General features: G+C 35.3%; 2 protein-coding genes across 4 annotated transcripts in view; one reads left to right on the forward strand and one right to left on the reverse strand.

Annotated features, from left to right (window-relative positions):
- Nucleotides 1-12,383, forward strand: part of LOC106871330 (uncharacterized) — a 79,205-nt gene extending 66,822 nt beyond the window's left edge. For all 3 annotated transcript variants that reach the window (XM_089358915.1, XM_089358914.1, XM_089358913.1), the window contains exons 32-39: nt 1,155-1,295; nt 3,574-3,714; nt 4,585-4,685; nt 7,106-7,223; nt 7,979-8,123; nt 8,856-8,928; nt 10,302-10,696; nt 11,952-12,383. In XM_089358915.1, coding sequence (XP_089215041.1) covers nt 1,155-1,295; nt 3,574-3,714; nt 4,585-4,685; nt 7,106-7,223; nt 7,979-8,123; nt 8,856-8,928; nt 10,302-10,696; nt 11,952-12,025 — 1,188 coding nt within the window. In that variant the 3' untranslated portion in view covers nt 12,026-12,383. The remainder of the gene's footprint in view (nt 1-1,154; nt 1,296-3,573; nt 3,715-4,584; nt 4,686-7,105; nt 7,224-7,978; nt 8,124-8,855; nt 8,929-10,301; nt 10,697-11,951) is intronic.
- A 6,072-nt stretch (nt 12,384-18,455) lies between these two features.
- Nucleotides 18,456-46,019, reverse strand: LOC149133797 (uncharacterized). Its single transcript, XM_089358916.1, has 3 exons — nt 45,210-46,019; nt 22,476-22,544; nt 18,456-18,682 (listed from the first exon to the last, which is right to left on the reverse strand). The coding sequence occupies exons 1-3, from the start codon at nt 45,417-45,419 to the stop codon at nt 18,650-18,652; spliced, it is 312 nt and encodes a 103-aa protein (XP_089215042.1). The 5' UTR covers nt 45,420-46,019; the 3' UTR covers nt 18,456-18,649.
- Between the last annotated feature and the right edge of the window lie 26,070 nt (nt 46,020-72,089).

The following is a 72,089-nucleotide window of genomic DNA, read 5'->3' on the forward strand; positions in this document are numbered from 1 at the left end:
TTTCTTATTCCAATTCACTGGTTAAAATTTATTTGATTTCATCAATCGTTTTCTGATAACCGCAGAAACAATACTCAAAGAAACGCGATACTCACTGTTTATGCATTCACATATATATATGCATATGTGGATGTATAAAGCATAAATTCAGGTGCGAAAGGTGAATATAGATTTATTTTTTTCATTTGACTTCCGTATGGTTACAGCTGTTTCGTAAACTTCATCTGATACAAGGCCGGCAATTTTAGGGGAAGAGATGAGTCAATTACATTGACCCCAGTGTTCAACTTGTCCTTATTTTATCGACCCCCGAAAGGATGAAAGGCGAAGTCAACCTCGGCGGAATTTGAACTCAGGATGTGGAGTAACGAAATATCGCTAACCGCTTTACCTGACATGCTAACGATTCAACCAACTTGCCGCCTTAATCATGTAGTCTTATTAATTTTGGTATGTTAGGCAGAATCGTTAATATGCGTTCTCTACGTTCTAAGTTCAGATGTCAATATTATATTTTCCATATTCTATAACCCACATTAATTTTATAAGAATATAAATAAAACATAAAAAACAGAGTTGGAACTCTTTTAAATAATATATTCTTCTATACACGATCATACAAAATCCTTTTTTTTATATTTTTTTATTTTTATCTTTATTCACACACACACACACACACATACACACACACACATATATATATATATATATATGATTGACCGTTGACTGAACACTATTCAATTTTTTTTCTCCGTGTTTTTTCTCCTTGTCTCCGTATTCTTTCTGTTGAAGAGCGTAGCTCGAAACGTCAAAGACTTTCCGTATTCCTGAGCGTCATACTAATACATCCTTTTGTTATTTACACCACCTGTCCTCGTCTGTTGTTGTTTTTTCGTACATTCTCCCATATATATATATATATATATATATATATATATATATATATATATATATATATATATCTATATATATATATATATATATATAAGTTTTGAGATTTTCTAGCGAACATGATAAGAAAGTTCAAAACTAAGGTTTGAATTTTTATGCAAACTTGAACACTATATTAAAACATTCTGTTAAATGATAGTAATATGAGAGTATAACACTCATGTATGATCTTCTCAGCATTTTACTTTGTCTCCTCTTTACAGGTTATACAAAGATCTGGTGACGGAAAAAATAGTAAACCTGAAAGCTTTATAAACAGTCGAATTATAACTGCAAATATTCCAAAACAGCCCATATCTGACCTTGAAAATCCAATATCTATGTCCTTCAATTTATTATATAAGGTAATATCTAATTATCTAATTATTCCTGCTGTTGTTGTTGTCATTGTTATTGATAATATTTCATCCAACGGTGATTTTTGGATCTTTCTGAAAGAAATATGATCCAATATGGTGGTAGCGGCGGTGGTGGCAGTGGTGGTAGACTTGAAAGTTTTTTTAGGATAGAATTGTATGTTTCTAATGTTGTGGTTGTTGCATAACTCTCCACTAACCCTGATCGAGCGCACCTATAATGACATGCATTTCAACAATGACCATCTCAACTTTTATTGTTATAATGTATTCAGATTTCCATTAAGCATGTCCTCCCGCTTTTGACCTTTTATATATAATTGTTTTATTGTATATCATTTATTTTTTTTTATTTGAATCTGTATATGAGGAAGAATAAGTCCAAATATTATTTTGGATCAGTTATTATTTATTGTGAAGATATTGATAGAAACTAAAGTTACTGATAGTTAACGATAGAAAACTGGGATAACATCATGAACGAAGTATTTCGCGTTAGAAATAAGTGACAGATAACTCAGAGTACAGCGGGCGTATACTTTCATTCAAATATATATTTACTAGACATCTCTGCACGAAAATATACGGGATAATATGTTGAACGAAAACATATGGGATAATATGTTAAGGGGCTTAAATTTTATGGTGTACTTTGAGAGAGATCTGGCAGAAATTTCTGTCGGGTAAAGTGTTCTATTGTCTGTATATGTGCTAAGGTGTTTTGCCACATGTAGTGACAGAGAGTAGTTTGTTTAGTTGCGGCACCAAACTTGTCCTTAATTGTCCAATTGATATTTCATTGTTTCTTTGTTTCATTATATACGCGACCTTTGGTTGTGATTTCTCTGAAATCCTGTGAGGTTTAATAAAAAATATGCTATTTCATTTTTTTCATTTTATAGTGTTTTGTTATAGAATCATTGGCGCCCCAGAATAATTAGCAAAATAGCTGATGGGAATGATATATTGTTTGTATAAAAGTGGTATTGTTTATTTCTTATAAATAATTGAGGGCCTAGCATGCTTTTAGTTTATTTGTATGTCGTTTTGCTTTATTGTGTCTTTCGTATGTGATGTGAATGAGTTAATCCTTGTTTTACTTGTTTTCAGTATGCGTGATATGTATATATTGTAGAGTCTGGTCGATGATTATATATGATATTTTATGCCGACTCATGTTAGAAGAGTGGTGATGTATTTAATAAGTTTTCCTTTCAATTTATTTGTTAACATCTAGGCTCACAATTCGTTGTTTTGAGTCTGAAATATTTGGTAAATAACGGGAGAATGGGGGTAGTAATGATATCGTATTTATTATAGGATTTCATATAGCCAACGTAAGAGTTCGAGCAGGTTATGTAGATTTAAGCTGAACTGCATTGTATATATACAGAACTTGAATATATACAGAACCAGAATATATACAGGTTCTGTATATATTATTATTGAACATTGTATAAACTTAGTGATCTGAGCGTATTTTGTGCCGCATTTAAATGTTTGTATTAAATTATTAGTTTTTTTTTTTTTATAAATAGATGTAGAAGAACGAATTCAAACCATTTACTGACCTCAGTGGCACAAAGAATGGTATATGAAATCCATTTTCTTTTTGTTTATTCCGTTTAATCTTCGGAATTATACGAGTATTTGTGGGGCTTTGTCCTGCCACTATGTTGGGAATTACGAGATCTAATCGTATCGTTATGATGTAAATCTCGTGTGTGGTGATGGAAATTTTTTTTTTAAACCATTAAATTTTAGGCCACTTTGGTTGTATTTTCTTATCTCCATTGTACTGTTTCTGTAGAATGTATTGTCATTTTACTTTTTTTTTTTTTTAGCGTGTGGATTTTTCAAGAGTTTATTATGATGATCTTTGTCGCTGTTGCTTTTGCTGTTGTTTTGTTTTGTTTTTAGTTATTGTTTGTCTCTAGAGCATCCTTGCTCAAGCAGCTTAAGATGGAATACACATAGCAGTCGTGAACACTACGTCATTATATTTTAATTTCATTTAAGGTATCTATGGGTGAATTAACTGATGTATCTTTTAAGAGTCTATCCTGTAATCTATGAGAATATACAGAGATTTATAAACGTGATGGAAACATCACCTCGACTATGTCACAACTACTGGCGTGATTTGCAAAATGAGTAACAAGAGAAAACTAATGACTGTGGAAACCTTAGCAAAGACAATTCATAGTGACTACACTTTGTTACAAAGTAATTCTATTACATTATCAGGCATTTAATTTCTTTTCAGAATGGTAGCAACTCACGGTGTGTTTTCTGGGATGACACCCCGGGACATAATCCTCATTGGTCAACAAGTGGTTGTAAAACTGAACGTAAAGAAAAAGTTTATTGTTCCTGTAACCACCTTACAAGTTTTGCAATATTAACGGTTTGTACAATTATGACTCGTTAATTACCTATAATTGTAAATGTCATATGTACGTATTAATGCAGTTTTCAAAGTGTGTCGGTAAATAAAAGAAAATACTTGTACCTTCTTATTTTAAAACTTATTGCTGTTGCTGTAATTGTTTCTGCTTGTTATTCTTGATAACAAATAATATTTAATTTTGCATTTAATCTCGCATTTGTTTCTATTATCTAAATATTCATAGGTGACACATGCTATCGCATTTGTTGTCAAAATATAACAGCCCAAATGGCAAAGTTCAACAAGTACTGAGAACCCTATCAAAACGCCAGTTGTTGGTATCTTGTCAGTGGCAATCTACAGTGTCCTTGAACATACACATATTCTACAATACACAAAGTCTCCCTACATATACAATGATACCACACTATATAACAAGTATAAGATACCATCATGAAGGTCTTATGATGCAATAACTGTTTTTAGTTACTTGGTGTTAAGTGAATGAGAAGTATGTGCTTCTGGGAGAGGACGACATATCTTAGTTAATATGTACTTTAATTGTAGCAGGTAGAATTAAGTGTACTGATAAAATATACAAAGAAATACTTTTAGCTAATTTGAACTCAAGACTTATAGATTAGTGATACATTTGTACATCTATTAAATCAACTCATATACATACCAGCATTATGAAAAAAGCTGAACTTTATATAAGAACTAACTTTTGTTTGACATGTAATACAAGATGGTGAACGAATATATTGTTTCTAATGTAGGATACAGAAATCTACATCTTTTATACCAAACATAATTTGTATAAGTATTGACAAATACTAAACATATAAGAAAGAGGAGGAGCTAATATCTTGTTTGCTTCTATTGCAGGATGTCGACCAGAATGTCAAGTCATATTTTATATGCTATATTGGCTGTGGAATATCATTGTTCTTCCTCATCCTAACAATAATAGTTCATGCTCATTTCAAGTAAGCATTTTAATTTCTATTTTCATAAACTGTTCAAATACGGGAAGACAGTGGCCATCACTTCTCGAAGTCCTCCTAGATTGATAAGATCAATATGGCTGCTTTAGGTTGATATGCGGAGTGAAAAAGAAGAAAACAAACACATCAGCGAGGAGACAATTCTTGATGTTGCAACATATGTTTCAGTGTAGTATTTTGTGGGTGAGGTATGAGACAATGAGCGAGATTTATTGTGTGTGATTAAGCAGAGCTCCTATATAAGTAGGCAGGTATGTATGCTCGTGTTTGTATGTTCGTGTGTGTATGTCTATGGATATACGGAGAACATTATGTGATATTTAATATCTGAGACTACCTAGGGTGCTTTAGTTCTGTTTTGTTTATGTTGAGAGAGAATGAAGTACAAAACTATTACAGTTATTAAGAAGTTATTATGTATTGAACGAAATTAAGTTGTAATGTTCTTATTGGATGATATTTTCATAGTCTCCGCTCTTGAGATCAGTGTAAGATGGTTTGAAATGTCTAGGCTGTGTGTTTATGACACCCATGTGTAGATTCTTAAGAAGAGTTAAAGGGTGGTATCATCTCTTTAAAGTGTATACTTTATTCTGCCTTGCCTCGCTTTACCTCGTTGTCAAGAATATGATTCAGGTCAACTGAAGAATTTTCAGCTTCACACAGAATCCACAAAACGTATTGATTTAGCTTTCCATTTCTTAGTTACAATCTCATTCAGCAACAGTGACGGCTGCTATGGCGGCGGTAGTGGCGACAGCAGTGGCCGTTGGAGGCGGCGGTAATGGCGGCGGTTGGAGGCGGCGGTGATGGCGGCGGTTGGAGGCGGCGGTGATGGCGGCGGTTGCGGTATCTATTTCTCGTGTCCGACAGTTTCAATTTCCTTTTGACTTATTGTTTTTTTTTTCTTTTTCTAAATGGATAATATTGATGACTCAATCAACATGTTCCATGACGACAGGTGATTACCATAACAAACAAAAGTAGCCTAAAGGCACAACGCAGCATACATAATTACTTCGCAAACTACACACACACACACACACACACACACACACACACACACACACACACACACACCGTGAAATATAAACGAAACACAAACTCTCACGCACACACCATGTTGCAGTGTTTAGTCCAACTAATCGATCTTAGTACTTATTTTTGATGTTTGGTACTTATTCCAGAGCTGCAAACTTACAGGGAGGTAAACAAACCAGTACCGGTTGTCAAGTGATGAGAAGGACAACCAGAAACGCAAAGACACACACACACATGTATGCACATGCATACACACACACATAGATATATATACATACATACTTACATATACGAAGTGCTTCCACACAGTTTCCATCTACAAAAACACACTACCATATTTGTGCCTGTATCTTTATACATGTGTGAGTGCGTGCGGGTGAACACGTGTAGATGTATATGTATGCATGGATGTTTGCATGCATGTATGTATGTATGTATGTATGTATGTATGTATGAATGCATGTACGTATGTATGTCAATATTCACTTTTATTTCAAGATTCTTTTGTCAATACAGAAAGAATTGGTTTCTAACTTAGATCCAAGACTCCTTCACTGGGATTTCACCATCAACAACAGGGTATTTTTGTATGTATGTACGTATGTATGTATGTATAGTGTAGATTTGTATGTTTTATTTTATGTATGTCTTCTCACGCATATACTTGCATATCTAGACATACTCATATATACTTAATTGATAAACTTCCGGAAAGTTTTATAAATGTTTACAGTTCCAGTGATAGATTGGATCTGTAGTCTTCGAATTTGCTTTCTCTTTTCTGGTTTTGACAAACCTAATTTCTCAAGATTGGTATTTATACACTGTGCTACATATCCAGTGCCCCGATAATTACAGATATAAACCTGAACCTGTAATCTGGATAGAGTAACTGCAGGTTTTTCAGTAGTTCAATGTAGGTATTCTCTTTGTCCCTGTATGGATGTCATTATTCAGTTTATTTCAAGATTTCTTGTCAATAGAGAAAGAACCGATTTCTAACCTAGATCCAAGGCTTCTTCACTGGAAGTTCAACGTCAACAACAGGGTATTTTTGTTTGTCTGAATGTATGTATGTATGTATGTATGTATGTATGTATGTATGTGCAGATTTGTATGTTTTATGTATGTATTATCATGCATATAGTTGCATGTCTAAACATGCTCATACATATAAGTATGTATTTATGTATGCACGTACGTATGTATCTACGTGTGTAAGTATGTATGCATTCCATATGCCTACTGTTATATAGCTCGCTGCAATTATTAATGTATTAATTTAATGTATTGATTGATTTCTTAGAATTCCATGCTTCTCTAAATGCAAATGCTATTGCTCATTTTTTTCTTTACTTCAGAAATCTATGGAAAATAACTCCTTCAAAGATTCTTGTAAACTTATGCGGTTCTTTAGCTATAACTCATCTTATAGTTCTTGTTGGGATGCGGCCAGGAAAAACCAATGCTATTTGTAAGGTAGGTGAAATTATGTAGAGGACACGTTAAACCTGTACATATTTGTCGTTATTAACAACAATATTACTAACTGAAACTGACATTAATTGAATTATCGCCGTCAGAAATAGGAATGTCCATTGAATAGTGGCAAAAACTTTAGTTATCAGATTTAGCACTGTTCCACTCAGATTTAGCACTGTTCCACTCGGATTTAACACTTTACCTCTGTTCCACTAAATATTCATCAATTTTATAACCATCGATTCTCCTTCCTATTTTTAGCTATTTACCGTTAGGAGTGTACAGTTGTTGAGAAATAAGTTTCTTGATAACTTGTATCTCAATACGTGAATTTGGCAGGATTAAAACGGATAATATACGGGCTGCATTTTAATAATGAATTCATTCGGTTGCCTGCGGCACGTGCATCTTTAAGTTAAGGGCCCCAACTATAAGGTTGACAGAATCGTTAGAGCATCGAAGAAAATTACTTGCGGTATTTAAATGCGTTATTCTATGTTCTAAGCTGAAATTCCACCAAAGTCACCGTTTCCTTTCTACACTCCTACACCACCGCCACCCTACCCTGAATCAATGAAATGCATTCACAAGCAAGCACTAGGTTCGATTACTCCTACTACATCCTTTTCACAAATCTCAGGGTTTGTGGGGTTTCTAAGGGAAAAAATTACTATTGTTATTGTGAGAAATGTTTGTTACTGTTGCTGCTGTTGTTACTGCTGTTGTTACTGTTGTTGATTTTGCTGTTGTAGGGAGTGGCTATTCTGTTGCACTATTTCCTTATTGCGTCCGCCATGTGGATAACTGTAGAAGCTCTACATATTTGCCAAGCTTTGATTGCTACATTTAGAGCATGCCAAAGATCTTTTATGATGAAGAGTTCAATTTTCGCTTGGGGTATGTATAACCGTCGTCCATTTATCTTTCTGTGGCTCACGTTTACTCAAACACACACACACACACACACACACACACACACACACATACATACACTCAGACATACATACCTTCTTCCTTTGTAATTAATTTGTATTTGTGCATTAATTGATTGAGAAATTTCAGCCGAACAAAGACTGACTAGACATGACTAATCTCTCTTTTGAGACGTAATCTACATTATCCAATTTCTCCTTCCATTTTTAAAGAGAATGATGCTTGATATATTTAATTGTTGTTTCCAGCTGATCGAATAACTATACGGAGGTCCCCTCATATTAATATTTGCACCGTTGTCATGAATGGGAAAAAAAATAAACGTATATTATATTTGGAGAGTTTCACGTGAAGAATTTTTGTCTTAAGCTGGAAAACAATGAAGTCAGTTGGCCAAATATTTTATTTGTTAAAAATGGGAATAAGAATTTAGTCTTCACATGTCAATCAAGTATAGAAATAGATGATCAATTTAACTCTAGAGAGAAAATTTCTTTCGTAAACATACATTATTTAATCAAATAAAATATTAATTTTTGTTCAATTAGATATGACTAAATTTTTTGTTTTGTTTTTTTCTGAACAAGAGTATAGTAAACTGAAACGATTCAAATTGATCAGTTTTCATGATTTTAAATATAGATTGATATCTACTTATAATCATTAATACATACGTACATATATTATAATTATCAGGTGTGCCAGGCATCATTCTCATGCTTACTCTGATAATCACCAAAACAAACAGCTACATCAGAATTACAACAGTGTAAGTGTTTCTGCCTTTTATTTGTCTTATTTTCTCTGTACTTTAGAACTGATATTTTACAAGATCTCGTATAATATTTTAGAGTTCTGTATAATGAGCGTTAAAGTCAAATTGATCTAAGACCTTCGGTCATGAATAATCAGAAGACTGCACCTAGAAAGTTCCTTTCCGAAGCAGAAGTCCAGACAAGTTCGTTTATATATATATATATATATATATATATCATTAATTAAATATATTCTGTTAGGATATTATACACTAAATCTATAACGATCGTAAGATGCATTGATTTTTAAACTGTCATGTTTCATATATTTACATATATTTTTAATACAATACTATTTTAGACATATATATCTTCGTAAGAATACAGCATATATATATATATATATATATATATATATATATATACATAATTAAGGGATCAGCAACAGTTGCTTCACCACATACCGAAATTTAGAAATAGCAGTTAATATATATGATGGAATCTCAAGTCGAGGACGACGTAGGAATGTTTAACTTTTTGCAGAACGACCTGCAGAGAAAATTTGTTTAGTTTGGTGTTGAAGTGATTGCAGAGCAGCATGAGATGAAGTGTTTTGCTCAAGAGCACAATGCACCACCCGGCCTAGGAATTGAAACCGCGATCTCACAACCATGAGTGCAACACCCTAACTACTAAGCCATACATACATACATACATACATACATACATACATACATACATACATACATACATACATGAACTGCCTCAACAAAAACCTGGAAAAATTAGGGTTCTCAAAACCTGAAAGAAAAAGGCTGATTAGAAGACTACAGATTCAAGCCATCACTGGAACTGTAAAGATATGTAAAACTTTCCAAAAATTTAGCACATAAATACATATGCATGCATCTAGACATAAAAACGCATCCATAAAACAAACATACAAATCTGCGCATACACTAACACCAAATACTGCACACACACATATGCACAAATACTTAGATGATGTTGATAAAAGTTCCAATGAAGGAGCCTTGAATCTATGTTAGAGTCCGGCTCTTTCTCTATGGACAAGAAATACAGAAATGAAACTGATTGATAACATATATATTTACATACATAGTGCACCTGAGCACTATATACAACAATTTCTTTCATATTATACATATATTATACGTAAAACAAGAATTTTGTATATTTCAACATTTGACTCCATTTTTACTTTTTTATTAATTAATTTCTATAAGATTCCTCTCACTATCATTCTATTAGATAAAAGTTGAAAATAAATTAAGGATTAAAATAATTAAAAACATGTTAATCTCAGATAATTACTGTAAGCATCTGCCATAATTTCATGTTTGAAATATTTTTTCTATTTTTCTAGCTGCTGGTTATCCCAGACACCTTTCTACGTTTCTTTCCTGTTTCCCATGGGGCTTATCCTTGTCTTTAGTCTCATCGTATTACTTCTCATTATCGGACGCCTCTTCTCAATGAAAAAGGAGAAGAAATGTGAACAAAAAACAAGAAAATTTCGTCTTTTTGGCATCGTTAGTGTGTTGTTCCTGTTTGGTGCTTCGTGGGCCTTAGCATTCTATACCTTTTTTGGTGGAGGAGCCACCGTGCTTATATATATCTGCGCAATCTTCCATGCACTTCAAGGACTGTTTATCTTCATATTCTATTGTGCATGTGATAAACATGCTCGAAATGTAATCTGCTCGAATTCATGTCATAAAAAGAAATACGTATTGAATAAAGATTCCCAGAACAACTCAGGTAAGTGCAATTTCTACTTTCTTACCTGTACCACAACCCCAGTTGCTACAACAACCACCAACACCGTCTTTGTCATTGTCTTAATAGTCATCAGAAATATTACTCTTGTACCATCGGCACGAGTCATTATGGTCGTCTTTATAAACATCATTGCATCCCTACATCAGCTACCATAAGGATCATCTTAACTGTTCATGGCAAGAACAAATTGCATATTATAGTGTATGCACTTCAATTTTAAAGAAGCGTAACCCCTCTGATCTAATCAAATATGGATTTATCGCACTCACTTTCCAGTATGTCAGCCGTTTCTCAAGTCAGATTTACTGTAAGAACCTTTAAGGTGGCCCGCTTTAAGGTGGCCCCTATGGTTAGTTATTTGGGGATAAAGTATGTTTTGGTTCTCTTAAGGATTAAAACATATTTTATCTCGAAATAACTAACCATAGGCAAATTTTAAGCAAGTCTCTCAACGGAACTTTGTTCTCACATCTGGGTTGCTGCTACTGCTCTGACTGACAGCCACCCAAGACCGCATTCAAAAGCAGGCCACTCAGCTGTTGTGCATGATGTCGTTTACCTTCACGCTTCATCAGGTTCACAAAGCTGTTGTCGCCTTCATTTCTGCCTTTTTTACCACTACTGCGATAGAGAAATCAGAACTCCGGTATAATACCAACAAATTGAGCTGACAGATAACTCCCGAAATATTCATCAATAACCACACAGAGCTTCTTCCCACCAAAGAACCTGTCTTTGCGTACGATGATCATATTAGAGATTTGAACTGCAAACTGTCTAGTAGACTAATAAATCCTACATTGACAGAATACGCATGGCCATTGAATACACTCTTTATAAAAAAAATAATACCACGAAGTAAAAAAAAAACGAAGAAATAAACTTCACTTCTCACCCTTTTGAAATTTTACAAACGAGGCAGTTAAATGGTTTAAGGTAATCCCTGATAAAAGCATTTGTGACTGTTACATAGACCAAGGTACCAACTTAGAGGAGGGAAATGATAGGTCGACAAACAGCGTTAGTCAAATGGAGTTTGGAGAGGAATTAGACGATGAAGGTATGTAGTGTGTAGTCGATGATGTTGATGGCTGTAGGACGGAGGAGGAAGAAGAGTTGACGTATGGTGGTGAACATGAGTTACTGGCTGATATCAGACGGTAAAGGATAACTTGTATTAAATAAAATATTAACAAAATTCTAGATTATATCTATTTTCTCGTTTTACTTCCAGGTGAAAATCCTGATAATGAAACAGGTGTGAAATATAGGAATTCAGAAGATAAAATAGCTGAAGTAAAGTTATAAAAGAATATTTTTTAAAATACCTTTGAGAATTATTTTTCATCGCTTGTTTAGTAACATGATTAAACATTTTTCCCTTATATAATGTGAAACTTATTTCTAAATATATACAAGATTATACAAGTGAGAGCCTGAATAATCGGCAATGTGCTTTAGCAAGATTCAATAAGTTATTTGTTGACTGAAACATAAAAATATCTTGCTTTGAAACATTATGTACTAGTTGCCAATGTGATTATTAACCCATTCAATGAAATCTTTAAAATTAATAAAGGTATACTATTCGTGTCCTGCTTGTTGTTTCTGCATATTCCGAACAATAAATTATAATAAAACCAATTTAAATGTTGACATCCTTGAATTACTATTGTTGTTGAGTTTTCATTGAATTTTTCAGAAGGATTTATAAAAAGTATTGTGAAACTTTAAGCAACCAAACCATATCAGAGTCAAGTAATTGCTAAATTCCATTATCTTGTTCTAACAGTGAAGTTAAATAAGTCTCCACTGGTGGTAAATATACTAGATTCATAGAAGCCATTTATATATATATTTATATATATATATATATATATATATATATATATATATATATATATATATATATTCTTGTTGAAATAGTGGCAGCATGAAGTTCTTTCATCCACTTGCTCTGTTAAAATATTTAAGGAAAATCATATTAATATATCTCGTCTGTTGAAAATCCATATTTCTTGCAGCTGAAGATAGCGGTGTATTTAAAGTGATGTAATGATTACATTGTTCAGTTAAATGGAGCCGCTTGAAACGGTTATACTGCATTACTACTTGACATTCTGATACTTAATTTGATTATATATATATATATATATATATATATATATATATATATATATATATATATATATATACTGGAAGGTTTGGAGGGGATGGACAGGAATTATATATTGGAAAAAATAATAAGGTACTCAGATATCTGCATGGTTGTACATTTACAGATTTTTATTAATATGTCACATGTTTTTAAATATTAGCGCTTGCACCTATTCTTGTAGGTTCTTCAAAATAGGATTTGAGAGAAATATATTTTGAAATTTTAAATTTTGAAATATATTTTGAAGAACCTACAAGAATAAGTGCAAGCCCTAATATTTATAAAACATGTAACATATTCATAAAAATCTGTATATATGTATGTATATATGTATGTGTACATATATGCATTAATATATATGTATGCATATATATATGTGTATGTATATATATGTATGTATATATATATATGTGTGTGTGTATGTATATACAGATGTGTATGCATATATGTATGTATATATATATATATATGTGTGTGTGTGTGTGTGTGTGTGTGTGTGTGTGTGTGTGTATGTCTATATATATATGTACATATAATATGTGTATATATATATATGTGTGTGTGTGTGTGTGTGTGTGTGTTTGTGTTTGTAGTTACATTTATGAATATACATACAAAAACAAATATATATTTGGATATAATAAAATGGAGAAAATGCTAAAAAAAATTAAAGGTAACAAGTTGAATATATGCATAAAAATGCTTCCATAGCATAGGTTAAACATTATCGTGAATATCAACAAAGACCAGAGATGGCAATTAAAAATAGATTATAGTCCATCAGGTACAGGTGAAATGAAATGAACCTCTGCGAGACTGTAGATTACAATATTTGCACTACGATCAAAAGTAAAAATCAACGAGTAAATAGACATGTTTAAAAGCAGAGAAAGTGGCATAGTAGAGTAGAATATTATGTCTTGATTTAATCTTTATATCAACAGCTGTTTCTTTGAACTATATTATTTTTTATATTTACATATTTAAATACGTTTAAATATATTTAAAACATTTTATATGTACATATTTAAATTTTTTTTATTTACTATAGCTGATATCTCTCCTATCTCTTCCTGTCTTTTGTTAACATTAGCGATCGTCAATTTGTTAAAATTAGATCCAGCACCTTAATTGATATGAAACAGAATACATTTATTTTTAATAACCATACTAAGCTAATTGTATCAAGTATTGTTTTTCCATACATAGTGTATATATATATATATATATATATATATATATATATATATATATATATATTGGGGATGTACTTGCATAGCAAGTGACCTGATCTGAGATCGTGTGCTGGAAGGAAAACAATTGCAGCGTGGAAGGTGTTTATAAGCCATTTAAAATAACACACAAAAACCATTAGATTCACTACAACATTTAAATTTAATTTGCCAAAATATTTTCGTCGCTTTGAGACTGCGACCTGTTCACTGACAGGTATGCAGCACAGAATTTTGTCAGTGAACAGGTCGCGGTATGTTTGTACGTGTGTATACTTGTGTATGGTCAATAGTATGTAAGTGTGATGCTATATAGATATATACAGTGAATGCACGTAGCCAGATAATAAGGGTGTTGCACTCATGATCGCAACTTCGTGGCGTCGATTACACTTCATTTCGCGTTGCTCCAGTTCACTCACGTTTAAACGAGAACTCCTGTGACAGACTGGTGTCTCGTTCAGAATATCATGTTCTCGGTCGCATACACCATGGAAACCAGGTAACCTAGAACTCCAGATAGTATTTCATTTTATTATATATGTACATTGTTAGATACTAGATACATGTAGAAGCCACCTTGATCTATCATTCCTCCATTTTGCTTTTATCTCAGATTTTTAACCACATTCATAACACTTATCAAGTTTTCTCCAATTAATTTTCTTATAATTTTAGCAATTTTTACTCACTTTTTCTTTAATTCAAAATTATTTCCCCACAATTTTGTTAGATTGGTATCATTGAAAATTGCGTTTTCTCTATTCTATTCTTATCTTTTTTGGTGGAGTTGAAAGGTTGGTTTAGTATTTTTGTCAAAATTCTCGAACATACCACATATATATATACATATAGACTCGGCTATGTCAAGATGGACTTATGTATTCTTCCTCACATTTGGATTTTTATGTATTCTCTCTCCCACTTGGATTTGAAATGTTGCCACATTTATAATATGTCTTTTCTACAGTAATTTTTCTGCATTTTCGTGCAGCTGAAGATTGCTCTTCATATTGCATTTAAGGTAATGCTCGCATTACTTAAATAAATTGAAGTAGCATGAAACGTGCGTACTGCAATCACCTTTGAAATCCGTGTTGCTTATGTTTTGATATATATATATATATATATATATATATATATATATATATATATATATATATATATATATATTCCGTTTACATATTTGTTTTGCAAGATTTTTGATGTGAAATTGTGTGTTGAAACAGATGTTATTGTACTTGGGGATGGTCATATTGCCAGTTTAGCCAATAAAAACACACGCACTGTATATTTGGTGTTAATTTGCTTCAGCTTTATATTACATTAATCTTAATCTTATTTCGGCCAGAGTTCTTTCGTCACACTTCTGTGACCTCATCAGTGGTCCTTTGTTTCCTTCCTTCAAAATGGCTGATATTTAGCAAGGTGAGACACACATAAGAAGGAAGGAAACAAAGGACCACTGATGAGGTCACAGAAGTGTGACGAAAGAACTCTGGCCGAAATAAGATTAAGATTAATGTAATATAAAGCTGAAGCAAATTAACACCAAATATACAGTGCGTGTGTTTTTATTGGCTAAACTGGCAATATGACCATCCCCAAGTACAACAATATATATATATATATATATATATATATATATATATATATAATTAATTCAATAATAGGATGAATTCTTTTATAAGAATTTATCAAGTAGCTAGTGTGTGTGTGGCTATGCAGTAGGTAGTTTGCTTACCAACCACATGGTTCCGGGTTCAATCCCACTGCGTGGCACCTTGGGTGAGTGTTTTCTACTATAGCTTCGGGCATATATATATATATATATATATATATATATATATATATATGCGTGTGTGTGTGTATGCATGTGAATACATACATACATGCGCACACTTATGAAAAACGCCCATATAGGTGACACACACATACATACACACAACATATATGTGTATAAGTGTGTATATGTGAACGTGATTACATATGCATATATATGGGTGTAGGTATATGCATATACATACGTATACACATATGTACATGCATATACTATATATATAGCACATGTAAGTATATGTACATATATATACATATACCTACACCTCTCCCTCCTCTCTCTCTCTCACTCTCTCTCTCTCTCTCTCTCTCTCTCTCTATCTTTATATGCACACCGCACACACATACACACACACTCACACACACACACACACACACGCACATACAAGCATATGCATTCGTCTGCTACACTACTTATCGGATATGTATTATCATTCACTTGGTTGATAGCCCAGTGTTTTATTCGCTGAGCTGTGCACAGATGTTAGATGTTATCTGCTCAGAATATAGATAAACAAGCCATAAGCTGCCTGGGAGATGCTCGGTTCCACTTTCGTTGAGTGGAGCAGATAAGAGGTAAATCTTTCTTTCTATTGAACACACGCGTGGTGATGTTGGTAAGTATTGATATTTGATCAGGTACTTTTTTTCCGACTGGTGTTTGGAGCGAAACATAGCCGAATATACATATTGCACCGGATCACGAGGTAACATCTACAAAATATCTAAAGTAACGAGTTATTACTCCAATATCTAATTCGCTTAATTCGCTTCTTTTTTTTTTTCACTTTTTATTATTTTTCTTTTTACCCTTCTAATGATACAGCTATATACATATTTTATGAAGTACGTATAGCATATACATACATGCATTTAACGAAAAGCTTATTTTGTTCATTGGTCGCTAAAGTTCTGTTATTCCCACTACGAATGTGCGTTAACATGGAGACTACTAGTGAGTTTAGTACTGGTTAGAATTATTTATGCATTTTAATTACCACTTCCCAAGAGACTATCTTCTTTGTAAGTTAACAAAGGCACCAGATAATTGTTTTTACCATTTCTTCCTATCATGCAATTAATAGCTATTGACGCAGGCGTGGGTTTATAAGTCCTGATGGTATTTATTTCACTTCACGAATATCGATAGTGAAATGGAGTCGATTAGTATATTGTTTAACACAATATAACCATCAAAGAATTTAGTGGTTCGCATCCTACAACTGGCTCTGCGCTGTATCAACAGCTTAGATATTGAGCATTTTCACGCTGATTATTTGTGTAGCATTTCTTTACGTTCTGAGTTCAAATCCCGCTGAGGTGAACTTTCCCTATTATCCTTTCAGGGCCGATAATATAAAGTAACAGTCAAGTCGTGGAAACGGGTAACTGGTTTTATGAGTCCTATGACTTGAGAAAAAAATGACAGCATATTAAAATATATAACGGCATTAAAACATGATAGTAAAGGGAGTGAGAGCATATTTCAAGAGGTAAACCAAGATATTTTAATTAAAATTAAACCCTTAATGAATAAAATAAATTAGTATGTAACTGACAAAAACTGACTGATAAAGTCATGCAGAGAAAAAATCCAAAATTTTAATAAATTAATTAAATAAGAAATGCAGGAATACAGTGCAGATCGAATCTGATGTTTAGCAGCAAGGTGACAACTTCTGACATGTTTCGTTCTTATTAAGCCTCATAAGAAAAGCTTAGTCTAGCTAAAGCACGTCTTATAGGTATGTATGTATTGAGTGAAAATAGTAGCTGATATTAACCATAGGTTTATTTTAGAGAAGAGACATTGAGTTATTCATTCAAAAAGAAGAGTTCACGACTTGATTTCGGCATCCCGTTGAATTTATTTCGTTTACAATAAATGTGGCCTTTACTTACATATTTTGCCTTGAGATTAGCCGTAGCTGAGCAGAACTAAAATGGTAAGACAATACATTCACTTTCTTGGGAAAAAAATGCAAAATCATGCAGAACCAAAGGTTATACTTAAATCACGTGATTGTTCAAACTGATAGGAATAATCAACCCTCACTCTGTCTCTCTTCTCTCTCTCTCTCTCTCTCTCTCTCTCTCTCTCTCCCTTTCTCTCTCTCTCTTCTCCCTCTCCTCTCTCTTTCTCTATCTCTCTCTGTACCACACACATACATACACACGCATACACACATACATACACATTCACACATTAACACTCACACAAACACACGTAAGTACACACACATAAACACATACACTCTCGCTATCTCTCTATTTCTCTCTCTCTCTCTCTCTCTCTCTATCTCTCCCTCTCTCTCTCTCTCTCTCTCTCTCTCCTCCTCTCTCTCTCTCACTCTCAAGTTGATCTTAATGTCTTAAAAAGAGACAGACATATTGGATAATGCAGACCTAGATTCGCAATGGCCGAGAGTAAAAACGAACTGGTCATTTCATCATTTTTCCGCTGGATAAAGGAACCCAATTCAAAACTAACAACAACAACGACAACGGATTAAATTTTAATGAAATTTATGTTTAACTTTCTTAAAAATATATTTTTACGACAAAGAATTTATTAATGTTATGATTATTGAGGATTTTTTTTTTTTTCATGATCAAGACACCATTATGCAACCCTGAGGATATCGGCAGTAACAAATTTCAGGATCTATCTTCAGCAGCTTGCTTAGAAATGGAGTGAAGCATCTACTCTCGAACCATGGCCTGTGGTGTAACTTCCTGTAATCGGAAAGAAAAAAGAAAAATTGATATTCACATATATATATATGTATAGACATAGGTACACATTATATATATATATACACATACATATACGTATTCATATATATATATATATATATATATATATATATAATTAAATTAAACAATAGGGTAAAAAATTGGATATTAATTAATATCAATTTAATACCAGGTAACTAGCACATTAAAAGAATCATGGATATTCAGAAAAAATATCTGAGATCTCAAGGATTATTGCATATGTTTATATAAAAATATATACGAGTATATATAAAGGAGGCCACTAGGTGGACTCCTAATGTGCTAGAAGATCACATGTCATGTGTTTACTAAGACCGAATAATTCTCAAATAATTCTCGAATAATTCCCTTTGAGAATTATTCGGTCTTATAAGACACATGACATGTGATCTTCTTCTAGCACATTAGGAGTCCACCTAGTGGCCTCCTTTATATATACTCGTATATATTTTTCTATAAACATATATATATATATATATATATATATATATCACGTGATAACGTGACCGACAAGGCTATCAGATGTTGTAACACATCGCTGGTCACAATGCGTTTTTGCATCGTTTTAGCTTTCAAATGCTGCCACTCTGCTGGCTAGGCGCAAATCTCATCATGCTACCTTAAAATGGTAAGGACACTCAACGTAATTGTGAAAACTTATGTGCAATCAGTCGACCCTGCTAGAAATTGTAGCTCATTTTTCTCAGATTTCATCTTCAAATCTCACCCTGCTGTCTTATACGGGGAAGGACACCCTACATAATGAGGAAAACCTAAATGGAATCAGTTGACCCAGATAGAAATAGCAGTCCGTTTCTACTCAGTCTAAGCCTACCGTCTTAAAATAGTTCTTGATGATATATGTGCAAAATAGATAAGAAATGTTACGACTGAAACACCTTGTTTACATGTCTGCTGGAGAATGGTTACTCGACAACAAAAGCATGGCAAAATAAAAATCTGTTTCTAATTAAAGTCAGATTATATCGTATGTTGGCCAAACATGCCTGATTGCTATTCTGGTTTTAATTAATATAATCTTTATGCAGAAAACGCTCGAGTGGCATTTGCTGTCGAAAGCCCTTTCGTGTGTGTGCGTATGTCTAGGTTGTTATTTTTCAGCCCTAGGATTCATAAGATTGGTTTTCCGGTTTCCATGACGTATACCTGATCCAGACTACAGCAGTACCCTGAAGGAGACGCAGGTCCATTGCTGGGTTTAAGGTCAGTAAATTTTAGGGTAGGATACAAGTTAAGTGCATTGACCTCAACACTTGACTGGTACTGTGATTTATTGACTCCGAAACGATGTAAAGTAAAGTTGACCTCAGCAGGATTCGAGCCTAGAACGTAAGAAGCTGAATGCCGCTAAGCGTTTTGACCAACGTGCTTACGATTGTGCCAGCTCGCCGCCTTTGTCTAGATTATATATTTGAATTAATTCTTTTACAGTTACTCTGATGTCTGACGACACTATTTATTCAGGCAGTTTTTCTCCGGAGCCAGACTTGGATAATTACATACACAACTCGAGGTCGCTAGAGTGCATTAATTAACCATGAATGTCGGGTAGTAGGGATACATTAAGTGTAATAGACGTAATCTTTGTAAATTATTTATTTTTCGGATGTATAGAGAACGAATTTATTGACAAGCAATATACATGCATACACACAGACACACACACAGACACACTCACTCACTCTCACACACAGACACACACATACACATATATATTATAAAATTAAGGCTAAATCACTTCGATGATTTTATCAAGGGGCCAGCGTACCTACAATATATATATATACATATTTATATATACATACACACACACGATGCATATATATATACATATATATATACATACATATATATATATATATTTATATATATATATATATATATATATATATATATATATATATATATATATATATATATATATATATATACCGTTGACTGAACACTATTCAATTTTTTTTCTCCGTGTTTTTCTCCTTGTCTCCGTATTCTTTCTGTTGAAGAGCGTAGCTCGAAACGTCAAAGACTTTCCGTATTCCCGAGCGTCATACTAATATATCCTTTTGTTATTTACACCACCTGTCCTCGTCTGTTGTTATTATATGTATATTCTCCCATATATATATATATATATATATATATATATATATATATATATAGAAAGAAGAGAAAGAGACAGATAAACAGAGACAGAGACAGTCAGGCAGACTGACAGACAGAGACAAGCAGAGATACGTATACATATATGTGTATGTGTATTGATTGGCGACCGTTTGTTTTCACAAACAGGAAAGAAAAGTTACTAATCTGTAGTTGTTTAACCAGATTGTGAGATAATGTGTTTCAGAAGAATATTATCATATCTTCTCTTTACACCTACATGAGAGAAGTTATTTTGTCAAATGCTAACTTCACAAAAAGCACGGACGGCTAAATATGTAGGTGGTAACATAATCAGTCGTACTGTCAGTGGCTTCTAGCTTGTCTTTGACACTGAATGGTGTCCCACCAGATTGCTTTAGTTAACCTAATTCTAGGGGATAAACAGAAGAACGGGAAGAAGTTGTTGCACCAGTTTGTTAGCTTGTAATGTTCATCACCACAACTCATGTATAAGGAAATATACTAGTCTCATCGAGAAATAAAGAGAGTTCGGTCTTTCAATGATAGATACCTCCATTCAGGAAATATCAAGTAAATCAATCGATAATGAATAACGGTTAAAGAATGTCAAAGACCTCCTCTACTTATCTATTTATGAATTCAATAAACTACAGGTCATAACTGAAAATTAATGCAATAAAGATATTTTCATGTAGATGCACATGATCATAGTATGTTCACTGTGACCTAATGGTTAAGAAGTTGACATTGTAACCATGAGGCTGTGGGATACAGCATCTTCGACAAATGTCATATTATATAATATATGTATGTGTGTGTTTGTGTGCATGTGTTCTATAATATACAGGAGGTAGGCAAAAGTAGGAATGCAGTTCCTTAATATGAGTGGAATGTTCTTGTGTCTCAAGCATTTACTTAAAGTCACCAGAAATCAAAACAGTGTTTTCAACGAACGGGGGATCTTCCGCAGATCCCTTAATCGATTTATGAATCTCTCAGGTTTAAAAAAATGAAAGAGAGAAATGAAAAGAACATTCCACTCATGTTAAGCAGTTGTGTACCTGACGATAGTGTATAAGGTAGACACGATCAGTATAACAAGAGACTGAAATGAAGCAGACTGCAACTGCCGGGTGGAATGTACTGTAATTCACTGATTCTGTCCACGATTACCTTAATGGGATGTTTGTAGAATACTCAGCAACATACGTATTAATTCAGGAGCGGGTAATTCAGTTAATTAAACAACTGAATCTTCATCTTCGAATAATGGCGATCCACCATTTTGTTATAATAGTGTGAAATATTTTCGAACAATAACATAAATATATAGATGGAAAATTTTCCTTTAGTGCTAATTCTGTTTTAGTTTTAATTAATAATTGATCAACTATTTCTTTCGATTAATGTACCAAGAGGAACGTGGCGGATGCACATAAGAAGCAGCTCTAACGGTAATCTATTACGGGGTTAGTAATATACACTTGATCCGTTTTATTTTTAATTTCCTTTGAGTCATTTGGTAGATCTACAATTTAAATGCACCATGGATAAATATATACTTTTATAATTTGTAAAGCAATGTCTAAAAGAAAAGAATACTCACCATAGCTTCTTGAGAAAGAGCACATAGGGTACAGCAAAGATGTAGAAAAATATCACCGATCAATGAGCCCTGAAATGGTTAAAAGGAAAAAAAAAACAGTTGCCGTTTAGTTGTTTTGAAGCAAATATATAAACTAGTATACATGGATGAAATACATACAATTAATACATACAGTTATGTGATATATACGTGCGCTTGTGACAATAGAAATAGTATAGATTAAACCACAAGAGAATAATCTTTACTTGTGTAATCACTGTGTATTCTCTGCGACTCAACTCAGTCTTTGTTATTTTGTTTGCTTTTGGTTTTGTTTTGTTATTGCCATCGTTTTCGTTTTCAATATAACCTATTTAATAACTTCGCATTAGTCACAAAATCTTGCAGTATACAATGATACTTTGAAATCACAGGCTAAACTGCATGGTTTGAGAGGTTCACTTGCTTCCGAGTTCGATCCCTACGCGTAGCTTTGGGCAAGTATCTTCTTCTATCACAAAATAATAAAACTAACACTTTTCAAAACAAATTTAAATCTCTAAAACACGTTCATATTTCAGAAATGACTAAAACCTCTTAGAATTCGATATTGACTTTCACAAACCTCTGCTAATAAATAATATTACCTAAAATTACAAAAAGACCAATTCACACTTACAGTATCATTAACATGAAGATAAAATAGAAACAAAACTGGAAGCAGACGATAAAATAGTAACACTACCTGAAAAGTGCTTATCATATTAAGAAATCATTATGAAAATTTTACATCTAACTCTATAAATCCTGGTAAATCAAACGTAGCAAAATCAAAGATAATATGAGGAAGATGACAAACCTCCAGCAATGGAAAAGTATTCACGCAGTATTTAACTGGTGTGATAATATCAGAGACAACAGATTCCTCTCCAATACGCCCACAAATTCTCTAGGAACTTCCCATTATTGAAAAAGAAGAAACAGATATTATACTACACACAAGAAAGGTTCTAAATTTTAATAATAAATCTATTTAGATTTTTAAAAATCAAACTCGAAGATCGTAGTTCATTTTAGCGAGGCGAAGGTGCACACACAGCGCAGAACCATGCTGCCTTATCGATTTTTGATGAGCTCACAAAAAATTGCAAAAACTAACTTTTACAGAGACGACGGTCTAGCAATTTCTAAAGACATGAACAGAAGTACACTTGAGAGATTCGGGAAAGACGCTTAATAACCCTGGACTAAAAGTAACTATCACGACCAAATCTACTTCAATATTATCCTTAGACTCCCACCTAAACTTAAAAATGAATCTTTATAAACTTTATAGGGAGTCAAATGAAATCCTAACTAGCATGCACAAAGTCTGATGCTACTATCCAGTGATAAATAATACAAGTAGAAGATTGTCCAGGTAAAAATAAAACAAAATAGATAATACAACTCCAGAAGCTAACAATTTCAAAGATGAAATCAAATACATAAAAATTATGTTTGCAATAGAAGCTGGAGGTGCAAAATTGTATGGTTTATGTTCCGTTAAATAGATTTGGGTCGTAAATAAAAAGACGACGTGCTGACAAACAGCAATTATACAACTCCATAAAAACTATCAGTATACCATGAATAGTTTAATTGTATCATAAATATATGTATTATATACACTGATACTGAAAGTTCTAATTTTTCTTCATATCTTTAAAACAATATACACGTTTGTGTTATGCATACATAGGCCTATTTATAAATATTAAAAATATATATATATATATATATATATATATATATATATATATATATATATATATATATAGTGAGAGAGAGAGAGAGAGAGGTGAGATAAGTGGTGCAGATAAATACAATTAGGTTCCGCATATATACCTAAACAGAGAGAGATACACATAGACATATATCTGCATATATTCATGGAAATGTATTTACATAGAGCATAAAATATACAGAATACGAAGAAGAGAATACATAATTCCTAATGTGTGTGTGTGTGTGTGTGTGTGTGTGTGTGTGTGTGTGTGTGTGTGTGTGTGTGTGTGTGTGTGTGTGTGTGTGTGTGTGTGTGTTCTTTTATTCTGTTATTTGTTTCAGTCATTTGACTGCGGTCATGCTGAAGTATTGCCTTTAGTCGAACAAATCGATGTCAGGACTTATTCTTTGTAAGCCTAGTACTTATACTATCGGTGCCTTTTGCCGAACTGCTAAGTTACGGGGACGTAAACACATCAGCATCGTTTGTCAAGCTATGGCGAAGGTACAAACACAGACACACAAATGCATACATACATACATACATACATACATATATATATACGACGAGCTTCTTTCAGTTTCCGTCTACCAAATCCACTCACAGGCTTTGGTCGACCCGAGGCAATAGTAGGAGACATATATATATATATATATATATATATATATATATATATATATATATATATATATATATATATATATACGTGTGTGTGTGTGTGTGTGTGTGTGTGTGTGTGTGTGTGTGTGAGTGTATTTGTATAAGCATACTTAATGGTATGTCACATCGAAATATTATCAAAGCTTAACAATAAGCCACATCACCACAATTACTAATAGCTGCTTTTTAAAACCTAACCACGAGTTTATACACCACTTGATCAGATATGATAACCAGCTACTCAAACCCATCAGTCTATGTTATCAAATAGACACTGTATAGGGCGATAACTTGTCGCTCTTGTTACCTTAGTCTGTTGTTTACCTGTTATCATACCTGCCCACGAGTGTTGTGTCTGGAGAAATGGATATCTTCAATCTTGAAGAATATTTCAACTCGTCTTTACTAATGAATTGAAGCTGTATTGACAAAAATATTGACAATACTAAAATGCAAGTGAATGGCATTCACCAGTATTATGGTGGTATGGTAATTGGTGAGTCATAAAGTGTTTCTTTTGTGGGGGAGTGGGAGGCAGGATAAAGATGGTTCTAAACCTAAAAGATTTGTTGATATTGCTAATATTTAGGGCGGCTGAATCGTTAGCACGCTGGGTGAAATGCTTAGCGGTATTTCGTCTAGCGTTACGTTCTGAGTTCAAACTCCGCCGAGGTCGACTTTGCCTTTCATCCTTTAGGGGTCGATTAAATAAGTACCAGTTACGCACTGGGGTTGATTACATCGACTGAAACCCTTTGTCTGTCCTTGTTTGTTCCCTCTATGTTTAGCCCCCTGAGGGCAACAAAGAAATAAATATTGCTAATATATCGATGTGAGAATTACAAGTACTTTATGCGAGGCGAGAACGTCACGTACGACTGACTCCTTAATTAATGAGAAAGCAGGAAAATTTAATAGCTACAGAGAAGATAGAAAACATAGACATCAAACGTTTCAGCCTAACAAGTATATCACTTAATTGATAATACGTTTTAATGCCAATTTTGACATCTAAATTTGCTTATCTGAATTGATGAAAAAAAATGAATGAAAAAATCGGAAGCTGTTCAATGTTATACGGAAATTTCAATATCAGTGGTTGATTTAGACATTATGTTTCCTACACAAGGAAGATGCCTCAAATATGTGTTAACAGCATTTACATCAGATGCTTATTGGGTTATAATGCTAAAGCTCAGCTGCGGAGAGCAAAATTTAATACAAAAATAACAACCTCGTTAGGATAGCTGATTTCTCTCTCTCTCTTTCGCTCTCTTTCTTTCTTTCTCTCTCCCCCTCTCTCTCTCTCTCTCTCTCTCTCTCTCTCTCTCTCTCTCTCCCTCTCTCTCTTTCTCTGTCTAACTATCTCTTCTCATGAATACTATAATAGCCCACTTATCACTGACATCTCGTTTTAACTGATAGATTTACAAAATGTAATAAAAATATCTTGAAATACAAAAGAGTAAATTTTTTCAATAAAATCGCCATTGGTTTCAACTACGGCCTCAAGACGACATCGAAATCTCCTGCATCATAATGTTACACGTGAACAAAAGTATATAATCGGCAGCATTCGACAACTAAACAGATGACACTAAAATGCTGCTAGAGATGAAGGTATCTATGCGGTTTTCTAAAGTTTCCAGATGTTTCTTCAGGTTGGGTGGTTTTGAACCCAATGCTCCGATGACAATAGGGACAACCTTTATGTTTGACTCTCGTAGCTTTCACAACTTAGCGATCTCAAATCTCAGGTTTCCATATTTATCAATCTTTTCGCTTTCTTTCATTATAATACGTTGATCTCCTGGCACTTCCACGTCGAATATTAGGCACTCTTGTTTGTCCCTCCTAAAGGTTACTACAACCGGCCTTCGGTGCTCTAACACCTTGTCTATCTGGAAGTAAAAGTCCCAGAGGATTTTTGCCATCCCCTTTTCGTCCATTACTTTTTCCACTGTATGTTGGTACCAAGCACCTTATTATTATTATTATGATTATTATTATTATTATTATTATTATTATTATTATTATTATTATAACTCTGGTTTAATTGGAACTCCTAGAGTCTTGCATGCGTAGTGCGCTTGCTACCTACAGCCTACGGTACCATACTATCTGTTCTTTTCCAGTATTTAATACTTTCCTGATGAATCCAGCCGTTTTAGAACAGTTCTAGTGGACAGCCTATTCCGATTTCCTTTATATTCCTCTTGATATTATTATTACTGTCATCATTATTATTATTATTATTATTATTATTAGTATTACTATACATTCACTTGCACTGCGAAGTACTCTCTTCACCAGCTGTCAACAGGAGATCGCAACGATTTCCGTACAATACAGATTAATAGAGTGGACGAAAAATATTCTACGATGAGACTTGTAACAAAGACTGAACAACCAGGGAATATTACTCTCAAATAAAATATTGTCCTCTGAGCTTTCCGTATACAATATACCAGTGACCTTCATTATTTTGCTATAACACGATTCATGCCAAATTTGTTTGCCTGAACGCTAGAAACACTGAAAAAAATTACATATTAGATGTGGTGTCTTTCAGAAATGAGTATGCACTGAAGGATCTTGATCAACTATGCTCTACTCAGAATATATATTTGGTCAGGGAACAATAAAAGTAAATTGATCCTCTGTCGTTTTCTACGATGTTCGTCCAGTTGTTCAGTCAATGAAAACTACTTCTTCAGAGTCAGTATTAGCGATTCACTACTCCTTTACCCCTTTACTTGTTTCAGTCATTTGACTGCGGCCATGCTGGAGCACCGCCTTTAGTCGAGCAAATCGACCCCACGACTTATTCTTTGTAAGCCTAGTACTTATTCTATCGGTCTCTTTTGCCGAATTGCTAAGTTGCGGGGACGTAAACACACCAGCATCGGTTGTCAAGCGAAGTTGTGGGGGGGGGGGACAAACATGCACACACATACATATATAAATATACATATATACGACGGGCTTCTTTCAGTTTCCGTCTACCAAATCCACTCACACGGTTTTTGTCGGCCCGAGGCTATAGTAGAAGACACTTGCCCAAGATGCCACGCAGTAGGACTGAACCCAGAACCATGTGGCTGGTAAGCAAGCTACTTACCACACAGCCACTCCTGTGCCTATCATCGGACAGACTCAGCGTGACAGTGACAAAGCTGTTCCGTTGAGTCGGTCCACCCATTGGGCTATCCACAATTTACGCTACTCTGTTTCATTCGGCCGAACCTCCTTTAGAGGGTACTAACTTAAAGTGCTGTGCAACTGAATTGTACTTGAGACCTCATAGTTACGAACTGCACGTCATGCTTGTGCACTTGTGGAAAAATGTCAGTATGCATGTATTGTATTACTCATGCCTATATAATATACATAACATTTATCGCTAGTTTTCTTTTTTCCAAATACTTCTATTATATCCCATTAATCAACCTCGAATAACTTAAATATTACCCACCCAATCTGTCTGCTGGGTGATTCATAAATGTCATCCAGTTTTAGATAACTGTTTTCTTTATGGCAACAAATATTTGCAATGACGTTACAAAACTGCTCTTAGCCATGGCAACAAGGACGACTAATTTATGCGACGATTCCGCCAGCTCGGTGCCTTACGTTAGTCTTGACATATTAACATATGTTATATGTTGCACAAGTGAATTCGAAGACCTAGTTTTCGGTAACGTAATAACCGGTTAATTTCTCGTCGAAAGACCAGTAATCATTAACGAAATGCATGCTTAAAATCATCAGAAATATGGACAGCGATATAGATAAGAGACATTTCAAAGATAAATCGATAGGAACAAAAAAAAAAACTTTCAGCTAATAATACAACTCTTCGCAAATATCAACAGTCAGCTCACTTAATCGCTATTGTTCTAATGACAGTGACCTTCAAAGAACTGAAATGACTATAATTTAGTTGCATTCGTTTGCCTAAAGAGATCTCTAGAGATAACTAAACATTATTAGATGACATATTGGGTAAGACTATTGGGTTGCTGCATAATTATTGCGGCCTTTTTTTCAACAAATTTTATTCAACAAAAACAATAATTATATTTAACAAAAATATATTTAAATGACGGTCTGGCCGTCTGCCAAGCAAATGAGAAGCAGTAATTGAAGTAGAGTGTGAATATGCTCCGGAATAATCCTTTAAAGATATTTTTGTTACATGTTGTTAGTGTTTTTGTTGAATAAAATTTGTTTCAAAAAAGCCGCAATAATTATGCACCAACCCAGTATTAAAGAAACGGTAAATTTAAATTGAACATTCTTTGGTAATGACGCTACACGAGTTTCTGCTCCGCTGAAGTCGACTTTGCCTTTCATCCTTTCGGGGTCGATAAATTAAGTACCAGTTGCGTACTGGGGTCGATCTAATTGACTGGCCCCTCCCCAAAAATTTCGGGCCTTGAACCTAGAGCATAAAAGAATCTATATTTCTGCAATAGCCACAAGGCCTGAAATTTTGTGGAAGTTGGCTAGTCGATTACATCGACCCCGATGTATGACTGCTTTTTTTTTTCAATAAAATTATTAGATTGGGATTTTCAAAATCAAAGTTTCAGTGGGTCCTATGCATTTTTAGTAACAGCCATTCTTTATTTGATATTACCACTTAATATGAATTTCTTTGACTAGGTATGAAAAGAACCAAATTAATGTTTATTGACACAAAGGCGGTGAGCTGGCTGAATCGTTAGCACGCCGGACAAAATGTTCAGCGGAATTTTATCCGTCTTTACGTTCTGAGTTCAAATTCCGCCGACGCTGACTTTTCCCTTCATCCTTTTAGGGTCGATTAAAGTACCAGTTGAACACTGGGGTCGATGTAATCAACCTACCCGCTTCCCTGAAATTTCTGGCCTTGTGTCAGAATTTAAAACCAATATTTCTAGACACAAGCATGGCTGTGTGATTAAGAAGCTCGCTTTACAATCACGTGGTTTCACATCTAGCTTTATATAATACGGTTTTATTAAAATGTTCAAACCTGTTCTGAACGGAAATAACGATAACATAACAACCAGTTAATGATGCGGATTTAAAAATATCTTTAGCATATGAATATAAACAAATTACAAACCATGACGTTTAAGCTGCATGCGGATTAGTCAAAACAGTATTCCAAAAATTCAGCTTGTTGGGGCGTTCTAAGAGGTACTACAGTTGTCAAGAACTCAATTTTCAGTTAAATACATTTTGAAATCTGATGATTACTACGAACGTATGAAAGCGCTAATTAAACTTTATGATCATTATAAAATACTTTTTTAATGTTAAAATACCATAATAAAAAACGTGGAAACCAGACCATATTTTAACTTCATTCAACTGATATATTATTCTATACACATTCATACAAATTTGGAACAAATACACACACACACACACATACATACGTAAATTTCCATGTATGTATGTATATATATATATATATATATATATATATATATATATATATATATATAGTGTGTGTGTGAGTAAAAATAAATACAAAAAAGGGTTTTGTATGATCGTGTATGGAGGAATATAATATTTTATTTAAAAGAGTTCCAACTCTGTTTTTTATGTTTTATTTATATTCTTGTAAAATTAATGTGGGATATAGAATATGGAATACATAATATATAATATAAAAATAGATGGTACAATGACATGAAGTATTGAATGTCTTATTGAATATATGAAATATTGAGTGTTCAATATAAAGAATTATATATATATATATATATATATATATATATATATATATATATATATATATATATATATATATACGTATATATGCACAAATAAGCATACACACACACGTCCACGCACACACAAAATATTGAATATGATGCTGTCATTGAGCTCCTTCGCTCTGAAGAGGCTAACCCATATATCGTAACCTGAAAAACGTTTTTGGTTTTTTTATATTTATTCCAATGATGCTTATTCAGACATACAGTATGGTACCTACCTTTTAGTTGTAAGAAAATCAATTCTATTTAAGAGACTTATTTTTTATTGTTCTAGTTCCCAAGCAATTTACACGTAAATGGGTCGAATGGCCCAAACAGAATTTAACATGACAGAAATTAATGTTATGGAGACTTATTGATAAAATCGATAGAGTCAGCGATTGAACACTTTGCAGTATTTAGTGTTACGATCCTTTAAATTCTGAGTTCAAAAATCATTGAGGTTGAATTTGTCTACCTAGGGTCAATAAGACAAAAAGTAACGGCTGTGTGGTAAGTAGCTTGCTTACCAACCACATGGTTCCGGGTTCAGTCCCACTGCGTGGCATCTTGGTCAAATGTCTTCTACTATAACCTCGGGCCGACCAAAGCCTTGTGAGACGGATTTGGTAGACACTTGCCCAAGGTGCCACGCAGTGGGACTGAACCCGGAACCATTTGGTTGGTAAGCAAGCTACTTACCACACAGCCACTCCTACCCACGTGGGGATTAACACATACTTTGAGAAATTATTATTTTTTATATTTAATTGTTTATGTTATAATTTTATTTACTCAATGTACCCAGACTTTGTGGACACCCTGTATATATACATATACGTACATATGTACATATAAGCATACACACATACGCACACACACACACACACACACATACATACACACAAAAAATATTGAATACTGGTATTATAACCCGATTTCATTCGGGTCTACTCGGGCCACATTTTAAAGAAGAGGAATTTTGCCTTAAAGGCCACACCTTTCAATTGAGCATACTCAAAGTTGCCATGCAAACTCACCCACCACTTTCAACATAGGTGTGTCAATTTTCAGGTCAATCTGACCATATTTACTAACACTTTTGCCTGCACAACTGCACGTGAGACAACATCTGCCCTTTTCACAAATATATAATGAAAGATAATGCTGCTATTGAGCTAACCTATACAAGCGCACACACACAAAATATTGAATATAATGCTGTTATTGAGCCCCACCTTAGCTCTGAACAGGTTAATTTGACAAGCCTAACCTGATAAGCGTTTTTGTGTTTTGTCTGTTTTTTGGCTTTATTCCGATGATGCCTATTCAGGCCTACACTATCGTAACTGATTTTTATTTGTAAGAAAATCAATTCTAGGATCTTTCTGATTTGGCGGGCGCCATTTTTTATTTATGTTTTGTTTAGTATGTTTTCTACCGAAACACTTTCAAACTTCGTATACCTGTATATTTTGTGTTATAGAACAGATAAAAAATTTTGTATTCGAAGTTATTTCATGTAAAAAAAAATTGTCGTATTTCGGTAATTTCAACCAATCACTGACGTCTATTGAGGTGAAAACAATTACTGCTATGGATTGTCAACAAAACGTTGTGCGGTGTAATGGGATCTTTTCTCTTGAATAAAATTAGTGCCGTTGTTTGTCAACAACAACTATCGGCGGTACTGTTATTTATGACATCGTTCGTGCGTTTGTACTGGTTTTAGGGTTGGGGTTCGGGTTTTAGGGTTAGGGTTAGGGTTCGGGTTTTAGGGTTAGGGTTAGGGTTAGGGTTATGAGTATTGGCAAAAATTTTATTCAAGGGAAAAGATCCCATTACACCGCACAACGTTTTGTTGACTATTCATAGCAGTAATTGTTTTCACCTCAATAGACGTCAGTGATTGGTTGAAATTACCGAAATACAATTTTAACACAAAATAACTTTAAAAAGATAAAATTTTCTCAATAACACGAAGAGTAAAAGATGTTTTATATGACACATTCTACCAGTGTCCCAAGTTTGAAAGTGTTTCGTTAAGAAAACACACGCACACACGTTCCCGCGTATTCATTATTCTTTTCTACTGTAGGCACAAAACCCGAAATGTTTTTTGGGAGAGGGGGCAGTCGATTAGATTGACCCCAGTACACAACTGGTACTTAATTTATTCGACCCCGAAAGGATGAAAGGCAAAGTCGACCTCGGCGGAATTTGAACTCAGAACGTAGCGGCAGACGAAATACCGCTAAGCATTTCGCCCAGCGTGCTAACGTTTCTTTTTTTTTTTTTTTTTTGCCCACAAGGGGCTAAACATGGAGGGGCCAAACAAGGACAGACAAAGGAATTAAGTCGATTACAGCGACCCCAGTGCGTAACTGGTACTTAATTTATCGACCCCCGAAAGGATGAATGGGAACCTGCTCGTGGTCAATCAATCCACTGGAAATTGCAAGCAAATTTACCTCAAGTGTACTACCCTACAAATACGAACTGCAAGGCTTAAATGCTTTAATCAGAAACCTGTTCAGTCACTGATGAGAAAATGGTAAATAACAATATATTATATCTAGGATTCTTTCTTTGTTATATTGTCTTTCTTTCTTACCATCATTCAACAAGTTAGCAACTACCGTGGGAACATCTTAGTATCAGGGACGAATTTCAGGTTGATGAAAATAACTATTTAATTTTAGAAAAGCATAGATTTATAACATATTAAGCTAGCAGCTAACCTTTGACCGTTTTTTTTTTTCTTTTAAAGATGTTCCTTTATACAAACTTTCAGTCACCTAGATTTAAAATTATGGTCTACAACTTGAAGCATACATGCACGTTTACATACTAAGGTTCTTGTTTCGATCTTAGAGTCCTAGATATACTATGCCTAAATAAAAGACGACATGGCCACGACCGGGACACCTTTGATAATAAGTCTGTCTATTCTACAATTGACCTGATCTTAATTAATAACAACCATGACAGCTACACCTCTCTGCAACATTTTTCTTTATCAAACCAAGCGATATCTATGCTACGTCTATCCCTATTTCCTGTAGATATCTGCAACGCCTAAATCGTGGCTTTAAGCGTAAAATAGTTAATCCTGTTGTTGATTATGGCACTGTAGGTATAAGCATCCTAGTCTGTGTGTGAATGCACTAATGCGAATGATGAGTGAGTGAGTGAGTGAGTGAGTGATTGAGTGAGTGAGTGAGTGAGTGAATGAGTGAGTGAATGAGTGAGTGAGTGAGTGAGTGAGTGAGTGAGTGATTGAGTGAGTGAGTGAGTGAATGAGTGAGTGAATGAGTGAGTGAATGAGTGAGTGAGTGAGTGAATGAGTGAGTGAGTGAATGAGTGAGTGAGTGATTGAGTGGGTGATTGAGTGAGTGAATGAGTGAGTGAGTGAGTGAGTGAGTGAGTGAGTGATTGAGTGAGTGAGTGAGTGAATGAGTGAGTGAATGAGTGAGTGAGTGAGTGAATGAGTGAGTGAGTGAATGAGTGAGTGAGTGATTGAGTGGGTGATTGAGTGAGTGAATGAGTGAGTGAGTGAATGAGTAAGTGGGTGATTAAGTGAGTGGGTGAGTGAGTGAGTGAGTGAGTGAGTGAGTGAGTGAGTGAGTGAGTGAGTGAGTGAATGAGTGAATGAGTGAGTGAGTGAGTGAGTATTTATTGTATATTCTAACTGTATTTTGATGGGAAAGTAAGATTATCGTTAGATAGGGATTGAGCAGATTATGTACGCCATGAAAAGAGAAGAAAGTATGGTATACTATATAGACTTGATGGAAGAGTGGAACTCAAAAATGTATGGAATGTGCGAATAAATGAATGTGTCTATTTGGATATAATTCCATCCACCATCTTTATACAACTATAAACAGCACACAGATCTTCAGCGATACAGTACAAAACATTACATTATATTGATACAAAGCCACATTATTAGATAAGATTAATTATACAAGAGGCACTTTGTGAAACACGTTAGAAAAAACGTAGAAAAGGTCTATATAATAGGGCAACAACTGTGCGCATGCCCTACAGAATTGCTTTAAACTTTTTATCCCACCCAAATAAAATTTATGTTGTCGTTTTAACCATTTTCATTATTTTTTGCTGGCATAGATCACGTTAGTTTCCACCAACTAAACAGTATCCCAATGGAAAAGTTGTTTCCTCATTTTAATTAGCAGGCCTCGAATCAACTGTGCTCCAGTCGTAACTACCGTGTCTTTACTTTTCTTCGACAACTACCTTATCGAAAATGACATCCTTTTTATAATACGGTATTTAGCTTCTACTTGAGCGTGGCGTAAAGTCTCCTGAATTGGTTAGGCAAAAGAAATTATTATTATAATTTAGTCACAGGAAAGGCGGCGAGCTGACAGGAAAATATACTTAGCAGTATTTCGTCCGTCTTCACGTTCTGAGCTTAAAATACGCCGAGGCCGACTTTGCTTTCATCCTTCGGGGTCGATAAAATAAGTACCAGGTAAGTACTGAAGTCGATGTAATCGACTTCGCGCTACCCTCAAAATCTGTTGTTCTTGGGCCAACATTTGAAACCATTATTAAGTTCCAAGAAGGCAACGACCTGGCAGAATTGTTCCTGCTTTGGATAAAATGCTCAGCGGCATCTCTTTCAGCTCTGAGTTCTGAGTTCAAATTTCGGAAAGATCGACTTTGCCTCTCATTTCTTGAAGATCGATATTATAAATAACAATTGAGCACTAGGGATAATGTAATCGACTTGCCCACTTCTCTCAAAATTTCTGGTCTTATGCCAAAATTAGAAAGAATAATTCATTCCTATGTCAATCGCGATAGAACATACCTATGAACTTTGGAATTCACGAACACCCGGTATTTTCATATTCACACGGAAAGCCTTAAAGCTGACACTATTCGTGCCATCTTTCCCACTCATAAGACACTGTAAAGTTATTTGAGGAAGAATTTGGTTCCAATTTCAAGAAAATTAAGCGAATTCGTTAAAGGAGATTATTAATCTTTCCTGAATGACTTTTTGTTATTCTGCAGTCCGGGTTCGAGTCAATGCTGTAACTTAAATCATCGATTCACTTCATTTCAATACACGTAGACCACAAGTAAACCTTAATAGAAGTTATTATTATCCCAACTACCATTTCTCTTCTTTTAAAATCAAAAACAAAAACAAATGTAATTCAATCATTGCTACATGCAGTCTACATATGCCTACTAGCATGAGACTAAAGAGATCTAAATACATAAGATAAACACAAGTTACACCTTGAACCAACAGATAAAGCTTCAAACCATCTGGGAGCGGCGAGTCTTTGAATTATAATACAAGAAAAACCAAAAACAAGTAGATGTACAAGTTCATGAATATCAATATTTGATTATGGCTATCGATAACTATAATTCCGATGAGTTATACTGCACCTGAGCACTGTGTACAACACGCTATTATTATTATTATTATTATTATTATTATTATTATTATTATTATTATTATTATTATTATCATTGTTATTGATAACTTTTATTATCATTTTTAGTATTGTTGTTGCTGTTGTTGCTGTTATTGATAGTTTCGGTTACTGTGAACTTCCATAATACCATTAGTACATAATTCATCGATAATCATATTATTTCTATTGAATGACCAAGCTATATTTTGGCCCCAAATTGATGCAACATGTTTAACCGGTAGAGATGATTACACGCGCATGCACACACCGGGTAATTCATACATACATACATACATACATACATACATACATATATACATAGATGCATACATGCATACATACGCACACTCATACAAATGACTACATGTATGCGTGTATATATATACTTTTGCACAGATATTTACATATAGACATACACATACATATATACATTCGCACATAAATATTTTTAATCTACCTACCTACCTACAAACATACATATATAATGTATGTATATATACATAATACATATTTTATAGTCATTCATACATTTATACATACATAATGTATGTATGTATGTATACATACACCCATACATTCATGATGTAGGTATACATACATATATACATATTTTATAATCATACAAAGACGTTTTGTAATCTTACAATGGGCAGTAGTTACAAGGTGAGTCATGGACCGAGAGTAACGTGTGGGAACGACCCTCACTGCCCTTGAGTCACCTTGAGTACTTTGAGCAGAATGTAGTGAGTGATGATGGGCATTGGATTAGTTAGTGCTAATTAATATTGCTACCATCATCATCATCATCATATCATCATCATCATTATCATCATCATTCTATAGGAAAGAATAAATCATTAATTTGAGAAGAGCTATATAGCTTAAATCTTATGTAATGTGTGCTTATGGGGAAAATGTTTAAGCTTTTAAAATTATTAAGTGCTTATGTTTGAGCGTGAGCATATTTCTGTCTACATAAATTTCTTTTCGATTCCATAGGGTTTGTACGTCTATTATTACCTCTGCACCTGTAGAAGAATTCACTTGAAGGCATAAAATGGTTTAAGTCTATGCCTAATAAGGATATCATTAGATTCTTCCGGCCCAACATCAAGAACTACTAAACGACTATCACGAAACCGCTAATCATCAAAGCATTTAATTAATCAGAACAATTACAATTTCCGTTGCAGACATACATATACCATTTACTAAAAACATTGGCCTGCTATGACGAATCTATCTGGATACATAAAAGTTCTATCTCCCACTTCTATCACAGTGTAGAGATATATAATTCAGTGCATTCAGTGACCTCATTGGCCAATACCTGCTCCGCCACCTTAGAATTTATTTCAAACGCGTCGGTAGAGAATTATATCAAAATGACGGTTGTTGATGCTGAACAACTTTAGTGCGAAAACAACAAAGCTTCAGAAATAATACAATTGTTGTTAAATAATCTTGAATTACTCATCACCTTGGACACCAGTCTTATTCATGCTAATATTCTGGGCAGCCATCCACCTAGAACTATATTCCTTATTCTACCCAACGAATCCTTAAGACAAACGAATCCTTAAGACAAACGAATCCTTAAGACAAACGAATCCTTAAGACAAACGAATCCTTAAGACAAACGAATCCTTACATTACATTCGTTTGCACTCAAACTTAGTTTGAAGCATGACGTAGCCTTAAGTTCTCACAGCTATCTTCCAATGAAAAACTTTCAGAAAATGTTTCAGTTCTATAATGGTACCCTATCTAGAAGTGGCTTTCAGATCAAGTTAACATACACATACTTCACCTAGAACTCCACAGGACAATACATTTAGATACATGAACTAGTATGATCCTTTCTACAACTCAAGCAGTAGCAAGCCCAGAGTTTGAACTATTCTTAACATTACGTAGAAACACATTTCCCTCACAACACAAAAAACTACCCATTAAAAAAAAAAAAAAAAATCGCCGTTCAACTGTCTCAAACTTTGCTTAAAGCATTGCAAAAGTTCCAACATCCCTAATCTGAAAAATATCAATCACACTAGTTCAGTGTACAATGTAATTGTACAAAACTTAAATCATGCCCTGTTGACTCACATTGGTTAATTAAAGGCATTGTCTACCAATGGTTCATGTCGAAAAACTATATCTTGACGACTTGCATGATATGACCGCCATCCCTTTCAAAAGAAGATACTATTCACATAACCACACTTTTGCTTATACATCACAGTTTTTGTAGAATTTAAATGTGTTTATGAGCTACTTTATCATTCTTTTATTAAACATTGAAACAAATGCAGTTTGGGAACTAATTCATCTCTACGGTTACGGCTTGAACAGGCCACAATTGCGGCACACACACACACACACAAACACGTGAGTGCATACACACACACACATACACACAAGCACCTTCGCACACGCAATATGCACCAGCACACGCGCGCTCGCATAAATATAAAAGCCAACCGTCGCTATATGGTTCCGAACTTTCTTCCTTCTTTGACTTCACGGTTTGACACGTTGGCTAAAAGTGTTTTGCTTTTCTTGTCACTTCAACATAAAGTTCACCCAAATGTCATGATATGTGTAACTGGGTGTACGGAAATCTGTCAGATTAAATATTCAGGTTCTTGGGTGATAGCTGCCACCCGCTTTAACGTCACACTACCACCAAGATGTTTTAGCAGGGTTCCCACAGTTACAAGTATTAACACCAGACCTCCGTCCCTCCTCTACCCATGTTTTGTTTGTTTGTTTTTTTTTCTGTAGACGTATAGTGACCTTGAAATGTTTAAACTGGACATGGGGTCTGTAAAGAGCATGGATATTTTCCCAATTTCTAACTAACCTACTCAAACATGCACGCTATCGTCACGCCGCCATCTCCACCACTACTATCATCACCATCATCTTCACAACCATTTCTACCAACAACATCGTCACTACCAGTAATAGTACACCAACACCATCACTATCATCATTATCACTACCACCACCGCCATCATGTAGAACTTCCGCCAACACTAAGACAACGACATTCACCATTATTAATTATCACAAGGACTGCCATCATCGCCTCTACTTCCACCACCATTACAACTATCATATGTTGTCAGGGGAGTTGCAAATATTCGGACATGGTTTCCAGGCTAAGGATAATTCGATCTCTTGATACTCGGCTTATTCAAATACAGCACACGTCAACGTTCTTCTATGAGCCAATGAGAGAGCTGCTACGCTCGATGTCGTAGAGAAATCTCCTTCAAATGAAACCCTTCTATCTAATAGAAAGAAAGGATATACTGGAAACCATATCCCCTGGTACACATACTGCTAGATTGGTAGTAATCATAGGCGTGCCTTATAAAAATTGGCCAGGGTCTAAACAACACCACTAATCCTACGAAAGAATAATAAAACAACATTGTGTGTAAACAAGTGGAGAAAAATAAACTCGGAATAGTCGGAACTTGAGGCATGACATGCTTTCCAAAATATAGTGGTCCCTTTGTTTGCAAAGCCTATCACATCTACACACACACACACACACACACACACACACACACCACTGCACACACACACGCACACATGCACACACACACACACACACACACAAACATACACACATACTTGTGTGCACGTAAACACTCAAACATATACATACATATATATATATATATATATATATATATATATATATATATATATATATATATATATATATATATATATATATATATATATATATATATATATATATATATATATATATATACATGTACAGGAAAATGTGTGTGTATATATATATGGATCAAAACAGTTTGATTCCACTCACTAGTATATATCTATATACATAGATACATACATGCATACATATCTGAAATTCTAATCAAACTCGTGAGTACGTGACTTTGAATGCCTCTATAAAATATAAAAAGCAGTCTACTACAAAGTTCGTGTGTTCATTCTACAAACTATGCATATATATATATATATATATATATATATATATATATATATATATGCATTTACATATATCCATATGTATATATATATATATATATATATACATGCATTTGTATAGCATATATCCATTTGTATATATATACATACATACATATGTATATATCCATATGTATATATATACATACATACATACATACATACATAATACATACACACATATATTTACAAGCTGGGAAGGGACAATTGTCGCCATATTAAGATTTTCATTACACGCTTACGCATTGTCTGCTTTTGATTTTGTCGACTACACAGTATAGTCGGGTCAGTTGGACACCGTCTGAGAGAAAAACAGCACCATGACATAATTCACTCTGCCAGAAATTTGGAGACGACATGTCGTACTGCTCGTTATTCGAGCTGGAGGCTCGAATACGAACATTCCAGAGTGTTTGGGTGTCAATTTGAGGAGATGCACTGAGTGTGATAAAAATCAAACATCCAGTCAACATCATGGTGTTTGGAATGATCACTAATGATGATGACGTTATGCCTCAATTCATCTTCCCACACGGCCTCAGACTCAACACGAAGGCCTACATCAAGTACCTGGAGGAGGTAGTGCTGCCCTGGGTGAAGAGGGTGGCAGCTGGAAGACTATGTCTTGCAACAGGACTCTGAACCGTGCCACACAAGCAGGAGAACCCAGTCATGGCTTTCCGACAATTTCTGCGACCACATCACCCCCACCCAACATCTGGCCACTTAACTCCCCACATTGCAACACCTTTGATTATTATATGTGGTGCACAGTTGGGCGAGAGACCAACAAAACTCCTTGCAACACACAAGATGAAGTGAAGGCAAGGATTATGGCAGCATTCACCAACTTAAACAAGGAAACTGTCTAGAGGTGTTGCAGGAGATTCCGAAGTCGTCTGGAAACCGTGGTTGAAGCCAATGGCGATTTTATTGTATAAATTTACCCTTTAGTATTTCAAGTATTTTTATGTAATTTAGGTAAATCTAGACGTTAAAATGAGATGCCAGTGTTATTTTCATTTTTGCGTAATTTAGACGACAGTTTATTCACTCCACCCTGTATGTATATATGTGTGTGTCTATATTTATAAATGTATATGCAGATATACACATACATATATGCATGTAAAATCACAGACACACACAGACACACATATCCACACACACACACACACACACACACACACACACACACACACACACACACACACATACACATATCCACACACACACACACACACACACACACGTGATAATGTCAGTGATAACAAACTGTGTTTTGTGCTGAAAAGTTAATACGAACGTTTAATTAAGCAAAAATACAAGGTTAAATAAATAATTAGAGGAAATTGTGATAGTGTGTCTGGTTCGGGTAATTATAATACAATGACTGCTACCACCACTACTTTTATCATTTCAACGTAGCCACTTGATCTGTTAAAAACAGTAGTTGTATCTTCCTCAAATCACACACAACAAACTTGGGAAACATTGGATAATCCTTCATATGACAGAGTGATCACTGTTGGAGAATTATTGATTTGATCTTCTCACTCAGCAGGATAAAACAATAACAACATCTGTTTGAGCCAATGATTTTACTTCTCTGCAGCTATCAGACCTGCAAGAAACAGCAGTGAATTTTCTCTAAAATTACACCTTAAAATCTTTGAAAATAAATTGACACGACAATCTAGACAGACAAAAAGACGAGATGATTATGGTTAGAATGCCTCTGTCCATAGATCAGGTCGATTTGACGTAGAGTTAATAGATTTACACCATCATGTAATAAAAAGGAAAGAACACATAAGAATAACGTGTCAAGTTTTTCATCGTATTTCTGCCTGATCAAATTTGAGCTAGGATTAACAATAAAATACCAACCACAGGAACAAGAACAGCCCTCTTCCCGTTTCCATCTCCCTTAAGAAAAATAACAATGTCAACACTCAGTGGAAGCTATCTTTTTTTCTCTAAAACCTTTTTCATACCGACCCACCTGAGACCGCCATGATTTTATGACACAAATTTCCTGCTTTAAAGTGATCTAAATTAATTTATGTTAATTTGTTAATTTATGTTCCAAACATCAGAATAATAATACTCTTTTACTTGTTTCAGTCATTTGACTGCGACCATGCTGGAACACCGCCTTTACTCGAGCAAATCAACCCCTAGTACTTATTCTATCGGTCTCTTTTGCCGAACCGCTAAGTTACGGGGACGTAAACACACCACCATCGGTTGTCAAGTGATATTGGGGGGGGGGGGGGGGACAAACACAGACACACAAACATGCATACATACACATATATGCGACGGGCTTCTTTCAGTTTCCGTCTACCAAATCTACTCACAAGGCTTTGGTCGGCCCGATGCTATATAGTAGAAGCACACATGCCCAAGGTGCCATGCAACGGGAATGAACCCGGAGCCATGTGGCTGGTAAGCAAGCTACTTACCACACAGCCACTCCTGCACCTACTAAATTTTACTAAATTCGTTATTACTTTCAAAATGAACTGAAACAGAGACGGTGCATTTCAACAGAAATAGGTCAACGGGAGAGATTACTACTTAAGTAAAAGTTTTTAAATAATTCCATGTTGCTCATGTTCGCATTTAACTCACTTTATGCCATGAAAAGAGAATGGATTATCAAGCACAAATTTTAAATTAAGGACCAGTGCAGAGCAGTTGCTTCGTGAATTGAAATAGTTTAGAGGAATTATGCCCTTAGATAGGCAATGAGGACAATAGTGGTTGGGAGAGAAATGCAAGATGGCGGCGTATACTTATTATTCAATTTCCGGGTATTTTATATGTTTCCATGTCTACGAATAGAGCATCATGAACTATCGTTTGTCAAGTTTCTATGAATATAAATTTATTTGTTTATTTATTAGGATTATTCGTGTATATTTTATCCAGTTATGATACAACACACGCTATAGATTAATTTATAGCATACTTCTTTTCTACTCTAGGCACAAGGCCCGAAATTTTGGAGGAGGGAGCAGTCGATTAGATCGACCCCGTTACGCAACTGGTACTTAATTTATCGACCCCGAAAGGATGAAATGCAAAGTCAACCTCGGTGGAATTTGGACTGAGCACGCAAAGACAAACGAAATACCGTCGAGCATTTCGTCCGGCGTGCTAACGTTCCTACCAACTCGCCGCCTTACTTATAGCATACTTCACATAAATAAATGACACGGTTATTTTATTCTTTTCTTTTCTACAGTAGGCACAAGGCCCGAATTTTTTTTTTGGGGGGGGGGGGAAGCGGCCAGTCGATTAGATCGACCCAAGTACGCAACTGGTACTTAATCTATCGACTCCGAAATGATGAAAAGCAAAGTCGACCTCTGCGGAATTTGAACTCAAAACTTCGACATCCGATGCGTGGCACACCGTGCACCTGTGCAGGCAACGTAGATTTGGTGGAGAGAGTGAGCTAATGTGTAGCATAAAACATCTAATCACTATAGATAAATCATGCGAGTAGACCGTTCAGAAACAAATTGTAAGATCTTTATCTGTCGCCTACAAAAGGAGTGTCCGCGACAATGACAACGTATTTACCGATAACAATTATTACTGTCTGTTAGCTCTGCTGCAACATTTCAAAACATAACGTTAATTTGTTTCAACTAAAATTCTACCTCATAAATTGTTACTTGTTAAAAACAAAGTACCTTATTAGAAAGAAAACGATACCAGTAATATTGCGGGTTAACCAACAACTTACTACGATTCTTTAGTTAGATCACATTCTACCTACTTTATTGTTTTTTCGCCTCATACTTGATAAACAAATTGTTTAATTGTAACTCAAAAGGATTCGAGTGGAGGTGGAGTGATGGGGAATATGGATCTGGCGATGATCGAACATTTGAAAAACAAGTTTATTATCTTTAGGAAGAAAAGTTAGTAAGCTGAGGGAAGTGTTAGCACGCCGGACAAAATATTTAGCGGCATTTCGTCTGTCTTTAAAGTCTGAGTTCAAATTCCGCCGAAGTTGATTTTGCCTGTCATTCTTTCGGGGTCAATGAAACTAGTACCAGTTAAGTACCGGGATCGATATTGTTGACTAGCCCCCTCCCTCCTCCAAAATTTCAGCCCTTGTACCTATAGTAGAAAGAAATCCACGCATTCACACTCCTTTGTGTGTGTGTGTGTGTGTGTGTGTGTGTGTGTGTGTGTGTGTGTGTGTGTGTGTGTGTACTGACTTAACATCAGTATCCGAATACGAATTACTTAATCGACCCCACCCCAGAACGCTGAAAGGCCTGGTTGGCTCCTGTTGGAATCAGAAATTAGAACAAATACACTTCGTGTGCGTTTATATATAGGGAGGCAAGTGCTTAAGTAATTCGTCTGACAATCAAGAGGCCCTGGATCCGATCCCACAACTTAGCATCTTAGGCAAATAGACTGTGGTCGACCGAAGCCTTATAAAGAAATTGGGCAGTCGGAAACTCTGCAGAAGCCCGTCAGACCGATAGTATCTTCATTTAAAGGCCTAGACCTGCCACGTAGTCTATTGCGGTGGCTCTGCTTGAGAACTACGCTAAGGAGACTTGCGTTTGTGACATTTTCAGCCACTTACACAACAATGCACTGTGCGCTACATTGTAGCTTACTTGATTGAACAACTGAATACCATCGTTGAAACCGACGAAGATCCATTATATAATATAGCGTATTTATTTGTATGTAAGTCGCATCCCTAATTTAGCGTCAAATTTTATCCAAAATTATTGAGACTTACTCTGCAAATGAGTTTCACCCCGGTATTTTCAATTAAAATTAAGTATAAAACAGTGCAAATTATACATGAGCAGGTACGGTATATGTCCTATGTATATATGTAGTGTGTGTGTGTGTGTGTGTGTGTGTGTGTGCACGCGCGTGAGTGTATGTGCACGCGCGTGAGTGTGTAATTTACAAATGATATCTGAGGTTTATGATAATACTGAGAACCATTCTTTTTTTTTTTTAATTATATATATTGAAAATTGAAACACAAATACAAAAAATATATATAGTTTATACATGACAGCATGAATATAACACTTACGGCAATTCCTTTTTGCTCCCTAATGGCTGTCCTAGTCATTCCACCTTCAATGCAAGGAAAGCAAGTATAAAAAAGGCCATATAGAACGCAAGATTTTCCAGTAGCCTCAGCATTTTTTCCTGCTGTGTAACATGGAACAAAATATGTAACGATGCATATTCCCAAGTTGTCAAAACAACCGAAAAGACCGTGGCTAAATTCAGCACTCATGATGTTTGCTGTACTTTATTTATTTATTCCTTCTTATTTAAAAGTTTCAGTGTTTCTGGGATAGAAAATATTCTATCTATATACCTATATATCTATATCTATATCTATATATATATATATATATATATATAGATATATGATTCTATATAGATATAGATATGCGTATGTTTTTGTGTAGGTGTGTGTTTATGATTATGTGAGATTTTTTGTAAAACGTGAATTCATATATCACGCGTATTGATCCTTCAAGGAAGGCAGCCTGAGTGAAGGTTTTTCACAACTTGGTCTCTTATATACTGGATAGTTTGTTACGTACTGGATCAGTAGGCAACAAATGTGGGAGGTGTCAGTAGCGTTATCTTTGACACTTCCCACCCACATTACAAGTTGGATTTTCTGTTGATTTTTTTCTCTCTTACTTTCTTTGACTTTTCTATTTTATTTGTTCATTCTAACTTTTCTTTTGATTCTTTGTGTTCCCTTTTTTTTGCGTTATTTTATGGGGAGTTTCAAAGTTTAAATAAAATGTTATATTTAATGCATAAACGCGCAGTTATAAAATAAAATTCTCATCTACTGTACTCTCTCTATCTTTTTTTCTCACTCCCTCTCTCTGTCAACTCTCTCTTTCCCTCCCCCCTCTCTCTGTCTCTCTCTCTCTGACTCATTCACACGCTCATGCACACACACGGACACATATACACACACACACACACAAAACGCACACCACACACACATAGTGGCATAATATAATGATCGGACGTACAGAAGCTTAATATAGATTAGTAGACATTCACACATTTACACGCATACTCACACACATAAAATTACTCATACACACACACACACACACACACACACACACACACACACACATGCGCACACACACACAAACATTCTATTGCTGCGAACACTTACATATATAAGTATGTGTGTGCGTTCACACACACACATGCACGCGCACGCGCACGCCCTTGTTGGCATGATACAATAATGGGACGTACACAAACTTAGTATAAATGTATAGACGTTCACAAACATTCACACGCATACTCAAACATACATAAACGTACTCACACACACACACAGAAATAGAAGCATTGTATTGATGTCACTTAGAGACATAAGTGTGTGCGCGCGCACACATACAACACACAACACGCACACACACACACGCACACACACGCACACGCACACTCACACAAACAAAATATGTTTAGACACGCACATATACCTAGATACAGTATGTGTGTGTAGACACACATATACATAGATACAGTATGTGCATACACATACACATATATACACACAGACAAAAACAGACGAAGTGTATAAATGTGCACGCTCACGCACACATGCATACATTCATACATACATACACACATACATATATACATACATACACACATGCATGAATATATATACACACATACATGCATGTATATACATACATGTATGCATGAATATGTATATATATATATATATATATATATATATATATATATATATATATATATATATACTTGCAAAAAAGGACGTGTGCGTTCAATAATGTAATAATACAAAGAATATATATACATGTATACACACATATATGTACATACTTACATCTACATGTGTATATACATGCATATCAGGATACAGGACGTTAGAACAATAACGTCCTGTACCCTGATATGCATGTATATACACATGTAGATGTAAGTATGTACATATATGTGTGTATACATGTATATATATTCTTTGTATTATATATATATATATATATATATATATATATATACGGTTTAGATATAGATTCAAGGCTTGATAGACCCTACTATGTCAAGATGGACTTATATATTCTTCCTCACATTTGGATTTTATGTATGCTCTCTCCCACTTGGTTTTAATATGTTGCCACATTTGTAATATGTCTTTTTTCTGCATTTTTCGTGCAGCTGAAGATTGCTCTTCATATTGCATTTAAGGTAATGCTCACATTACTTAAATAAATTGAAGTAGCATGAAACGTGCGTACTGCAATCACTTTTGAAATCCGTGTTGCTTATTGTTTGATTATATATATATATATATATATATATATATATATATATCCACCCCTAGGGGTCAGCCACATTTAAGTGGCAATATACTTCACTTTATCGTGCAGTTACTGTTAATACCTAATTTAGAGAATTAACATTGCTTATATATATATATACATATATGCATGCATACATACATATATGCATACATGCATACAGACATGCATGCATACATAATCTCTCGACTATCGCGGGTGTTATATTCCAACCGCCCACACACACACACACACACACACACACACCCGTGATAGGTTAACGTCCGCGAAGTAGAAACAGTACTGGACTCATTATTTTTACTGCACTGTATATATTTTTTTAATTATTTTTATAATTTGCATATATTTATTTTATTATAAATATACGGAAGAATCGACGTTAGCTTAAATAATAAACCTTATTCTTTGTGTTCCCTTTTTTTTGCGTAATTTTATGGGGTGTTTCAAAGTTTAAATAAAATGTTATATTTAATGCATAAACGCGCAGTTATAAAATAAAATTCTCATTTAGCGGTAACCTAGCGGTTCGGCAAAATAGACCGATAGAACAAGTACTAGGCTTACAAAGAATAAGTCCTGGGGTCGATTTGCTCGACTAAAGGCGGTGCTCCAGGATGGCCGCAGTCAAATGACTGAAAGAAATAAAAGAATAAAAGAGAATATTTACTCTACTCTCTCGATCTCTTTCTCACTCCCTTTCTCTTTCCCTCCCTCTCTCTCACTCTCCCTCTTTCTGACTAATTCACACGCTCCTACACACACACACACACACACACACGACACATACCACACACACACACACACACACACACACACAGCGGCATAATATAACGATCGGACATACACAAGCTTAGTATAGATTTGTAGACATTCACACGCATGCTCACACACATAAATGTACTCATACACACACACACACACACACACACACACACACACACACACACACACACACACACACACACCACACACACACACAGAAGCATTCTATTGCTGCAAACACTTACAGATATAATATAAGTAGATTTGTGCGTTCACACACATATACACATCCGCGCGCGCTCGCACTCCTTTGTTGACATAATACAATAATGGGATTTGCACAAACTTTGTAGAAATGTATATACATTCGCAGACATTCACACGCATACCTAAGCATACATAAACGTACCCACACACGCATATACACACATATACACACACACAATACATACACACGCACACACACACAAACACACACAAATAAAATATGCTTAGACACATACATACTCAGACATAGATATAGTATTAATGCGCATACACATACACATATATACACACGTACAAAAACAGACAAAGAGTATAAATGTGCACGCTGTCCCACACACACATACATGCACACATACATATATACATACATGCAAGCGTGGATATATATACATACATGCATGAATATATATACATACATGCATACATATATAGATCCATGCATACATACATATATACATGCATACAGACATGCATGCATGCATAATCCCTCGACTATCGCGGTTGTTACATTCCAAAACCGCACGTGAAACAGCACTGTATTGCGTATTACTTTTACTGTACTGTATGTTTTTTTTAATTATTTTTATAATTTGCATATATTTATTTTATTATAAATGCACGGAAGAATCGACGTGAGTTTAAATAATAAACCGCGATAGATGAACCGCGATATGTGAACCGCGATATGTGAACCGCGATATGTGAACCGCGATATGATGAGGGATTATTGTAAATGCGTACATACATAAATGCATGCATACATACATGTACACATACATGCATATATATATATATATATATATATATATATATATATATATATATATATATATATATATATATATATATATATAAATATATATATATATATATATATATATGCATGCATACATACACACATACATACATGCATTCATACATATATGCATACATACATGCATATGTACATAAATACATACATACATATACAAATACATGCACACATACATGCATGCATGCATACATACATACATGCATGATTTGATGTTTAGAAATGCCTAATTCGACCATCTACCACTTGAGGTTCTAAGTTGCCTGCATCAACTTCATATCCAGGAGTGTCTCTATCAACAGGTTGAATGTTTTCCTCTTTATTAGTTTTAAACATAACACTGCAAGTGAGAAATGTCAAATTTTCAACAAGTGACTTGATGTTTATAAAACATGCTGTTACTATTTGACACTCCCTTCCTTCACTTATTGGAATTGTAGAAATGATACCAAAAGGCGCGGCTGTTTCTGTCCTGTTTTTTTGTTTTTGTTTTTGTTTCTTTTGTTTTTTTTTGCTTTTTTTTTTAAGAACTCTGTTTAGAAAACAGGAAAGAGCGTAAACAGTGGATTAAATTATGAAAACAGATCCAAAGCTTTTTCCGGTCAGTTTTCAATATACAATGAGGTGTCGGAATGACATTCTGTAACTTGCTGACTTTCCAATTGATAATAAGAACTCTGTTTTCTAAACAGAGTTCTTAAAAAAAAAATAGATAAGTATAATAAGGAGTTTAAAAAGCAAAGTGAACTCATTTTAACAAGGTTTCCAGATTGTTTCACAGATATGCACCACTCAGACAAGCACTTCAAACAGTAACAAAGCTAGATGGGGCGATCCGCTCCGAGCGACTCTTTTATTGGGGCGGCACTTTTGGATCTGCTGTATAAGCCTGTATATGCTGCGTAGCCCACGTCACCCCTAGAGGGGGAGCAGCAAGCTCAGGGGCTTCCCGGGCAACGTAACGCTCTAACCACGCCGCTAAATTCCAATATCTTTCTTAAAATAAACAAGATAAGAGAATTAGAATTTGTGTCCTTCATAGAATTTCTTACAGATTAATTTAGTAGCCATAAAGGAAAAGAAAGCAAAATGGAATTCTTACAAAAAGTATTCGAAATTGGTTCTAATTTTTGGCATTCACCACTTCAAATATTTTGTTTCAATTACAGTTTGATTAATTAAGCTTTCCAAATTTTACAGGAAAATGTCTTTAAGACAACATGATGTTCATGCCTTACCTAAATACATGTAGCATCACCTCTATCTTTAAAGTTGTGGTTTTTAACCTTTTGTAACTCAGTATTTCCTAAATAGGGTTCAACAACCACACTCCTTTACTATATTTTACATACAAAAAAATAACAGATTATTGTTACGAACGAAAAAATATATATTCAGATAATTCTGTGTTCAAACGACGCGACTTTGAACTTCGCTCTCTGATTTTGCTAGCGAAGATGAAAAAATAATTCTTTGTGGTCACGTGGCTGTTTAAAGCTAAGGATGTATGATTTTGGCGAGCTTTTTATTGTGTGAACGGACTATAAATGTTATTAGTGAACACTTGACAGAGTTAGTTCGTGCTGGAATAAGAGGCAAGTGCCTCATTTCAAAGACATGATAAATTGAAATTGTAAAGTAAGAGGTTTATAGCCTCAAATTGTAAATTTATGTATACATTTATAAAAAGAACAATGATTTAGAGAAGCAGAGTTCGGCGGGCGGCTCCCATTAATACCATCTTACTCATCATTCATCTCATCCCATTAATGTGTTTGTCCAGCCTGTAACTACTCCTCTGTGTACTGCCTTTATGGCAATTTGAATGAAATATAGTTCGTGCTGGAAGCCGATAGGAACGGGAGGTCCGAAGCCTGCTGGAAGACAATGTGCAACGTTGATGTGTGATGTGCTGGAAGCCGATGTGAACGGTTTTATGTAGTAGTCAGTGCCATGCGGTCGATGTGAGGCAGTCGATGTGAGCGATGGTGCCGGAGAATTCGTGTGGAACAGTTGACACAGTATTCGATGTCGAGTGTGAAGTTGGTTTTGACGGTTAATGTGAACAGTGGACGGTTTTGAACTTGCTGTGAAAATAGTGTGAACTTGGCAACGTAAAGAATACAGAATGGTGCCGTGAATTTGGAAGTAACAACAGTCCAGTCGAAAATAAAGATTTAAAAGGATAAAAAATAAATCATTAGACTGGTGAATAAAAGAAGAGCTTACCGAAAGAAGTCTACACATTTCAGAGACAAATGAAAGAACTCACTAAAGAACTGTCTATTTATTCCGTAAATGTTTATTCACCACTTAATTAAAGTTCTTTTGTTTTGGCTATACTCAACGGTTTTGCCTGTTATTTTCAACTCTTCTGACTTCTTTCGCTACTGCTTCTTCCGCTCTTAGAAAGTTGGTTTGCTGAGCTCGCCTACGGTCTTCTGAGCTATCGGACACAGACTGTTGGTGGTTTGGGGCGGCCGCGTGCGGGGTAACATTATTATAAAACAGAAATAAATTTTGCGCAGTTGTTTGTCATATTTTCTATGAGTAATGTGGTGACCGGGCAAAATTGTTAGCACAGCGGACAAAATGCTTAGCGGCATTTCGTCCGTCTTTACGTTCTCAGTTCATGCCTTTCATCCTTTCAGAGTCGATAAAATAAGTACTAGTTGAGAACTGGGGTCGCGATGTAATCGACTTAACTCCTCTCCGAAATTGCTGGCCTTGTGCCAAAATTTGAAATCTGTATTTTCTATGAGTATCCAATCCAGCATGTACCACCTCTTTTTAGATATTTGCGTGAATTATTGCTTTCCATTTGTAATTTCTATGAAAATTACAAAACAAAGAAAGGACTTATTTAGTTATTTTGAAACTTGGTACATTGTCATGGTTTTGTTTCCTGATAACTCATTGACTTAAATTCTAATACCGACAACGATTTTCTTTGAAAGTGTGCTTATATTATAAGTATTGTACCTTGTTTAAATTTTTCCTTTCTAAAAAGTCCCAACACCATTTAACTATCCAGTGTCGTAGATAAGATGTTCAACTTTACCAGAATGTTTCTTCCAGAGTTTTGTTTCAACGATGAGGTTTTTCCCTCTTTCTCAAAGGTTGTCATTACTTTCGAGACAATACTTCTCGATACACGAACCATTTCGGCTGTTTTCGTTACGCTAATGCTTGCCATACGTCCGCTAACAATTTGACCTCTTTGAAAGTCCGATAGATCTGTTATTTTAATGAATTTTAATTACCTTTTTCTGGTGGTATCTGAAAAGACACAGCAATTTTAACAAAACATATTAAGCAACACTTAAAAATAAACAAGCTTTTGACGGTTTTATTGTCGGAGCATGTCGTCTTTGCAGGCATCAAAGTCCACTATCTACCACTAACCTCCCCGCTTAAACGTTCATCAAGATGCATTCTGACATCAGCATCACTTATCTATTTTGGTTTGTCTAAAACAATCTTGTCTTTCTTACCAAGTCGTGCCTCTGCTATTCTGGCTCATCAAACTACTTTTGCACTCACGAATCTTAAAACACGCGCTTTTGCATGAACAGTGCAACCTTTGTATATAGTTTCAAAGAAATTGTCCAGATACGTTTTATCAGTATATCGACAGTTTAACTCTCTTAACTAATATTTTCTATCTCAATTTCATTACTAGAGCTACGCTTCTCAATTCTTTTTACTTTTTTTTAAAACCCATTCATAAATTATTTAAAATAGTTTGCTTCAATTTTCGTTTAGCTTCCAGCTCCCTTTTCCAAGCCTGTAGACTTCCTGCCCAGAGAGATGTCTTTTGTCTTCGAGCAGCTGGATCCGTATGCCTAACTTGACAGTATAGATGATATAATTGTCTGTGCAACCAATACCCTACATTACTATTTATTCATTGAGCTAATGAGTTGTGTGTTGGCACTCCGTCGCTTACGACGTCGAGGGTTCCAGTTGATCCGATCCACGGAACAGCTTGCTCGTGAAATTAACGTGCAAGTGGCTGAGCACTCCACAGACACGTGTACCCTTAACGTAGTTCTCAGGGATATTCAGCGTGACACAGTGTGACAAGGCTGACCCTTTAAAATACAGGTACAACAGAAACAGGAAGTAAGAGTGAGAGAAAGTTGTGGTGAAAGAGTACAGCAGGGTTCGCCGCCATCCCTTGCCGGAGCCTCGTGGATCTTTAGGCGTTTTCGCTCAATAAACACTCACAACGCCCGGTCTGGGAATCGAAACCGCGATTCTATGACCGCGAGTCCGCTGCCCTAACCACCGGGCCATTGCGCCTCCATTGAGCTAATGAATTCCATATATAAATATGAAATGGATAATCCCACTGCAACTTCTTTACGTCTCTATCGCAAAAAATTAATTTATATCTTTCAAGTAATTGGAATTGTTTGAGCAGGTTAAAAAGTTTCTATCACCTTTCCTTCCTGTTTTTTACTCCCACACAACCTTAATGTATACCTAATGTTTTTGAGGTCATTTTTTTTCTTTCAGTTCGTTAATACATTAATGAATAGCATGTCTCTAGAGGTGTTTTCCGGTCGCCTTGTGCAAAAGTAGTAAGGAAAGTTTACTCGGCCACAGTGTGTACATAATTGTATGACAAATGAAGACGGGATTGCAAAAGCGAGTAAGAGATGTTGGTTGACTACAACGACATGTCAGTTTATCTTTAGCTGTAAAGCTTGTTCCGTTGTTAATTTTTTATTTCTCAAAACGAGTCGACGCAACACACAATATACTCTCTTACGTTACACTTTCCATGCTATTCTCTACATTTATTGGAAAGAATACAACTTTGTTCGAAATATAATTGCTAAATGAAATGCTTGATAAGGAGTCTCAAACAAACTTCCATGTATACATCCGTTGTCATAGACGATCGTGACTGGTTCTGGCCACAGTTATACATAAACGAGTGTTTAGTCATGAATCTTTAAGCAGGAGAATTGTGATATAAAAAGAACACTTAGCATATATAAGTTTATTTTATATTGATCACGTTTGTTAAATATACTGCCAGTATTGAAAACTTTGCCTAAGTGAAAACAAGAAACTTTCAAAAACAAACGGATAACATTAAACGCTGATTATACCACCGGAATTGCATGCCAGTACTTGCATATTACATGAAGTAAACTGACCAGAAACATATTTGAAGCAGATAAACAATGACTGCGTTTCCAATGCAATGATACACAAAAATCAATGCGTAATGATGTCTACGGGTATGTGCGCAATACATACATACATATATATATATATATATATATATATATATATATATATATATCCACACACTGTCCCCACCCTACACATGTGTGTGTGTGTGTGTGTGTGTGTGTGTGTGTGTGTGTGTGTGTGTGTGTGTGTGTGTGTGTGTGTGTGTGTTTTGTATATAAAACATTAACGTTTATGGTGATCGACTTGGCTAGATTGTTTTTTGATAGTGTTTCAATACAATAATATTACTATTCAGTCCAACATATATCGTCAGCAGCACGATTTATCTTCCATAAATGTTGTTGTAGTTGTTGTAGTTGATGTTGTAGTAGTAGTGGTCGTTGTTGTTGTTGTTGTTGCTGTTTACGCAACAAGCTTATAATCGAAAGCTTCCCAGCCATGATTTGTCATCATTTTTTTGTCCTTTTTATTAAACAGTTTGATTTATGAGCAAGTTAGCTGATATTTCAAGCAGACTGATTGGCCGTATAAAGGTTCTCTTGCGGACTCATATTCGAGTATATTAAATTGGTCTTTTGAATCCTTTTTTTTCTGTGATTCATCTTTAGTCTGCAAGCAATTCGAAAATACCATCAACGTATCGATACGTTTTTTTTTCCGTTTTCAGGCATTCTAATGGTCTTTGCAGCAGTATCGATCGTCTTAGTCTTAGAGAATTACCAAAAGCTGTTGGGTTCTAGAACAACACAGCTTCGAGTCGACCATAGCCTTAGGAGAAATCATTGACAGAATTTGTGCGAACACCCGTCGTGGAGATGGTTCATGTTCTTGAATGAAAAATTTGATTCGTCGCATAGATTCATACGACTCTCTTGCCTCTTGCTTTGTGTGTAAGTTCATCGAAATTATATATATATACATATATATACATAATTATATATATATATACAGACATAAGCATACAAGTGTGTACAGCTCGATATTTGCAGCTATGTATGTATATATATATATATATATATATATATATATATATATATATATATATATATATATATATATATATATATATATATATATATATACATACATACATACATACATACATACATACATATATACATACATACATATGCATATGTATGTGTATATAAATGACTGTGTGTGTGAGTGTGTACATGTGCTGTCTCGCATGTGTGTATGCATGTAAACAGTTGCTAAAAAACCAGTCTTCAAAAATGCTTTGGAACCATTCATATACATTTCTATTTGAACACATTTAGAATTGTATACATTTAGATAAACACGACCGTGTCCAAATGATTGCAGAAACGTATATATTTAGATAAACACAGCTGCGTTAAGCCAGAGAGAGAAATCTACGTGGTCAATCGACCTGCTAGAAATTGCAGTCAAATTTCTCTCAAGCCACAACATTCCTCGTATTGGAAAGGGAAGGGGGCATGATATAATATATACCTTGATACGTCATGTAATCTAGGCCTCAAATAAAAAAAAAAGACAGAATGCAGAACGATATAATACTTTTTATCATATAAGAAAGATCGTAACATTTCAGCTGAACTTGAAGCTTTAAAAAAAACATGACTGTTTCTATGCAACTGGATAACTGTACACGTTTGAGTAAATACGAATGATTTCAAGCATCTACAAGATTGTTCGTATTTAAATAAATACTATGATGTCCTAACAGCCCACTGCTCTGTGCTAATTTTTCCCACGCTTATTATAATAGTATCGAAAAATCTACATAATGGTTTGAGAGTGGGTATGTCCACATTTGACATATGAGCTCAACAAGTGGCTGACTTCGTTGGTAAGACCCACAAGATCTGTGTGTACTTCAACAAAATCAAGAACGAGCAAGAATCATGTTTCCATGTATACATGTGCGTATAAATGTATGTATAGAAACATATACACATGTATATGTATACATATATATATATATATATATATATATATATATATATATATATATATATATATATATATATATATATATATATATATGTACATATATATACTTATATATATATATATATATATATATATATATATATATATATATATATATTTATATATATATATATATATATATATATATATACATACATATATATATATATACATTTATACACACACATACATGTATACATATATAAATACATATATAAACAAACACACGTACATTCACACACATACACTCACATACACTCATACACACGCATACACACATATATACACACACATACATACACATACATACATACATACACACACACATACATACACACACACACATACATACACACAAACACATACATACGCACACACATACACACACATACAAACACACATATACACATACACATACACAGTCGTTTCAGCTATTTGACTGCGGCCATGCTGGAGCACAAGCTTTAGTCGAACAAATCGACCCCAAGACTTATTCTTCGTAAGCTAGTATTTATTAGTAAGCTTTGAACTCGCTACCAGTCGTTTACGTTGTAAAAATCGAGGAATATATACACTTAAAAAGTATTGAGTGACCTTTTCGGTTTAATATTAAATTATATGCATATATAACTTCATGTGTATTATTAATACAGATGAAGTATTTGTATATACATAACTTCATCATGTATGTATGTATGTATGTATGTATGTATGTACGTACGTACACTATGCAATATGTTAATCTTATATAGTTTCTTTAAACAGCCTTTTACTTTTCACTTGAGTATTTTCATGATTCTGATATCAGTAATCCAATAATTACTCTGCAGGAAGGATGGTTTCTAAACAACTGGACAAGTGTACATATTTGAATAAATATCGCAGTTTCCTAGCAACAAGAATTTTTTTTTTCTTTTGGGGTTATCTTTATTAATGGAGTTCATTTTTACAGATAGTTGTGAATGTGTCTGTTAATGATATGTATGTATTATCTGTGAGTTTCTGAATATATTAATAACTAATGTAAGATGTTACAGTTAGATATTATTCTTGTGAAGGCAGTGTGATGACGTCAGAGCCTCACTATCAAGCAGTGATTTAAGATCTACTGTAATACACTAGTTCATTGTATGTTGGCAGGAGCAGCAGTCGGTTAAATTGACCCCTGTACTTGACTGGTACTTTATTTTAACAAGTACAAAAGGATGAAAGTTAAAGATGAGTTTCCGACTGATTTGAGCCAGAACAAATACATCGCTTAACCCTTTGTCTGTCCAAAGCATTTTTATAAGGCTGTCAAACGTCCATGCTTGTTTTCAGATTTTTAACTTAAGCCGTGTTCCGAATATTCTTAGTTATATAAAGCTTCCTTTTCCTAAGTCCCATGTTAATTAAAAACAATTGGGAGCGTATCTTATATATGATGCATGAACACTAGGGAAATATAACCCTGGGTATCACATGTGATACACAGGACCAGTGAAGTGGTCAATAATCTGTCTATCCACCAGCCCTAATAGTGAATTGTACAATCTTAAATATTATTGCATCTAAATAATCTGTGGTTGGTTTTGATAACGTACCGTGTTTACTCAATCATTGCTGTTATTGGTCACCTGCCTTACATTACTTGCTCTATTAGATCGTATTTATAATGTCTCTTGTCCCACTAAATTCGTTATCGTTATTTATAACCCCCTTTGTCCTCCTGAATCCAATGTTGGCATTGATAACGTTCTTTATCCTACTCAATTCATTGATGCTATGCATAAATTCTCGGTTCCTATTTAATCCAGTTTTGATACTCATGCCGTCTTTCGTCCTCCCAAACTATTGTAAGCAGTTTATAGCTGTCTGCTTCCTACACAATCCGATGTTGGTATTGATAGCCTCCCTTGTTTCCCATGCTTCCTTGTCCTCCCTTGACCTATTCAATCCATTGTTAATAGTTATAACCTCTAAAGGCGATGGGCTGACCAAATCTTTTCCACCTGGACTAAATGCTTAGCGGTATTATTTCCGGTTCTGTGCTCTGAGTTCAACTTCCACCAATCGCAATAAAATGATTACCAGTCAAGTACAGGTGTTATTGTAATCAAGTAGCTACATCCCCCAAATATTCAGGTCTTTTACTTAGAGTAGAAAGAAAAAAATATTTATAATTTCTTAGGCAGTCAATTGGCGGAACTGTTAGCGAGTCTGACAAAATACCTAGTAGCATCTCTTTATTTTTCCATTACTCTTTACTCTTTTACTTGTTTCAGTCATTTGACTGCGGCCATGCTGGAGCAGCGCCTTTAGTCGAGCAAATCGACCCCAGGACTTATTCTTTGTAAGCCTAGTACTTATTCTATCGGTCTCTTTTGCCGAACCGCTAAGTTACGAGAACGTAAACACACCAGCATCGGTTGTCAAGCGATGTTGGGGGGGTGGGGGTCAAACACAGACACACAAACATATACACACACACATATATGTGTATATACATATACATATATACGACGGGCTTCTTTCAGGTTCCGTCTACCTAATCCACTCACAAGGCTTTGGTCGGCCCGAGGCTATAGTAGAAGACACTTGCCCAAGATGCCACGCAGTGGGGCTGAACCCGGAACCATGTGGCTGGTAAGCAAGCTACTTACCACACAGCCACTCCTGTTAAGATTTATGAACACTGTTTCCTACCCAATTCATTATTGTTATTTATAACGTCACTAATCCTACTCAACCCATTTTTATGCTGTTTAGGACAAAGCTGGTGCTTAATCAACTCGTAGTTGAGCTTCACGGATCTCGTTATTTTGATCGCTCTCCCAATGTCAATATATCAAGCAATCAGCCTTTTTCCCTCTGTAAATATATATATGTTGATCATTAGGTTATCTCTATGAATTTCTTCATTATTTCACCATGATTGGTTCGTATGGCAACTACATCTTGAAACTGTTCACCAACTTCACTCTGACATGCATGCATCTTCCCGTGATACGACAACGTTAATTTACGTTCGTTTGGTGACAGTGCGTCGGAAAATATTAAACTCTTTTCCGCTTGCACTGAATAAGTCTGTCCCATTATCCAAAATTCAGTTTCCAGATGATTGAAAACAAAACACTTTTAATCTCCTTCAAAAGTTTGTTTACAAATTTTGAATTTAGGACAGTATCATTTTCTTCTCAGAATTTGTTCCGCCGACTTAATGAATTACTTCATATATTTTGTCACCAGCTGTGGTCAAACTGTTTTATTCTGCTCTCTTTCTTTCTTTTACCTGGCGTCTATTTTTCCTTTGGCTTAGCTTCAGTAGCATAGAATCGGTTACACTAGTGTTTCACTGCTTTGTCAGTTGTGCTTTTTGAGCCAATCAAGGACCAGTAATGTTAGCAATTTTAGCTAGTTTTAGCCAGCGCCGAACTCTTTTCTTTCTCTATAGGATGTTCTCTTTTTCTTTCCCCCTCTCTTTCTCCCCTCTCTCTCACTCCCCTCTCTCTCTCACACACATACACACACACTGTCTTTCATTCTCACTTTCCCTCATATCTGCAACTACAGCTTGGAATCAGCTGTCTTAAATCACAAGCCCATTAAAATGAATGAGAAAACGTTGACGATTGTTATTTCAACAAAGTTGTTAATACTTACATTATCTCAGTAGGGATCTCTGTATTTCTGGCCATTAGCTACTTGTACAAATTGATCTTGTATATAAGATTAATTTGTTCAAGTAGATAACAGCCTGCAGTTAATCTTTCTATGACACAAATTATTCAATCAATATTGCAAAACATGAATAAACTTTATCAGAAAACACATCTAACATTTTATTAATGTCATACAACTCAATTTGTTATTCTATATTACCGTATTAATTGCATTATTCTTTCTTATCCTGTGCTCACAAGCCATGTCCTGTTTTGGGTTGTATTCAAGCTAGAAGAGTGTGTATGAATATTTTTTCTGTATTTAATCATTTAAATTCTTTCTCTGAAAAAGGAGCTGGTTTCTAACAAAGATACAAAGCTCCATCTTTGGAATGTAAATAACGAAAGCAATGTCGCATTTAAAACCTATGAAAAGTCTCGCATAGTTTTACTGTTCCGCTTATAGATTGTATTTATTGTGTGTGAATCAGTTGGTTGATTTCTTTTTCTGGAAATCCAAGCTTATCCAGTTAGGCATTTACTTACAAAACTAAGTGCTCCAATTATTATTGGTGTAAATGTAAATTTGTAATCCGGATATAGAAGCTGCAGGTTTCGAAACAGCTGTCCTTAAGTTATCTTTCTCTTTGATTTTCGAAGAGATATTCACACCGGTAGGACAGACAGTTGACCACTATGAACGGTGCATACTTTTTCTTGTCTGTCCCAAACAACGATATCCTGCTTGTTATGTAAAACACTTGACAGCTGTTTTGATGGGAATGTTCTAGTATTTCTTGTGCTGGTATTTGTGTACATTCTCAATAAAAAGGGTATTCTCTATATTTATTCCAGGACGGTCTTTTTTCCGAATGGCATTGTATTTTTTTTTTTTTTTTTTGCGACAGCGTCATGTCACATAGGGAGGTAGTATCTTGATGACATTTTTGGACAGCTGCTAATCACATGCGCGGTGTCTTCCATAGAAATATGACATAATCTACATTTACAGTTGCATCTTGGCACCCCAAGAGTTTCACTGTCTCTTTTGTTGGTTAGCTATTCAGCTGTAACCTCCTGTTCTTGAATTGCAAATGCACAGCCTTCGAAGTGTAATATGATGTAGCAGTCACGAGTCCAAGAGGCTTCGCTTAATATCAATGTTATTGTCTTCTTCAAGTCTAGGAGAAACATACCTATGCGTGGTCGTTTTTTTATTGGTATGCTGAGCGTTTCACTTCTAGGTCTTTCTTTGATAGTCTAGCTGATTTGGGGTTGTATGGAAGGCCATCAGGAAGAGAGTAATTCCGGGGGACCTCATTTCCAATACATAGGTTATAATGTATTTATATTTGCTGTTGTTGTTTAGTACGTGCCGTCTGAGAGAGACTATGTGACATTCATAAACTGTCTGCACTAATCTCAAGCCTCTACCTCCTTTTCCTCTTCTTAGAGAGAGCCTGTTGATATCATTATTTTTCTAGAGTTTTTCAGCCGAATTTAGAATCTTGCGGGTTTCAATGTCTATGGAGTAGATTTCTTCTACAGACCAGTCAAGTATCCCATGTATGTATGTATGTATGTATGTATGTATGTATGGATGGATGGATGGATGGATGGATGGATGGATGGATGGATCCATGCATGTATGTATGCATCCATGTATGTATGTATGTATGTATGCATGCATGTATGCATGTATGTATGTATGTATGCATGCATCCATGTATGTATGTATGTATGTATGTATGCATGCATCCATGTATGTATGCATGTATGCATGTATGTGTGTATGTATGTATGCATGCATCCATGTATGTATGTATGTATGCATGTATGTATACATGCATCTATGTATGTATGCATGTATGTATGCATGTATGCATGTATGTATGTATGCATGCATCCATGTATGTATATATGTCTTGTTATGTATGTATGTATGTATGTATGTATGTATGTATGTATGTAATTGATACCATTCTTATCGCTACAGACATTATTTCCTACAACTAAGTTATCAACCCGGAAAGGAAATACTTGTGGAAGTAGTTGATATCTTTTGTTTTCTTATTCATTTACAAGAACCACGCTCAAAAACATGTTAATAACGAAGTTTCCCTTGGCTTAAAACCATTTATGCTTGCAGATATCAGTTATTCACGTTTGTAAAGAAAAGGCTCACACAAGTTTACTGAATGATCATTCATTAATTCATAAGAATTTTTAATAACACTATAGGCGCAGGAGTGGCTGTGTGGTAAGAAGCTTGCTTCTCGACCACATGGTTCCGGGTTCAGTCCCACTGTGTGGCACCTTCGGCAGATGTTTTCTAACAAATAACCTCGAGCCGACCAGAGCCTGGTGAGTGGATTTAATAGACGGAAATTGAAAGAAGCACGTCGTTTGTGTGTGTGTGTGTGTGTGCTTGCGTGCGTGCGTGTACGTGTGCGTGTGAGAGAGATTGTGAGAGAGAGATTGTGAGAGAGAGATGGGAGGAAAACAAATGTTAGAAAACTATTTTTATCCTGTTCCATATAACAAGTAAGATACGAAAAATGGAACGTGTAAGCAAGAGACATTGAGAAAATATGGAGATAAACATTGGGGAAGATACAAGAACGCTTTTGTAAGCAATTCTTTACTTGAAAAGCAATTAGTTAAAAACTAGCTACATTTTAACATCATGGTTCGGAATATAAGCTTGATTTTGGCTGGTAACTGTCAAGATAATTCTTTTTCGTTGACACCAGAAAAATAAAAGGTAAAATGTAGAGAAAGGGAGAAAAGAGATATATTTAGAGAGTGGAGACAGAAACATGTTATAGGATAATATTAAGTAATTGTTGGTTTTTCTTTGTCTTACGTCGAGAATTGTTTGTAAGTACTTGTGACTTCATACAAATATGTACTTGCAATTTTAGTATAAATATACGAGAAGGTGCCCAAAAGTAACTGGAAACGTTCTCTGTGGGACAAGCCTGTTGTAGTTCGAGCTTCCGACGCTAAAATCCACTTGATACGACCCTCAGGCATCAGAATGCAGACCGGCGTTGTCGACTAAAATCGTACTGCCACGCTGTGCGTCTTTGTTTTGCAGTGCTTCTCCCCTGTTCGTCGATTTTTGCAATGGCTGAAACGAAGGAACAGCGTGCTTCCATGAAATTCTGTTTTCTGCTGGGGAAAACGGCGGCCGAAACGGTTTTCATGCTTCAAACAACTTACAAGGACTCTCTCGTGAGCAAAACAGGTTTACGAGTGATTTTCATGCTTTAGGAATGGTCACTTGTCTCTTGAAGACCAACCTCGTTCAAGGTAACTGTCGAAGTCCCGAACGAATGAAAACATTATGAAAATTCATGAACTGATCTTGGCGGACTGTCGCCGAACAATTGACAAATTTGTTGATATGAGTGGTGTGTCTTGGAGCTCCTGCCAACGAATTTCGAGCGAGGAATTGCGAATGAAGAGTTGCAGCAAAATGTGTGCCTCGCTTACGCACGGAAGGTCAAAAGTAGTCACGACTAAATGCGTGTCGTGAACTGAAGGAACAGGTGGCAGTTGATCCGGGCCTTTTTTTCGAAGGTCACCACTGGTGACGAAAGCTGGTGCTGCGGCTACGACTCAGAAATGAAGCAGTAATCAAGTCAAGGGAAGCATTCGATGTCACCACATCTCAAAAAAGTACATCAAGTGAAGTCCTATGTCAAGACAATGCTGATTTGTTTCATCGATGTGAAAAGAATTGCCCACACAAAATTTGTTCCTCCTGGTCAAACTGTTAACCAGACATTTTACTTAGCAGTTTTGGAGCGTTTGCGGGACGCCGTGTGACGAAAATGCCATGACCTTTGGTGAAGTGAGGAATGGTGGTTTCATAAAGACAATGCGCCTGCACACACCACTTTGAGTGTAACAGTTTTTGACCAAAAATGGCATGACCCCAGTTACACATCCTCCCATTTTTTTACCCCGAATGAAAAGTCTTTAAAGGGAAACATTTTGCTGATGTAGAAGAGATGAAGAAAAAAACCACAGAGGAGTTAAATGGCATCACTTCGCAAGAGTTCCAGGACTGTTTCGAACAGTGGAAAACGTGTCTGGACCGATGCATTGCTTCAAATGGAGAATACATTGAAGGCGATAAAAGTGTAGCCATGTAAAACTAAGTGAATAAAATAATATTGCAAAATTCCGGTTTCTTTGGAGTACCCCTTCGTATATAAACTAGGTCTTTTATCTGTCGCTACGCTACCGGTAAAAATTTTTGTTAATCACGTATGTACCTTCTTTTAATAGTAAACTGTTATGTAGTGAAATCTCATTAGTTACTAAGGAGACAACGATCTACCTATCTACCTTTCATACACACGCACATACACACACACACACATACACACACACACACACACACTCTCTCTCTCTCTCTCTCTCTTTCTCCGTCTCTCTCTCTCTCTCTTTTCCGTATCTCTCTCTCTCTCTCTCTCTCTCTCTCTCTCTCTCTCTCTCTCTCTCTCTCTTTCTCCGTATCTCTCTCTCTCTTTCTCCGTATCTCTCTCTCTCTCTCTCTTTCTCACTGAATTTCTCTCAGCTGCAACAACCGATCATTATAGTGAAAGACAAAAACACGCACGCACACAAGCGAACAAAGAATAACTATATTGTTATATTGAGAAAGTCTTTTTGTTTTTGGAGCTGTGTTGCGTTGCACTGTCTCTATGTTAAAAAACTTACAGGAACACACACACATACACACATACACACACACAATCAGCTAAAACAATGACTATCTATATTGTTATATGATGAAAGTCTTTTCTTAAGCTGTGTTGTGTTGACAGACTTGCACTTAAAATTCTCGCATTTTTTAATCAAAATTTGTTAGTTACTATGGGGGATCGTGGGCCTTGAGAAAGAAGTTCTGATAGTTGAAGAGACATTTTTGGAACTAATTAGTGGTGTTGGAGTTCTCTTCCCTGCTTGCTTTTTTTAAAAGATTTTAAACACCCGTAGGTTTTTTATTTATTTATTAATTGTATGAATAATTCCAGTTGATCAAGTTTTCTACTTAACTAACTAAATTGCATATGTAAGACCCAACCGCAGTATATTGTAAGGTTGTGAGCATAGCTAGAAAGCACGTACAACACATACAGTGTCGACAGACTCAGGAAGCTTACGACTGTTAAAAAAATATATATGTTCAGTTGCAGAAAACAAAATTCTATATAGGTCATAGATAAAATTGCATGAATGCAAGTGTGTGTATGTGAGAGACAGACAGACAGACAGACAGACAGACAGATAGATAGACAGAGGCCGAAAGTTATCCAATGCACATATCAATCAAACCATCCTTTCACATTCAGTGTGTTTACTACCGACTTAGTTATACATCCACACCAGAGTAACAATGTTTGTCTATCTAGCTGTCTGCATGTTCGGTTTTTCATGCAACTTGTCTATTTGCCTGTTTGTTTGTCTATCCATTTGCCAACCAAGTTAGATATCTATTTGCACATTTATCTGTCATGTTATATGTCTACCACACGAGTGAAGAAAGAGCGCCAGACAGAGACCAGTTACAATTTTTTTTTTTATATTTCAAAACATAAAAATATAATTCTGTAATTTATACGATAGATACAGCTGCGTTTACTTGACATGGATAAACATAACAATGAAAACAACCTTCCACATTCAATTCGTATTGTGGTATCCAAGTACTCAAATTTCTGCGCTTGAGTTTACCCCAACTGCTTGACGTCATGTCGGTTTCTTTACACCCACGTAACTTAGCAGTTCACCCAAAAGAAGTGGATAGACCACACATCAGACTTAAATTAAGTATGGGGATCGATTTGTTCGATTACATCCTACAAGTTGGTATTGCGCAGCATGATTGCAATGACTGAATGCATATACAAATATATATTGATAAGTAATTGTAAAATCCAAGGACGTAGGTGTATGACGTTAGTAGGATTCGAACAGTTTGTGGTGGTAGGATAAAAGACAACTTTGAGGGACAATAATAGTTTATTGACGTAGGCTGTAGGCTTTTCCCATGTCGATGTTCGATAAGCTGAAAATGTTTTTTTTTCTTTATATAGTTCATGGTTTTATAGTTCAACTTGGGTGCTACAAATGCGAATAAAAATCCAAATTTAGGGAGTGGAGGAGGTCAAATCCAGGCTACATATGTTTTCTAATTAGCAGAACCTCGGACCGTGCTTTACCAGTAAGCTACCAGGTGTAAGCCATTCATTCTATTATCCAATATTTATATATATATGTGTGTGTGTGTGTGTGTGTATGTATGTATACATATACATATATGTGTGTGTATACATGTACATATACATATGTATACATATATATATGTATGCATACATATATATACGTATACATATACATATGTATGCACACATATACATATATGTATACATATACATATATATATATATATACATACATACATACATACATACATATGTGTGTATTTTTTTATAAAATATATAGATGAAGATATATATATATATGTATGATTATCTATGTGTTTATGCATATAGATAGGCTGCTAGATAGATAGATAGACAGACAGACAGATAGATAGATAGATAGATAGATAGATAGATAGATAGATAGATAGATAGATAGATAGATAGGTAGGTAGGTAGATAGATAGAAGTAGGTAGAGATAAATTGGTCAGTTATGACAGCTTTCGTTCTTCGCTTTTATAATGTTTTCTTTATATCTCAATTTGTAACAAACATTGTATCTTTCTAGTTAAAATCTATTTCTGTCTCTCATCGTAGAGAATATCTTCCTTGTTTTTGTTAGAAGTGAATGATTGCCTCCAATGTGAAATTCTATGAAGCTTCAACAAAATGCTAAGTTATTATAGGCTATAAATGTGTTAATTGCTATAATATTGGTGGATCTCCATCGTTTGACGAAGAGGATTTAGTTGTTCGATCAACTCAATTACTTGTTCCTGAATTTACTGAATTTACAACGGCGTATACTTAGTATCAGTCTAATATGCATCTTTTCTGATTTTTATTAAACTTATGCGGATTAGATTCTACAGAATGTTCCATATTGGTAATTACATTTGTTGAGAAGTTCAAAAAGATTAGAACTTGTTTCCTTTCAATCTGTAATATGAGCACGTGGGCGAATTCTTCCACGCTCCCTCGGGTACTATTTGGACAGACAGTGTGGCAAGTGTGAGACCATTTGTAGCTCGTCTTGCTGACATATGTCTCGCCTCTCAATATCCCACCAAAGACTGCTAATGAAGTCAATGGTATAATGAAATATACGTCGTTAATCTTTTGTATTCTAGTATCATAGATATGGCTGATAAATCAAATCATCTAGATAGGTGATGCTACAGTCAATTCATAGGTCACAAATCAGCTTTGAACGAACCTGAAAAATTATCACAAGTTTCAAATGAAGTGAAATTGGTTCCTTGGGAAATCAAAATTGAGCTTCACCCAAGACAGAAAATTGACGAAGAGTAAGGCTTGTAGTAACAGAGATCGATGATGAACCAGAAGAGAGGTTAGAGAAAATTTTCGTCATGGCTCTGAGGATTCTGGATATAAAGTCAAACGGAATATTTCTTTTGTTGTCGTTGATTCCGTGTAGGATGCAGTATTCATGATTCAAGATCTTAGTTTCGATTCCCAGACCGACCAGTGTGTTGTGTTCTTGAGAAAAACATTTCATTTCACGATGTTCTGCGATTACTTCAGCATATGAAGTGTGATAAACCGTGCACCTTCACAGGTATATGTCGATTTGATGGAGGGCGTAAGCCTATTTGAAGTACAAACACCTGATCTCTAGAAGCAAATTTGTGCAGACAATAATGAACTGTGAAATAATAAACACGATTGCTTTAAAAGTGTGTTTTGTTTGGTTATGAAATCTATTTCTCTGCATTACTGAACATATTAGCGGAGGTGCAATGGCCCAGTGGTTAGGGCAGCGGACTCACGGTCATAGGATCGCGGTTTCGATTCCCAGACCGGGCGTTGTGAGTGTTTATTGAGCGAAAACACCTAAAGATCCACGAGGCTCCGGCATGGGGATGGTGGCGAACCCTGCTGTACTCTTTCACCACAACTTTCTCTCACACTTACTTTCTCTTTCTGTCGTGCCTGTAATTCAAAGGGTCAGCCTTGTCACACTGTGTCACGCTGAATATCCCTGAGAACTACGTTAAGGGTACACGTGTCTGTGGAGTGCTCAGCCACTTGCACGTTAATTTCACGAGCAGGCTGTTCAACTGGAACCCTCGACGTTGTAAGCGACGGAGTGCCAACAACAACAACACTGAACATATTAAAGTAATTCTTGACGATAATGCTTAAAAGTCGCCTGTATGTGTGTGCTAGACAGGTTAAAAAACAAAGAAAACATATTTTTTAAGAATAATTTTTGTACACATTTTCTAATTAAATAAGTACAATAACTATGAAAATGATATTGTAACTCTTAGGTAATAAAAATAATGACAAATGTGCTATAAAATTATTTGCGCATAAATTAATTTGAGATTTCTGCAATCTTGTTGTCAAACGATTGGACAAGAATCGGCACACATTTTCCATTAGGAGTTATTTGGTCATCATCCTCATTTTCCATTAGGAGTTATTTGGTCATCATCCTCATCATCATAAATCATCTGATTAACTAAATAGATGTTAATATTTTTTTTTGTTTTTTTTTGTTTTCTTAAGGCTATGATCAAGCAGAATCATTAGCACACCAGGTAAAATGCATTTTGTTCGTCGTCTCTACGTTCTGAGTTCAAATTCCGCCGAAGTCAACTTTGCCTCGATAACATAAGTACCAGTCTAGCACTGAGTCCGAGTAATCGATTTACACCCTCCTCGCCTTGTGCCAAAATCTGAAGTCAATTTTTTTTTTCTTTTTTCTGTTAATGATATTGTTGACTATTAAAGGTCTTTGTTCAAAAAATTTTCTGAAAGGAAATTGACACTTTAACCCGTAATTCTGTGGCATTCAAACAATACTAATATTGTTAAAAGACCAAAGTTTCCGAGTGCCCTACATACGTGAAGCAGGCTTGCAAGCATATATGCACCCACACTTGAAAAGTTGACCTCTTTCGTTTGAATATTTTAAGCTACAGATGCAGACATATATATATATATGTCGATTATTCTTTCACCCTCTTGGATGATGTGTGTGTTTTGCTAATAATGGTATTGGTGATGGCAATAATGCGACCCTGATGAGATGGAGTATCCAGAAATTTGTAATATGTTGTAATTTGTTGTAATTTGTTACAATATTTTACGAGACATCTTATGATGTGGTTTATTTTTCCGGGATACCCTATTGAAATGTGCATAGGTTTGGTTTATTGTGGTTGTTTCTGTTATTATTATAATTGTTGCTGCAATAAAGTATCTTCAATGCATTGATTTTGAGCTCTATCCTTTAAGAGACATGTATACATATATATATATATATATATATATATATATATATATATATATATATATGTGTGTGTGTGTGTGTGTGTGTACGTATGTATGTATTTATATATTTGTGCATGTATATACATGTGTGATGCATATATATATATAATATATATATATATATGTGTGTGTGTGTGTGTGCATGCATATATGTGTGCATATATGTGTGCGTGTGCATATATATATATGTGTGTGTGTGTGTGTGTGTGTGTGTGTACATATGTTTACTAGTTTACGTTTAATTCATAAAAACTAGATACGGGGAGTGTAAGATCAGCTTTCAAGATTGTTCATTGCATTCTTCCTGAATCATGTGTAATAATATTCTCGAATAAAGGCGGCGTGGTGACTGAATCGTGAGCAGGCGAGACGAAAGGCTTAGCGGAATTTCGTCCGTCTTTATGTCGTAACTTAAAATTCTGCTGAGGTCGTCTTTGCCTTTCATTCTTTCAGGGTCGATAAAATAAGTACCACTTGAATTCTGGGGACCAATTTAATCGACTTAGCCTCTTCCCCAAAGCTGCTGTCCCTCTCCCAAAACTGAAACCAATGACATATTCAAATATAATCACTATTAATGCTGACGTGTTACCTATGCATATATATATATATATATATATATATATATATATATATATACAGAGAGAGAGAGAGAGAGAGAGAGAGAGAGAGAGAGAGAGAAAGAGAGACAGAGACAGAGAGACAGGGAGAGAGAGAGAGAGAGACAGACAGACAGAGACAGAGAGACAAAGAGACAGGGAGAGAGAGAGAGAGAGAGAGAGAGAGAAAGAGAGACAGAGACAGAGAGACAGGGAGAGAGAGAGAGAGAGTTTACATTTAATAGGAGAAATCTAAGGGAACAATCACAATTACAATATAGCTAAATGTTGCTTAAGCGTCCCAGGAAATAATCCTGGGATAGTAAGACTTATTTAGTAGACAATATTAAAATATAAAAAGGAGACGAACGCTCGAGATGTTGTTAATCTATTTATATCATGGTTGCAGACCGAAGTGCAGGTGCAATGGCCCAGTGGTTAGGGCAACGGACTCGCGGTCATAGGATCGTGGTTTCGATTCCCAGACCGGGAGTTGTGAGTGTTTATTGAGCGAAAAACACCTAAGAGCTCCACGAGGCATCCAGCAGGGGGATGGTGGGGAACCCTGCTGTACTCTTTCACCACAACTTTCTCTCACTCTTCCTGTTCCTGTTGTGCCTGTAATTCAAAGGGCCAGCCTTGTCACACTCTGTGTCACGCTGACTTTCCCTGAGAACTACGTTAAGGGTACACGTGTCTATGGAGTGCTCAGCCACTTGCACGTTAATTTCACGAGCAGGCTGTTCTGTTGATCGGATCAACTGGAACCCTCGTCGTCGTAAGCGACGGAGTGCGAACACATATATCATGGTTGCAGAACGAAATACCGCGTCCCTCCAAGTCATTAGTTGGTTGGTACAGTTGTTGTTGTTGTTGTTGCTTAGTCAATAACCACTGATGGAGCAGAGATCTAGTCATTCTATCCGTGACGATCCCGAATATTTGTCGTTACAACCTAGTGCATCAAGGAGTACAATGTTTTATATGCCTTTCTCTTTTTAAGATGGTAGGAGGTGTAATTTGAGGGAGATGATTTAGTTCCATTTTTTTAACAGATTAAACGACCGTTTAGAGACCTTGTCGTTGCCTCGTGAATTGAGGAAACTTACTTGTAATTTCTAGCGAGTATAACGACCACGTACAGGGGTTTTTTATTGATTCCTTAACTGAGAGACTTGGTTGCTGTTTCTAGCAGGACAAGCAACCACGTTGTCACATCCTTGTTGGCTGGTGATTTAGCTATTATTTCTAGCAACTAAAACGACCAGTTAGAGATTCCCTAGGTTCTTCATGCACCGAGGGCTATTTGGAAGTGGTCACTCTTGTAAATAGAGTGACCACTTCAGGGCTCTTTTGTTTTCTTGTCTCGTGAATTGGAGGAGATTTTAGCTATTAATTAGCCTTTATCAATCATTTAAATTTAGCTGCTAGTTCTAGCGGATTTATTAAGTACGAGGAACCGCCTTCATTGACTCGTTATTGCCATAAGTATCATAGAATGTAAAACCACTGCACCTTAATTTCAGTGTCCTCAGAAGAATATTGTCCTTAAACAAACGTTTGTTCCAGATTTCTGATAGCTGTCGAAACCTGATAACAATTTATCGCCCGCATTTCATATATATATGTATGTGTGTATGCGTGTGCGTGTGTGTGTGTGTGTGTGTGTGTGTGTGTGTGTGTGTGTGTGTGTGTGTATGTGTGTGTGTGTGTGTGTGTGCGTGTGTGTTATTATATATAATAATAACATATAAAATACATACTTATTATATGCATATGTCCACATATGTGTGT

The sequence above is a fragment of the Octopus bimaculoides genome, chromosome 10 (genome assembly GCF_046866305.1).
Source record: "Octopus bimaculoides isolate indiv1 chromosome 10, ASM4686630v1, whole genome shotgun sequence".
Lineage (NCBI taxonomy): Eukaryota > Metazoa > Mollusca > Cephalopoda > Octopoda > Octopodidae > Octopus > Octopus bimaculoides.

Bases quoted from the DNA above. Each gene is read 5' to 3' on its own strand.
- LOC149133797 (XM_089358916.1), bottom strand. From the start codon at position 45,419: ATGAGTGCTGAATTTAGCCACGGTCTTTTCGGTTGTTTTGACAACTTG. The intron at 22,545-45,209 runs GTAAGTGTTATA...TAACCATTTCAG, and splicing joins GGGAGCAAAAAGGAATTGCC to GGCTCATTGATCGGTGATAT. The intron at 18,683-22,475 runs GTGAGTATTCTT...TTCCGATTACAG, and splicing joins CTCTTTCTCAAGAAGCTATG to GAAGTTACACCACAGGCCAT.